Source organism: Doryrhamphus excisus, linkage group LG3 (assembly GCF_037039965.1).
Source record: "Doryrhamphus excisus strain RoL-2023G ecotype Guam linkage group LG3, RoL_Dexc_Guam_v1.1, whole genome shotgun sequence".
NCBI classification, from domain to species: domain Eukaryota; kingdom Metazoa; phylum Chordata; class Actinopteri; order Syngnathiformes; family Syngnathidae; genus Doryrhamphus; species Doryrhamphus excisus.
In genome coordinates, this window is record NC_136359.1 from 39,745 (window position 1) to 106,742 (window position 66,998).

Sequence of the window (66,998 nt, forward strand, 5' to 3'; positions counted from 1 at the left end):
CCCACAGCATGATGCTGCCACCACCATGCTTCACTGTAGGGATGGAGGCCACTGTGCTCATTGGGACCTTCAAAGCAGCAGAAATGTTTCTGTATCCTTCCCCAGATTTGTGCCTCAAGACAATCCTGTCTCGCAGGTCTACAGACAGTTCTTTTGACTTCATGCTTGGCGTTTGTGCTCTGACATGCACAGTCAACTGTGGGACCTTATATAGACAGTTATTATCTCAAGGATGATCAGTGGAAAAAAGATGCACCTGAGCTCAATTTTGAGCTTCATGGCAAAGGCTGTGAATACTTATGTAAATGTGATTTTTTTGTTTTCTATTTTTAATAAATTCAAAAAAGTAAAAAAAAAACTTTTTCACATTGTCATAATGGAGTATTTTGAGGTAAGAGATTAAATTAATACAATTGGGAATGAGGCTGTAACTTGACAAAATGTGGAAAAAGTGAAGCGCTGTGAATACTTTCCGGATGTACTGTATGTGCCCTGGGATTGGCTGGCCACCGGTCCAGGGTGTACCCCGCCTCTCGCCCCAAATCAGGCTCCAGCATACCCCCACCCTAGTGAGGATAAGAGACATAGAAAATGAATGAATAACTAAACCATGTTGGTGTCATTCAACAGCTGTACTGTAATCTTACCTTGTCTAAGCTGTTGGGACCAAATTCTTGAGCGTCAACATCCTTCAGCATTCTGTTAAATGGATGGAGAAATCATTTCAATTATGGCAACTACAAAATCTAAAATCATCACAATGGTTAGTAGTCCAAACGACAAAGCTGCTTGACAATATTTGTTGGGTTTTTTTTTTGTTTTTTTTTTTTTAAACAAAACACTCAAAATCAACTTAGTTCTTAACCCTAAGATGCATGAGTGACTGGACCCTACACTCTTCCATAAGAGTCCATATTTCTTGAAATGTATAAAAGCTAAGTTAAAAATTTGAATGGTATTATATTGAAAACATGTTTTTTTCGGAATAACTGGAATATGAAATGATAAAAAAAAAATTCATTATGAAGATATTTCAAGAAAACAACCTGACTGGGTCATTTTTGACCCACTTATGCATCTATGGGTTAATACACATTTTTCATCTGTGTCTTGAAACCTAACCTAAACAAAACTCTTTTTTCCTCACAACGGGATATCGTTGAGGAACTCCATTATCCAACTCTTTAAATCAATAAAACTTAAAAGGCTAAACTGCCATTTCCAGATTCAAATAACCATATACATATTGTAATGTTACCTTCTGTAGGGGTTGGCCACCTTGACCCCGGCGGCGGCCTCTCTGTGGCGCGTCCTTCACCCCAGGTCGTGTATGTGTATAGGTGAAATTAAAGTTCCAAAATTCACTTCCATGGAATACTTGTCACAAACAAAAACTCCCGCTCCCCGATGGTATCCACAAGACTCAGGTCGCTAGCATACTTCAACAAATGTTTGCGCTACACGCGGTTCCCATGGCTTAGAGGACACTGCTGCTGCCAAAATAATCACATAACATATATAAAAGGGACGAATCCTTACACATTTAATAAACATAAAAATCTCCTGTTCTGCAACCGAAAACAGCTCGCAGTTGATAGCGAGCTAGCTAGCTAGCTAGCTAGCTGGCTGGCTGGCAGGCTAAAGGTAAGCTAATGCTAACGTCGCGTATGTCACATTATGACACTGACGTAAACATTGAACAGGAACAGGAAAGGTGACAGAAAACAAGTCAGATAAGCATATGACCTACCCATATGGCTCCACATCGATGAATTTCCTTGTTAAACGACTGTCCACGTCGTCTTCCATTGTCTTCCCGTGAAAACATGGCGCCCTCGAACTTCGTCTTGGGAAGTCTGAGCTCAAACGACCCTCTGACGCATGCGCAGAATGGCATGGCACAAGGTGGCCATGTTCACTGTTAGTAGCTGCTGCAATCAATTACAGGTGTGACCGGTGGACCAGCCTCCTGCCATAGAAGGGAGTTCTGTAAAACAAAAAAAGGAGGGAAAGCGCAGTCAATATGCTTTCAAACTATATAGAATTCAGCCTGCTGTCTGCTTTAGTTTTTTGAATATGAGCCTCTGACGTTGAAGGCCGTGTGCTACTTAAGCTAGCTCAATGTATGCCGTTTAAAGGTCACTTAAAGCCATTTAACAATTATAATGTTTTAATAGCGTGTACAAAGAGTACAGAGAGTTTGCGTACTTACTACTCACACTTGTTCAATTTTCTTCAAAGTGCGTAAGAAGCAGGTTGCCCTCAGGCCGTCCCTCTTTTATTTGAAACCGCTCTATAGCGTGCCGGGCGGGGCTTCCGGCCGTCCGTGCTTCATCTGAATGTTGCGACCATCGTTTCCGGAAAGTGCGTCATGGCCCTTTAAGAAAAATGGCATTGTGGGAAGTCTGTGTGCTGTAGTTCTGCGTTTTTGGCACTAGGTGTCTCTGTTCTGCTTGTACACAGTGTGAACGCACTTAAGTGCAAGTATGCAAGTGTATGTTAAAAGTTGGCTTCTGCATGCATGTGCTTCTAGCATATAAGACCATTCACTCGGGAAAGAGACGCCCACAGGAGGACTGAGGCTTCCAAAAGAAGACTTTGACTTTGTACCGCCCATAAGCGAGATAGGTCAGAGTCATCCAAGCTCTCGCCCACCTGTTATTTTTGGAGAAAAGGTCTCTGATTTGCTGTGCTAACCCACTGTTCTTTTAAGGAGAAGGACCTTTGGTCAAGCAACTTTTTCCTACGGAGCGACAAATTCTTGGAACTCCGCACCAAGTGCCTGATCTACCCACTATTGCTTCATTTTCCAAGCATCTTCAACTTTGGAAAATCAAACCCGTTGCCACTGATTGTGATCATTTTTAACTTGTCCACTGCTGCTGATTTGTTGTGTGTTATTATCTATTGTATGTTATAATGTTGCATTTTTACATAGTTGGGTAGCCACAAATTATAACTGCTAATTCATTATTGTAGTATGTCATAAGTCTGTAATTCTGTCATCATTTATCTTTTATTCTTAGGCAGGAGAGCAACGTGCAATTCAACAAGCACTTTATATTTCTGTTCTATACACTCTAAAAAAAAATATAGTGGCTCAGCTTAATTCAATGAAGGTAACAATTTGCGTCAATCTTTTTAAGAAATTCCAACTAAAACCTTTCAGTAAATCCAACAAGTCTTTTAATGTTATTAACTAAGTTATTTAAGGACAACCGACATGATTTACTTCATCCTGCAAACAGTTAATTAAGGTGAACCAACTTCATTTTAATAAAATGGTTCAAGTTCAATTCAGGTGAACCAACTCAATTTTAATAAAATGGTTAAAGTTCAATGAAGTTGTCAATATAATTAATTTAAGCTATTCCAGCTCATTTGTTTTTCATTCCTCATCACAAATATTTCAAATTGTTTTCTCAATTGTTTTTTTTATCAATAACGTTAATTTTATGAACATAAATACAGTTCAGTCAGTTTAATGGTCAAACTTGTTTATTACATATAATCAGTGGTGGAAAGTAACGGAGTAAATTTACTTGAGTACAGATTTTAAGGATTTGTACTTTACTCGAGTAGAAAATTGATTTCATACTCTTACTCGAGTAACATTTTGACAGAGCTACTTTTACTTGTAGTGGAGTAAATTTGACAAGGAGGATTTGTACTCTTACTCAAGTACTGAAGTCGTGTACTCACTCCACCACTGCATATAATGGCCAACTTGTCCAACTGTTTACCATCAAATAAACATGGAGGAGCTCCAAATGAAGACATGAAATCAAATATTACATATTATACATATTTCTTCCTGAAGAATATTGAAACATATTTTACATAGCAGTCATACTTCTTCCAAAAAAGAACACAGAATATATCAAATGTGTACGTATGTATGTAGGTCTAAATATTGACAGCTAACAGCTCAAAAGTAAAAAAAAAAATGACAAACTAGTCTTCAAAATGATCCTTCAAAGAAATGACTTGTATTAAACTGCATTAAACATAACAGTGAAATTAGAATGCAGCCTAATTTTCAGTGCAGCAGTTTAGCTTTTAGAGACATTACCTTGGGACTTGCTCTCAGAGCATCCAGCTCAAGGAATATCTTTTGAAATACCTCAAAAGTGCTTTTCAGGTAACTCTTTTGGGTAACTCAGGTTGAGTGCATACATTAGTCCCATGAGCAAGGCACATGCTCTTGGGACAGTCAGGCCATCCAGGACTTCTGCTCCCTCAATCACCACTGTTGCGTTGGCTGGTTCAGATGCCCCTCTGCTCACAACAATCTTCATCACTTCATCACCATTCTGGCATAAGTAGATCAGAGTCAACATCAGTGTTTTTTGTCTTATGTAAAAACAAGAATAATGTACAGTGAATCTGCACTTGGGTTAACTTCAGGATTTAACGTGGGCTTTGGGGACGGCTGTTTAGTAGCAAAACAAACATTTTTAATGACATACTTTTGACAAACAAACGCTGCCCATAAAGTTCTGATAAAACGTAGAAAACTTTCACTTTTCACCAAACTTCCTGAATATATCACTGATGGTCCTGATTTTGGTTCCTATCATTCAGTTGCACCCAGTCATTCAGTCTGCCACCCCTAAATACTGCCCAGGTTAAATCCTTGAAGTTGAAGTGTTGGATTACTTAGCAGCTGTTCTTTAAAGAGATCCTCCTCCTGTTCTCTCAGGTACACGATTAGGCTACGGATTGCAGCTTCTCTCCTACTTTCTACCGACTGGTCCTGTAAATAAAATAATACAAGAAAATGAAACAATCTTTAAAAAGATGAATTTATGATTTATTGATTGAAATATTTATTTAACTAACCCATCAACACCTCCTAAAAATAAAGTGATTTTTCTTTCTATTTGAAATGAACCTTGTTACATTTATTTATACCTCTAGCAGCATGTTCTTTATGTGCTGAATCTCCTCCTCTTGAGGACACCAGTGCCATTATTTTTGGGGTATACTGGTCCAGTTTTGCCATGAATGTTCTCTCAAGGCAACCAGCGGTGATCCTTCTGAATTCTTCATTTATCTGTGTAAAATACAAATAAAAAGGTGCAATTTGTTCATGTAGTAAATTGACTGACATAGCACATACTGCAAACCATTTTATAAAACAAGATTAACCTGAGTTGCATCGAAAAGAGCCGGCCATCGGTCTCTTATGTCACAGATTTGTGGTGCTTGTGGTGCAACTTCCTGCCTGCGAATGGAGAAAGTCTTTGCCATTTTCTCACTGATGACCTGGCAGTTGTTCCTCTTCTTTACTTCATCAAGGAGCTCCAAAGTTCCTTCTGTTTCTCCTTGTGGGTGAGGAGGTAAATAGTTCACCTCTGCCTGCCCTTCTTGGCTTTTTTTTTGGATATTCTTTGCAGGGGCTTTCTCATGCTCTATGCTCGCTTCTTTCTGAGAGAGTTCACATCAAGCTCAGGGCATCCTAGCCCTCTCCATTTAGATCTATAGCTGGCCATTTTATGTTTTAGTCTTTGTTGCCATGCGTAGCATCCATTATATGACCCTGGTTCTTTAAGGCAAGGATGCTTCTGAATCAGTGCCTCAGCAACATGGTTAAACTGCGCACTAGTGGGGTAAGATGCTTTCAGCCAGCTTCTCAAGGATGTCTGGAGGCAAAGGATTGTGGCAAAGTTGAGCTGAATTCCATCCTTCTTGAAAACTTCATTTCCTGAGGCCAGCACAAGCTCTGTGTCGTAAGCAAAATTAGGTACAGGAAATGTAGTGGGCCAACACTGTGTACGGTGAGTAACCTGTTCAGGTGATGAAAGTGTGATCAGTGTGTCCTGCGATCCAGAGGAACAGCTGCTGCTAGCAGGATGGACAGAGGTCTCAGAATTAGGGAGCGAGGCTACTGATGCACTTTCAAAGGAACTGTCAGTACCCATCAGTAAAGGTCAGAGTAACTGTAGGAGGTTCAACAATGTGAACCACCTTAATGGTATCCTTGTCCTTGGTGTCACTTGTTGAGGTAAGAGAAAAATATTCCTCTCCAAAGTCAGCATCCTTATAATGCAAGGTAAAGTTCCCATCAAGCCCAAATTTCTCCCTCACAATAGACTCAAGTTCATCAGGGATTCCATCCGGTAAGTCCAGTTTGCCAATTTCACGGTCCTGAAGAATGATCCCAAGTTTGGCTTGAGGAGACATCAGGGTATCTATTAGAGAAAACATGACATCAGTTTGGGTTCTAGAATACATGCAGACACATCATATAATCATCATCATTCAGTATGGGAGAAGAATATGACCACTAAAAATGACTCTAGATAAATAAAAGCTTTGGACTTTGAATTTTCATCACATTTATCATATAGTAAACTAGTATGCTGACAAGTACTGGTTGATTCAGTCTCCAAGAAATTTGACATCACACATCCGTGACATTTCCTCATCATCAAACTTCACACCAAGTCTTAGATTTGTGTCCATAAGTATACTTCTACAAAAGCCAATGCAAAGAATCCTATATGCCTGCTTATACTATGATTAAATGTTGAAGACTTTTATTTCTGTGGCAAAGACAAGGATAGGAACAAAGCTTTGTTCACTTGAACATTTCCCCCTGAAGAATAATGTCATAAAAGTCAAACTACAAAGATCTTGTACCATCTTGTTGTCCATCTCGTGTCAGTATTATGGAGCTCATATTTACAACTACTACTAATCATAATTTCAGATCTCCATATTGGCATAGTCATCAAGAGCCTAACATCCTCTCCTCAGCGAGAATCAGTGTGGTCTGGGTTTAAAAGTCTTACCATGCTTCTGGCAAATTGACAAACTAATATTGTCTCATGTTTGATTATAGGTTGAACATTATCACACTTCATCACAAAAATATGATTGGAATACACACATTCAAGGAGTTGTATATTCTCACTACACCTGCAAGTGAAAATGATCATTTGTGCTCAAGTGTGGGGCAAGCACGTTCATTGAAAAAAAACAACAACTTTGTTTTTGTAATGAGACAGTAACCCCATATACAGAGAGAATGATGCCATTTTTGAGGTCTCTCCTATAAACTCAAACAAATGATGAGTTATACTGACCCCTTTGCAATCTATGGTACATTCATGTAGCACTTCTGGGTCACCATACGCTTCCCTGCAACACCGTATGCTGCCATGGGGAAGATGTCAAACAACTCACGAGGCTCAATGAGCTTGAAAACACTTGTTGTGTTTCTAAGATGCTCAATATACCATGAATTGAAACATTTGACAATGAAGCCAACCTTGCCATTTATGACAACAAGCTGCATCAATTCTACAAAATCTGGCAGACCACCTGTTGAACCATGTGCCAAGATCATGCCAGTGGAATAACTGGTGCCACTGTAGCACACTGTGTTTGCCATGTGGACAAATGATTCACCAGGGAATTTTCATTCCACTGCTTTCTTAATGTCTTCCCTCAGCACAGTCAAATCCACTGTTGACACTTTTGCTACTTGTAGAGACTGAACAATTTTACTGCCATGTAGATGGTATGCAATCATTAACTGATGCTTCACTGCAAGAGACAACAGAATGTTTCGGAAGCTATGCGTATGTCTGACCACACGCTTCAAAAAGCTGTGCTTAGCTTCAAAGCGCATAGTCCACAAAGTGAACCAAATGAACCAAGTGGACCAAAAGCTTTCATCTGGCTGGTGTGGGTAGTGTTCAAGAAAATGATGCTTTCCTGAGGGAAAACCTCCAGGAATCTGTGCCGATGCTCAGAAATCTTGCTTTCAAGGAAACAAACAGTGAGGTCTGTGTGAACAGGAGAAAGGACAAGTTCAACTATGTCCTTAAGGTTCAGAAGGATCAGCCATGCTGGTTCATTCTCAGGGATTCTTTCTCCAACTATCAGGGGAAGGAGGCGAAGCAAAGCCCAGTTTTCATGGGCATTTCCACCAACAGTTTTTCTTGCAGCAAAAGTCAGTGGAACTGGTTGCGGTGCATCCGTTCTATCTGTCCATCTGTATGGGAACTCTTTGATTCATTGATTTCATTCCTCGAGTGTGAAATATTTCTCTTTGATGAACACATTTAGGCATAGTGCTAACTCTAAAGGCACAACGCCTTCAAAGAGATCATGTAGCAAATCAGGTGGATAGCCAGATAAAACATTGAAATATTTGAGTTTGTCAGTCAGTGGGCACTGTCTCTTTACTCCATAACAATGAGAAGAATGCACTTGTATCTCTCTGTGCTGTCTGAACATGCAACCTGTGCTCTTGTGTTGTTCCTGTTTTAACTTCACTCACCTGGAATTGAGATCTTTCTCCAAGACAGAACCTGCAGGTGTGTGTACTTGTGAGACGTGAGAAGCTCTCCACAAACCCTCCAATAGAGTGGGCACCAAGGTTATCTGCAACGACACAATACACAGTACCTTTGACTCGTAGACCTATTGAAGGAATGTAAAGTCCTTCTTCTTCTAGGCTGGCAAGGAAGGTCCTTAAGCAGTGGTTCTAACACAGCACTATAGCCAAACTTTTGAACATCATCAGCCTTGCAGAGAATGGCAAGGTAGATTGATGTGAGCGAGGATCTGAGCAATGGTGGCACATTGGCTAAAACCCAATACACAGCAGTCATTTTGTGTTTTTTTCTTGATGTGCCAAGTGGATTACACACTTCAAAATCATCCACATACAGAATGAGAGAAATGGCTGGATTCTTTTCTCATAGCAATTTATTGTTTTTCAAATGTATGCCATCATGAAATGAATTGTAGTGAGTGTCAGAGCTGCTGTCTGCTTCAGAGCTATGTTTGAGCAAATCCTGGATCTCTTTTTTTCTTCAAAACCTCATGCAAGGACTTTCAAATTGGTACATGTTGGAAACTTTTCTTCTCCCTGAGAAGAACTGAGAAGACATGATTAGATATTCTGTAGGTTCCACCATGGAAAAATGCTCCCTTCTTTTGTAGGTGGAAAGGTGGAAAGAGGAGCAGTATGTCCTAGAGCTAATGTCATTGGCTTAGACTTGCACAGATAGGTCTGTCGCCATCTCTGAGATGATCACATCATCAACTTTTCATCAACAATTATGCCTCTTTAAGCATGACTGTAAAATATCTTTCAAAAGAGGACCTGAAGCTGATGAAGAAATAAAGTGCAGTTCTTCCACTAACTCATGAATACACCTTTGTGGTACATTGAATATGCTTTCCATTTTCAACAGCAGGTGGGCTACATTTTTTTCAATGAAGTTGCAGTGGCAGTTCTCTCATTTCTTCATCTTCAGGATCTTCACTCACTGTAACCTCCATATCCTCGTCAAAAGGATCATATCAAAAGGACCCCTGTATTTGAAAGATGAACATACAGTACCTCTGCAAGAGCTCAGGCTTGAAGTCATCCAGGGAATGAGGAGTGTGTTTCCGGCTCCTATGAGAGGCAAATGTTCCAGAAATGTTTGTTTTGAGAGCAAGAGCAATTTTCAAAAACACAAGACACTGTTTCCTGCTTTTTTAAATGACGGCCAATGTGTTCAAAGTATTCTCTTTCTGTGGAGATGGTGTTTAAAGAGCAACATGAACATTTCAAAGACAGAACTTCTCTGCGTGTCCCTGTCTCACGAGTTGAATGGCTTCTTGACAGATGGGTTCTCAAGCTGCCCCATGTTTTAAACGAGCAATAACGCTCCCAATAACGCTCCCAATGGAGGCAAGGGAGAAGTTCTCCACCATGGCCACCATGGTCTAAGCCTATAATGCTTTCAAAGATCACTTTTTCTTGACACAAGTTTACAGGTCCAATTCATTTTTAAAACTAAACAAAGCTCTATTTAAACGGCTTTGAATTTTTTCATGACATTTGGAATTGTTTAGTGATTCATAGCTTTAGTGCTTACAGCGTGTGCAGCATGACCTGGAAAAATATATTGCCTATGATGTGTTTCTAAATTGAAGATGGAAAAAGTGTGAAAAATGTGCTTGCAACCAACTGCACAAAAATGATCCTTTGTCTTGGGTTCTAAAGGATTTGAAATATGGTTGAACTGCTTCACAATATTTTGGACTTTTAAAGTGAGCTAAATGAGAAAAAAAAAACACTACACACCACTATACACACATTTTGTGTGTATACATTCATTCCTAACTTCAGAAAATGCCACCTGTCTCAATAGCAAAAGAGAAAAATAGCCAGGCCTACTGCAGCCTTACTAAAAGGAAACTTGTTCTATGGCGTATCTACAACTAATGTGGGTGCCTTAACCTCTCATAGACACACACCAACACGTCACTTAAAACAGAAACTACTAGCTGGCCAAACTTCATCAATGTAGTCCAAACTTGGAAAAAATGTGAACAAAACAATACACTCATTTCTCTTACCTTGATAAGAGTGATATACTAACTAACGTTTACCGCTAATTCAAATCGTTCGGCTGCCACAGACGTCTTTGTCTGACGATAAACGGTCGAGGGGCGGCGCTGGGCGAGAGAGCGCGGGCAAAAGGACATTTATGAACAGCTTCAGTTCTAAAGTTTTGTAACATGCAGTTATAGGCAGCTATGAAGCTACCATTTTACAAAATGGCTACATTAGCTTCATTTCAATGATGTCTGCGTTAACACGAATTAGTGCAACATTTGCTGATACAGTTAGTAGCCGTTATGAACAAAATAAAGCAAAAACAGTTACTTACCTCGTATTGCTCCATAGAAACTCTTGTTTTTTTCTTGGGATTTTGGGGATTTTCCAACAGGCATTAATAGCAGTCGCAGTCTGGCTCCTCTCTGTACGTGATTGCAGGATAAAACCAGAAGCAGGAGCAGGAGCAGAGCAGCTTCTGAAAGCTGTTGAACATTTGGCTCTAGCTGTGGGAATATGTCATTTCATCAAGTTTTAACAACCTTTTAAGTGAGAATGTGACCCTGTAGCTTACCTTCATCCAGAAAATTCGGAGAAACGTTTGGTCCTGACATCTCGGAGACATCGTACAATAGAACGTCTTCCCTGTTTTTTTCAAAATAAAAGCTCCCATTACTATGAACATGAAACATGAGCGGTGCTCTTGTTTTGAAACGGCATGTTTAATGTGGCCTTTGAATTACCCCTGGGGACAGATAAAGTTTTTGTATTTGAATTTGTTCAAAAGTTTGCTTCAAAATATACATACATATTTAAGTTAACATTTCTATTTTTCTATTTTCAGCTGGGCCAACTTCTTCAAATAAGTTAACAACTTGTTTTAATAAGTCAGTGACACAAGTTTATCGTTTTATGTTGAAAAAGCTCTTGATTTTAACTCAACTCAACTAACTAAGCCCATATTTTCAGCTGGACCAACTTCTTCAAATAAGTTACCAACTTGTTATAATAAGTCCATGTAACAACCTTATTCTTTTATGTTGAAAAAGCTCTTGATTTTAAGCTCAACTAACTAATCCCATGAATCATTTTTAGAGTCTAGTTCTCTCAGTATTATAAAATGACCATTGTTGGTATTTCATGATTGTAAAATGTTTGGAGAATTGTCAAATGAAAATAGCACTTTACAGCATCTAGTGTGCACTTGGGCAAGTTGCAATATAGTAATACGCATGAAACACATAACCTTGCATGTTTTATGAATAATGTGATTTATATGTTCAAAACCAAGCTGCCAATGGGAAGTGCAAATTAGCCATACGGCTATCATCTCCCATGTCCCATTTTTTCAAAAATCAATCAATCTACACATTTCTTACATATAGTACCTTTAAGACTGACAGCACTCAGTCTGTGACCATCGCTGTCTATGGTCCTGAAGTCTCAGACAGGTCACAGCCCAGAAGGTCCTACAATCAAACACATAGGATTTCTGAACATTTACACCTCTGATCACAACAGTCATAGTACATAGTACATAGTACATAGTACATAGTACGGCTGACTTGGGGGCGAGAGGCGGGGTACACCCTGGACCGGTGGCCAGTACACCACAACGGTAATGTATTACAGTAAGTATTACAATATCAAATTGCATTTTGTGAAAATGTAGCATATACGTATGAGAAATGCAAGAAAAGGTCAAGATGAATTAAATACAAGTACGGACTAGCTCAGAAGATCTATGCTCGGCTCTAGGGAGGTTGAGGTACAGTAATATCACACAAGACACAAAATGTACTTTTAAGTGGCTTGGTGCCTTATTATTTGCTTTAAGTGCAAACAGTGACAAATTATTGACAATATTTACAAACGGCAGTAAAATGGTATAGAGGTTTTGGGAATTCCTATAGCTGTTTGATGAAGTGCACTTCAGTCTTTCAATCTAGTTCATTTGTTTCTTACAAATAAAGAAATCACAATTCAACAGTGGTTCAGCACAGTCCAGGGTGTAAACGCCCTTCAAATCACACAAAGCACAAAATCACAGTATTCACAATAAAGGGTCAGTGGCCACAACAATGTGTGGAGCGAATGTCCATCTCATAGGAACCCAGAGTCCATGGTATATGTGGAAATTGTCCATGATCGCGCGCAACAGAGTTCATATGTGAACAGATAAAGTGACCAGTGCATAGGTGGGAGAGAACTGGCTGCCAACACCCCTACCAGACCGCAGGAGGATGTTGAAGTGGTTCGGTTCTCTTTGGGTCTAGCTCGCCTCGGGGTCCCCAACCAGGCACACCTGGCCTGTATATCACAGACAGGACCACTATCAGTAAATCAGTCATAATTATCATCAGCTAGCTCAGTGTACACAAATCAATGAATCAGTATGCAAAATCAGAATATAAAAATACATTTTCAATGATCAACCCCGGTTTAGCTTTAAAGAGGATTGTTTTAAAATGCAATTTAAGGTGCATAACATTCAGAATACACAGTAATCAAAAGCAGTGGCTCAATATTTAAACAGTTAATCAAGTTAAAAAGTTTGATTATCGTTTTGGGGGTTAGCATAACAATGAATCGCATTACAGCAGCGAAGTTGGTTGCCGATCGCATTGATATGCTAACGCTACATAAGCTAACCACACGCAACAATAGCATCCAGACTCACCGATTCCCTCGTAATTCAGTCCCCGCTAGAACCCAGATGTCTGCAGCGACGGCACGCGGCTTCTACAAGTTTTATAATGCACAAAGTTTTAGAGAACGATCAACAATATATATAAGTTGAAGTAGTTTGTTCGAGACTAACCGTGTTAGCAGCGTCCTGTAGCCTGTCTCCTCACCAGTGTGTGTGAGGGAGAGCGCACCGGTGTATTTGATTGCGGCCCTGGCGAACCTGATTGGCTGAGACGCAGCGCAAGCGGAAGAACGTTCCGTCTTCCGTCATGTGACTGGGTTGCATTCACGGACGTTATAAAAGACCGGGGAATATTTTTATATGATAGAAATATTCATAATCATCATTTGATTATAAAATATATTTTCATTATTTTCCAAGGATGCATAACTTCCATGTGGGTTACAAAAACAAACTAAATGATGCTGTAAATAGTACAGGCTATAGACATTAAGCAAAACATCACATTAAAACATAACCATCTCAAATGATCCTTACTAATAACAATTCATGATTGGCAATGTTTACAAACATTAGGCCTAGCGTGCTGGAGGCTCCTAGCGTACTGCATAAGAGAGAAAAATGCAACATGGACATGTTTGACAATCTAGCGGACTCAAAGGTAGCACCAAACCAGTGGTATTATATGAATCTTGAGATTTCAACCAATCCATTGACACCAAATACATCATGCTTGCTGACCGGGAAAGGAGTGAAAAGTTGTTGCAAAGTTGAACTGTTTTACCGCGACGTGACCATAGACTTTTATTTCAACTGTATGTGGTGCAGCTAATTGTTTTGGAGTATCATGCTGTATAAGAGGAAAAAAATACAAGAGTGACACTTTTGACAATATAGCGGACTGAGCTTTAAAACTACTGCCAAACCATCATATATCTTGAGATTTCAATGAATTCATCCATACAAAATACATCATGCTGACTTACCGGGAAATGAGTGAAGCTTTACGCAAACCCGGAAGACACCGGACTATTATTATTATTATTATTTACCCCCCCTCAAATCACTGACTAGTGAAACGAGAATGCCTAGTGGGAGAAGCAATACACGGGACAAAGATAAGGACACGGCAGCAGCTGACGACATGGAAGAGATTAAAAAAGCATTGAATTTTATGTCTGGTGAGCTTGCAAAGCTAACATCACAACAGGAACGACTAATTGGACTGGTGGAGGAAGTAAAAACCTTGAAGGCTATGCTAATGGAAAAAGACAGAAGGATTATTGTGCTGGAGCAGAGGGTGGACGAATTGGAACAATACACGAAAAGAGACAACTTGGTACTAACAGGTCTGGAAACGCGACACCGAACTTACGCACGAGCTACAGCTAACTTGGAGACAACAGAAGATGCACCACGGGAAGAACTACTGACACTGGAGCAACAAGTAGTGGGATTTCTGCACAGTAAGAACATAAGCATTCAAAGTGCTGATATATCTATCTGTCACGTATTACCCAGAAAGACAGAGAAGGAGAAACCGGCTATCATCATAAGATTTATCAGTAGAAAGCATAGGAATGAACTGTTAATGCAAGCAAAGAAACTTAAAGGTACAAATGTATACTTAAATGAGCACTTGACAAAGAAAAATGGGGACATTGCACGAGAGGCAAGGATACTAAGAAAACAAAAAAGCATTTTCGCAACATGGACCAGAAATGGCAACATATGGATAAGAGAACAAGAAGGGTCACAGCCGAGGATGATAAGAGACTTGAAAGACCTTGAACAACTTAGAAGAAGGAAATGAACAATTGTTGTTATAATTGATTGAAAGACAGGCTATGGACAATATGTTGTGGTGGGATATAGAAAATGGGCATATATTAGAACATGGATGCATATATAAATATAGATATTGATATTATGAGTGAAATATATGAGGTAAATGAGGGTATGAACAAAAGTGCATTTATCCCAAATTATAACTGTGTTTATATGATACACTATGATGCCAATAATGGAACTGAACAATGAATATAGACTTCCCTTCAGTGATTTAGACGATGATGGACTGATTGAGACTGTGGCAGACAGCGTGAGCAGTGAACATCATGATTTAGAACAGCTGAATTTGGAAACTTTTGCATACACTGAACACAAGATGTATGATATAGACAATAGTATTGATTCAGAAAATCATCATTATAACACAATTAACTGTAGCTGTGACTACTACACAGATGAGACATTTACAGAAAAAAAATTAATGGATGGAACCTTTTCAGTCATACACTTCAACAGCAGAAGTTTGAGTAGAAACTTCACCAAAATCAGGGACTATTTAAAACAAATTCCTACCTTTAACGTGATTGCAATATCAGAGACTTGGTTGGACAGTGAGAAAGAAGCTGATGTTAGTTTAGATGGGTATGAATTATTTACCACAAATCGGAGCAATAAGAAGGGAGGAGGAGTTGCCCTATTTGTGAGCAGTGATTTAAAGTATAAAAAAATTGAGCATATGTCAGTGCAAATAGAAAACATCATGGAATGTGTCACAATAGAAATAGATATGGGGAAAACCAGTAACATAATAATAAGTTGCATCTACAGAACACCAGGATCTTGTATAGATGTATTTAATGATAAACTTATTGAAATGTATCATAAGATGAATGATAGAAAAATGGTAATTGTCTGTGGTGACTTTAACATAGATCTATTAAACCCACATAAACACAATAAGACAAAAAGCTATATTGAATCACTGTACAGTGTAAATTTATTTCCTACCATATTAAAACCTAGTAGAATAACAACAGACACTGCAACACTAATAGATAATATATTTACCAATGCAATGGAGAAAAAAATAGTAAGTGGACTTCTTCTTAATGACATCAGTGACCATTTACCTGTATTCATAACAGTACAATGTTCATATGACACCCAAACACAGGCAAACTCTGATACCTACAACATAAGATATAGAACAACTGAATCCATAGAAGCACTTAAGAAGGACTTAAAAGAGCAAAGATGGACAGGTATTTACTCAAACAATGACCCTAATAAAGCATACGAAGAATTTCTGGCAACTTTTACCAAATTATATGATAAACATTGTCCCATTACAACAAAAAAGAAGAAAATACAATGTGAAAAGCCTTGGATGACAAGGGGTTTAGAAAATGCGTGTAAAAAGAAAAACCTACTTTACAAACAGTTTCTGCAGTCAAGAACAAAGGAAGCTGAGAATAAATATAAAAAATATAAAAATAAATTAATTAGCATATTGAGAACCAATAAGAAGGATTACTATCATAGACAATTAGAAGAGCACAAAAATGACACACAGAGTTTATGGAAAGTGCTTAATACTATTATTAAAAAAGGAGTTACTAAATTATATTATCCTAATTACTTTACTAAAGAGAATCAGCCACATATAACCAAAGCTAATGAAATTACAAATGGCTTTAACAACTATTTTGTGAATATGGGCCATGACTTGTCAAAAGAAATTGTACACCCAACAGCAACTCAAGATGTAGATGAGAATATTATTAAGGTAAATCCAAATACCATCTTCCTCAAGAAAATAACTGAAAGAGAACTTGTGGATGTGGTAAATACATGTAAAAACAAAAAATCAGTTGACTATACTGGCATTGATATGCAATTAGTAAAAGAAGTTGTAGATTGTATAGCTACACCTCTGACCCATATTTGCAACCAGTCATTTCAAACAGGCATATTTCCTAATCAAATGAAAATAGCAAAAGTCATTCCAATATATAAAACCGAAAATAAACATATATTCGCTAATTATAGACCCATCTCTATACTTCCACAATTCTCCAAAATTTTAGAGAAACTTTTTAACCATAGACTTGATCACTTTATAGAAACACAAAAAGTACTAACTGAACATCAATATGGGTTCAGATCAAAGCGATCTACGACATTAGCAGTCATGGAACTTACAGAAAAAATAGCGACAGCAATAGATAATAAGGAATATGCAATTGGTATTTTTATGGACTTACAAAAAGCATTCGATACTATTGACCACAACTTATTAATAAAGAAGCTGGAAAGATATGGGATCAGAGGTATAGCACTAAGGTGGTTACAAGATTATTTAAATAATAGACAACAATATGTGCAACTAAATGATAATAAATCTGATCTACTGAATGTGACATGCGGGGTACCACAAGGTTCTGTGCTGGGTCCTAAATTATTTATTATATATATGAATGACATCTGTAAAGTGTCTAAGCTGTTACATTTTGTTTTGTTTGCCGATGACACAAATGTATTATGTACTGGTGGGGATCTGGAACATCTCCTGGTTACAGTGCAGAGGGAGCTCGGAACCATAAAAAGATGGCTCGCCACAAATAAATTATCATTAAACCTACATAAAACCAAATATATTATATTTGGAAACTATAAAAAAATAAAACAAACACAAATTAAAATAGAGAATACGGAAATTGAACGCGTAAAGGAAAGCAAATTTTTAGGAATTATTGTAGATGACAAACTCAACTGGAAATCACATATAAATCATATAAAAAACAAAATATCAAAAGTAATCGCAATACTATATAAACTAAAGTATATCCTCAATAAACACTCTCTACAATTACTATATCGAACTTTTATAGAGCCATATATTGTCTATGGCATTGAAATCTGGGGACACACCTACAAAACCATTGCAAAACCAATTTACATGATGCAAAAGAGAATAATAAGGATAATCAATCAAGCTGCTTACCAAGCACCAACAAGTAAATTCTATTTACATTCACAAATTGTAAAATTTTATGACCTAGTTGATTTCAAAACTGCGCAAATGATGTTTAAGGTAAATAAAAACATGCTCCCAAATGTTGTCCAGGGGATGTTTCAGATTCGTACTAGTCAATATGACCTACGAGGAATGAGTGTGTATACAAAAGGGAAAGTACGAACAAATGTAAAGCAAAGATGTATGTCAATCAACGGAGTAGATATATGGAATAATTTAGATTTAAAGATGAAAACTTGTGATACGCTAAATAGATTTAAACAACTATTTATAAACAATCTTATGAGTAAATATGAAAGGGAATCATGAGTACCAGAAAGCAAATTGTAAACCGCATTGTATAGATTACATAACAGTTGCTGTGAGCCAAGTTGCAACAAATCCAGTTGTTATGTTTACATCATGGTAACATCATTTATAGGCAGACAACATGAGGGGGGGGTGATGTCGGGCATCTAGGTGAAGCTCTGGGAAGGGCGGGAGTGTGCTGTGGCCTCGTAAAGTGGACCCTGCCTTGTCTGGCCTCCCCTGGCTACTGGGGGTGTGAGTCTGGGTCTCAGGTGCTTCAGCAGCTGCTTGCTGCTCTCTGGCGGGGCTGGGGCCTCAATAGCCGCAGATGGCGCTGTGGGCGCCCGGGCTTGGTGGGTGCTTCTTATGGGAGCATTCCGTGTGGCCTCACAATAATGAGGTAAATGATGGTTGGACATCGGGTGTCACGTTGACCACATGTTGGTAACATGTCTGTGGCACGAGGAAGAGGTCTGTTGGATAACAGAACAAACAATCCATCCAAATGTAGGCCCGCCCAGGGATCACACATACTTGTGGGTTCAGCCAAAATGGCGTCTTATTGGAGGGCAGCGGGGTGTGCGGGGACTGCTGGGGTGCTGGGCACTCGGTGGGTGCACTCAGGGGCTAGGGGGGTCGGGGCCAGGTGGGTTGACTGGCGGGGTTGGTGGTGTGCTTCAGCAATGTTCTGGGGTTTTGCTGGGGTGTCCGATGTTCCCACTCTTCTTTTGTTGTTTTGTCATAAGTGTGGAATAAAAAAGCAAAAAAAAAAAAAAAAAAACTTATTGAATTGGTAACTGCTATGGCGTGGAGAAGGGGTAGGATTTAATAAGCTTTGCTTCTTCCTGCTCCTTTTCAGACATGTGTAGTAATGAGGTGTTGTGTGTATGCATGTATGTGTATGTGTATATATGTATATATGTATGTATGTAGATATTTGTGTATGTATATGTATGTATATATTTGTGTATGTATATATATATATATATATATATATAAATAGATATTGTAAGTGCATATGTGAGAAAGAATAATGTAACATAGTATTCATGTCTGAAATAAATTAAGAAGAAGAAGAAGAAGAAGGGCCAGCTTAAAGGGCCAGCCTTAAAGGGCCAGCTTAAAAGGCCAGCCTTAGAGGGCCAGCTTTACAGGGCCAGCTTAAAGGCCCAGCCTTAAAGGGCCAGCTTAAAGGGCCAGCCTTAAAGGGCCAGCCTTAAAGGGCCAGCCTTAAAGGGCCAGCTTAAAGGGCCAGCCTTAAAGGGCCAGCCTTAAAGGGCCAGCTTACAGGGCCAGCCTTAAAGGGCCAGCTTAAAGGGCCAGCCTTAGAGGGCCAGCCCTAAGGGGCCAGCCTTAAAGGGCCAGCCTTAAAGGGCCAGCCTTAAAGGGCCAGCCTTAGAGGGCCAGCTTAAAGGGCCAGCCTTAAAGGGCCAGCTTAAAAGGCCAGCCTTAGAGGGCCAGCTTTACAGGGCCAGCTTAAAGGGCCAGCCTTAAAGGGCCAGCTTAAAGGGCCAGCCTTAGAGGGCCAGCCTTAAAGGGCCAGCTTAAAGGGCCAGCCTTAAAGGGCCAGCTTAAAGGGCCAGCCTTAAAGGGCCAGCTTAAAGGGCCAGCCTTAGAGGGCCAGCCTTAAAGGGCCAGCTTAAAGGGCCAGCCTTAAAGGGCCAGCTTAAAGGGCCAGCCTTAAAGGGCCAGCTTAAAGGGCCAGCCTTAGATGGCCAGCCTTAAGGGGCCAGCTTAAAGGGCCAGCCTTAAAGGGCCAGCCTTAAAGGGCCAGCCTTAAAGGGCAAGCCTTAAAGGGCCAGCCTTAGAGGGCCAGCTTAAAGGGCCAGCCTTAGAGGGCCAGCTTAAAGGGCCAGCCTTAAGGGGCCAGCTTAAAGGGCCAGCCTTAGAGGGCCAGCTTAAAGGGCCAGCCTTAAGGGGCCAGCTTAAAGGGCCAGCCTTAAAGGGCCAGCCTTAAAAGGCCAGTCTTAAAGGGCCAGCCTTAGAGGGCCAGCTTAAAGGGCCAGCCTTAAAGGGCCAGCTTAAAGGGCCAGCCTTAAAGGGCCAGCTTAAAGGGCCAGCCTTAGATGGCCAGCCTTAAGGGGCCAGCTTAAAGTGCCAGCCTTAAAGGGCCAGCCTTAAAGGGCCAGCCTTAGAGGGCCAGCCTTAAAGGGCCAGCCTTAAAGGGCCAGCCTTAAAGGGCCAGCCTTAGGGGGCCAGCCTTAAAGGGCCAGCTTAAAGGGCCAGCCTTTGAGGTCCAGCCTTAGAGGCCCAGCCTTAAAGGGCCAGTTTAAAGGGCCAGACTTAGATGGCCAGCCTTAAAGGGCCAGCTTAAAGGGCCAGCCTTAAAGGGCCAGCCTTAAAGGGCAAGCCTTAAAGGGCCAGCCTTAGAGGGCCAGCTTAAAGGGCCAGCCTTAGAGGGCCAGCTTAAAGGGCCAGCCTTAAGGGGCCAGCTTAAAGGGCCAGCCTTAGAGGGCCAGCTTAAAGGGCCAGCCTTAAGGGGCCAGCTTAAAGGGCCAGCCTTAAAGGGCCAGCCTTAAAAGGCCAGTCTTAAAGGGCCAGCCTTAGAGGGCCAGCCTTAAAGGGCCAGCTTAAAGGGCCAGCCTTAAAGGGCCAGCTTAAAGGGCCAGCCTTAAAGGGCCAGCTTAAAGGGCCAGCCTTAGATGGCCAGCCTTAAGGGGCCAGCTTAAAGGGCCAGCCTTAAAGGGCCAGCCTTAAAGGGCCAGCCTTAGAGGGCCAGCCTTAAAGGGCCAGCCTTAAAGGGCCAGCCTTAAAGGGCCAGCCTTAGGGGGCCAGCCTTAAAGGGCCAGCTTAAAGGGCCAGCCTTTGAGGTCCAGCCTTAGAGGCCCAGCCTTAAAGGGCCAGTTTAAAGGGCCAGACTTAGATGGCCAGCCTTAAAGGGCCAGCTTAAAGGGACAGCCTTAAAGGGCAAGCCTTAAAGGGCCAGCCTTAAAGGGCCAGCCTTAGAGGGCCAGCTTAAAGGGCCAGCCTTAGAGGGCCAGCTTAAAGGGCCAGCCTTAAGGGGCCAGCTTAAAGGGCCAGCCTTAAAGGGCCAGTCTTAAAGGGCCAGCCTTAGAGGACCAGCCTTAAAGGGCCAGCTTAAAGGGCCAGCCTTAAAAGGCCAGCTTAAAGGGCCAGCCTTAAAGGGCCAGCTTAAAGGGCCAGCCTTAGATGGCCAGCCTTAAGGGGCCAGCTTAAAGGGCCAGCCTTAAAGGGCCAGCCTTAAAGGGCCAGCCTTAAAGGGCCAGCCTTAAAGGGCCAGCCTTAAAGGGCCAGCCTTAAAGGGCCAGCTTAAAGGGCCAGCCTTAAGGGGCCAGCTTAAAGGGCCAGCCTTAAAGGGCAAGCCTTAAAGGGCCAGCCTTAGAGGGCCAGCTTAAAGGGCCAGCCTTAGAGGGCCAGCTTAAAGGGCCAGCCTTAAGGGGCCAGCTTAAAGGGCCAGCCTTAAAGGGCCAGCTTTAAAGGGCCAGCTTAAAGGGCCAGCCTTAAAGGGCCAGCTTAAAGGGCCAGCCTTAAGGGGCCAGCTTAAAGGGCCAGCCTTAAAGGGCCAGCTTTAAAGGGCCAGCTTAAAGGGCCAGCCTTAAAGGGCCAGCTTAAAGGGCCAGCCTTAAGGGGCCAGCTTAAAGGGCCAGCCTTAGAGGGCCAGCTTAAAGGGCCAGCCTTAGAGGGCCTGCTTAAAGGGCCAGCCTTAAGGGGCCAGCTTAAAGGGCCAGCCTTAAAGGGCCAGCCTTAAAGGGCCAGCTTAAAGGGCCAGCCTTAAAGGGCCAGCTTAAAGGGCCAGCCTTAAAGGGCCAGCTTAAAGGGCCGGACTTAAAGGGCCAGCCTTAAAGGGCCAGCTTAAAGGGCCAGCCTTAAAGGGCCAGCTTAAAGGGCCAGCCTTAGAGGGCCAGCCTTAAGGGGCCAGCTTAAAGGGCCAGCCTTAAAGGGCCAGCCTTAGAGGGCCAGCTTAAAGGGCCAGCCTTAAAGGGCCAGCTTAAAGGGCCAGCCTTAGAGGGCCAGCTTTACAGGGCCAGCGTAAAGGGCCAGCTTAAAGGGCCAGCCTTAGAGGGCCAGCTTAAAGGGCCAGCCTTAAGGGGCCAGCTTAAAGGGCCAGCCTTAAAGGGCAAGCCTTAAAGGGCCAGCCTTAGAGGGCCAGCCTTAGAGGGCCAGCTTAAAGGGCCAGCCTTAGAGGGCCAGCTTAAAGGGCCAGCCTTAAGGGGCCAGCTTAAAGGGCCAGCCTCAAAGGGCCAGCCTTAAAGGGCCAGCTTAAAGGGCCAGCCTTAAAGGGCCAGCCTTAAAGGGCCAGCCTTAAAGGGCCAGCCTTAAAGGGCCAGCCTTAAAGGGCCAGCTTAAAGGGCCAGCCTTAAGGGGCCAGCTTAAAGGGCCAGCCTTAAAGGGCAAGCCTTAAAGGGCCAGCCTTAGAGGGCCAGCTTAAAGGGCCAGCCTTAGAGGGCCAGCTTAAAGGGCCAGCCTTAAAGGGCCAGCCTTAAAGGGCCAGCTTAAAGGGCCAGCCTTAAAGGGCCAGCCTTAGAGGGCCAGCTTAAAGGGCCAGCTTTAAAGGGCCAGCCTTAAAGGGCCAGCCTTAAAGGGCCAGCCTTAAAGGGCCAGCCTTAAAGGGCCAGCTTAAAGGGCCAGCCTTAAAGGGCCAGCTTAAAGGGCCAGCCTTAAAGGGCCAGCCTTAAAGGGCCAGTTTAAAGGGCCGGCCTTAAAGGGCCAGCCTTAAAGGGCCAGCTTAAAGGGCCAGCCTTAAAGGGCCAGCTGAAAGGGCCAGCCTTAGAGGGCCAGCCTTAAGGGGCCAGCTTAAAGGGCCAGCCTTAAAGGGCCAGCCTTAAAGGGCCAGCCTTAGAGGGCCAGCTTAAAGGGCCAGCCTTAAAGGGCCAGCTTAAAGGGCCAGCCTTAGAGGGCCAGCCTTAAGGGGCCAGCTTAAAGGGCCAGCCTTAAAGGGCCAGCCTTAAAGGGCCAGCCTTAAAGGGCCAGCCTTAGATGGCCAGCTTAAAGGGCCAGCTTAAAGGGCCAGCCTTAGAGGGCCAGCTTAAAGGGCCAGCCTTAAGGGGCCAGCTTAAAGGGCCAGCCTTAAAGGGCCAGTCTTAAAGGGCCAGCCTTAGAGGGCCAGCCTTAAAGGGCCAGCTTAAAGGGCCAGCCTTAAAGGGCCAGCTTAAAGGGCCAGCCTTAGATGGCCAGCCTTAAGGGGCCAGCTTAAAGGGCCAGCCTTAAAGGGCCAGCCTTAAAGGGCCAGCTTTAAAGGGCCAGCTTAAAGGGCCAGCCTTAAAGGGCCAGCCTAAAGGGCCAGCCTTAAAGGGCCAGCCTTAAAGGGCCAGCCTTAAAGGGCCAGCTTAAAGGGCCAGCCTTAAAGGGCCAGCCTTAAAGGGCCAGCTTACAGGGCCAGCCTTAAAGGGCCAGCTTAAAGGGCCAGCCTTAGAGGGCCAGCCCTAAGGGGCCAGCTTAAAGGGCCAGCCTTAAAGGGCCAGCCTTAAAGGGCCAGCCTTAGAGGGCCAGCTTAAAGGGCCAGCCTTAAAGGGCCAGCTTAAAAGGCCAGCCTTAGAGGGCCAGCTTTACAGGGCCAGCTTAAAGGGCCAGCCTTAAAGGGCCAGCTTAAAGGGCCAGCCTTAGAGGGCCAGCTTAAAGGGCCAGCCTTAAGGGGCCAGCTTAAAGGGCCAGCCTTAAAGGGCAAGCCTTAAAGGGCCAGCCTTAGAGGGCCTGCCTTAAAGGGCAAGCCTTAAAGGGCCAGCCTTAAAGGGCCAGCCTTAGAGGGCCAGCTTAAAGGGCCAGCCTTAGAGGGCCAGCTTAAAGGGGCCAGCCTTAGAGGGCCAGCTTAAAAGGCCAGCCTTAAGGGGCCAGCTTAAAGGGCCAGCCTTAAAGGGCCAGCCTTAAAAGGCCAGTCTTAAAGGGCCAGCCTTAGAGGGCCAGCCTTAAAGGGCCAGCTTAAAGGGCCAGCCTTAAAGGGCCAGCTTAAAGGGCCAGCCTTAAAGGGCCAGCTTGAAGGGCCAGCTTAAAGGGCCAGCCTTAAAGGGCCAGCTTAAAGGGCCAGCCTTAAAGGGCCAGCCTTAAAGGGCCAGCCTTAGAGGGCCAGCCTTAAAGGGCCAGCCTTAAAGGGCCAGCCTTAGAGGGCCAGCCTTAAAGGGCCAGCTTAAAGGGCCAGCCTTTGAGGTCCAGCCTTAGAGGCCCAGCCTTAAAGGGCCAGCTTAAAGGGCCAGCCTTAGAGGACCTGCTTAAAGGGCCAGCCTTAAGGGGCCAGCTTAAAGGGCCAGCCTTAAAGGGCCAGCCTTAAAGGGCCAGCTTAAAGGGCCAGCCTTAAAGGGCCAGCTTAAAGGGCCAGCCTTAAAGGGCCAGCCTTAAAGGGCCAGCTTAAATGGCTAGCCTTAAAGGGCCAGCTTAAAGGGCCAGCCTTAAAGGGCAAGCCTTAAAGGGCCAGCCTTAAAGGGCCAGCCTTAGAGGGCCAGCTTAAAGGGCCAGCCTTAGAGGGCCAGCTTAAAGGGCCAGCCTTAAGGGGCCAGCTTAAAGGGCCAGCCTTAAAGGGCCAGCCTTAAAAGGCCAGTCTTAAAGGGCCAGCCTTAGAGGGCCAGCCTTAAAGGGCCAGCTTAAAGGGCCAGCCTTAAAGGGCCAGCTTAAAGGGCCAGCCTTAAAGGGCCAGCTTAAAGGGCCAGCCTTAGATGGCCAGCCTTAAGGGGCCAGCTTAAAGGGCCAGCCTTAAAGGGCCAGCCTTAAAGGGCCAGCCTTAGAGGGCCAGCCTTAAAGGGCCAGCCTTAAAGGGCCAGCCTTAAAGGGCCAGCCTTAGGGGGCCAGCCTTAAAGGGCCAGCTTAAAGGGCCAGCCTTTGAGGTCCAGCCTTAGAGGCCCAGCCTTAAAGGGCCAGTTTAAAGGGCCAGACTTAGATGGCCAGCCTTAAAGGGCCAGCTTAAAGGGCCAGCCTTAAAGGGCAAGCCTTAAAGGGCCAGCCTTAAAGGGCCAGCCTTAGAGGGCCAGCTTAAAGGGCCAGCCTTAGAGGGCCAGCTTAAAGGGCCAGCCTTAAGGGGCCAGCTTAAAGGGCCAGCCTTAAAGGGCCAGCCTTAAAGGGCCAGTCTTAAAGGGCCAGCCTTAGAGGGCCAGCCTTAAAGGGCCATCTTAAAGGGCCAGCCTTAAAGGGCCAGCTTAAAGGGCCAGCCTTAAGGGGCCAGCTTAAAGGGCCAGCCTTAGAGGGCCAGCTTAAAGGGCCAGCCTTAGAGGGCCTGCTTAAAGGGCCAGCCTTAAGGGGCCAGCTTAAAGGGCCAGCCTTAAAGGGCCAGCCTTAAAGGGCCAGCCTTAAAGGGCCAGCTTAAAGGGCCAGCCTTAAAGGGCCAGCTTAAAGGGCCAGCCTTAAAGGGCCAGCCTTAAAGGGCCAGCTTAAATGGCCAGCCTTAAAGGGCCAGCTTAAAGGGCCAGCCTTAAAGGGCAAGCCTTAAAGGGCCAGCCTTAAAGGGCCAGCCTTAGAGGGCCAGCTTAAAGGGCCAGCCTTAGAGGGCCAGCTTAAAGGGCCAGCCTTAAGGGGCCAGCTTAAAGGGCCAGCCTTAAAGGGCCAGCCTTAAAAGGCCAGTCTTAAAGGGCCAGCCTTAGAGGGCCAGCCTTAAAGGGCCAGCTTAAAGGGCCAGCCTTAAAGGGCCAGCTTAAAGGGCCAGCCTTAAAGGGCCAGCTTAAAGGGCCAGCCTTAGATGGCCAGCCTTAAGGGGCCAGCTTAAAGGGCCAGCCTTAAAGGGCCAGCCTTAAAGGGCCAGCCTTAGAGGGCCAGCCTTAAAGGGCCAGCCTTAAAGGGCCAGCCTTAAAGGGCCAGCCTTAGGGGGCCAGCCTTAAAGGGCCAGCTTAAAGGGCCAGCCTTTGAGGTCCAGCCTTAGAGGCCCAGCCTTAAAGGGCCAGTTTAAAGGGCCAGACTTAGATGGCCAGCCTTAAAGGGCCAGCTTAAAGGGCCAGCCTTAAAGGGCAAGCCTTAAAGGGCCAGCCTTAAAGGGCCAGCCTTAGAGGGCCAGCTTAAAGGGCCAGCCTTAGAGGGCCAGCTTAAAGGGCCAGCCTTAAGGGGCCAGCTTAAAGGGCCAGCCTTAAAGGGCCAGCCTTAAAGGGCCAGTCTTAAAGGGCCAGCCTTAGAGGGCCAGCTTAAAGGGCCAGCCTTAGAGGGCCAGCTTAAAGGGCCAGCCTTAAGGGGCCAGCTTAAAGGGCCAGCCTTAAAGGGCCAGCCTTAAAGGGCCAGTCTTAAAGGGCCAGCCTTAGAGGGCCAGCCTTAAAGGGCCATCTTAAAGGGCCAGCCTTAAAGGGCCAGCTTAAAGGGCCAGCCTTAAGGGGCCAGCTTAAAGGGCCAGCCTTAGAGGGCCAGCTTAAAGGGCCAGCCTTAGAGGGCCTGCTTAATGCGCCAGCCTTAAGGGGCCAGCTTAAAGGGCCAGCCTTAAAGGGCCAGCCTTAAAGGGCCAGCCTTAAAGGGCCAGCTTAAAGGGCCAGCCTTAAAGGGCCAGCTTAAAGGGCCAGCCTTAAAGGGCCAGCCTTAAAGGGCCAGCTTAAATGGCCAGCCTTAAAGGGCCAGCTTAAAGGGCCAGCCTTAAAGGGCAAGCCTTAAAGGGCCAGCCTTAAAGGGCCAGCCTTAGAGGGCCAGCTTAAAGGGCCAGCCTTAGAGGGCCAGCTTAAAGGGCCAGCCTTAAGGGGCCAGCTTAAAGGGCCAGCCTTAAAGGGCCAGCCTTAAAAGGCCAGTCTTAAAGGGCCAGCCTTAGAGGGCCAGCCTTAAAGGGCCAGCTTAAAGGGCCAGCCTTAAAGGGCCAGCTTAAAGGGCCAGCCTTAAAGGGCCAGCTTAAAGGGCCAGCCTTAGATGGCCAGCCTTAAGGGGCCAGCTTAAAGGGCCAGCCTTAAAGGGCCAGCCTTAAAGGGCCAGCCTTAGAGGGCCAGCCTTAAAGGGCTAGCCTTAAAGGGCCAGCCTTAAAGGGCCAGCCTTAGGGGGGCAGCCTTAAAGGGCCAGCTTAAAGGGCCAGCCTTTGAGGTCCAGCCTTAGAGGCCCAGCCTTAAAGGGCCAGTTTAAAGGGCCAGACTTAGATGGCCAGCCTTAAAGGGCCAGCTTAAAGGGCCAGCCTTAAAGGGCAAGCCTTAAAGGGCCAGCCTTAAAGGGCCAGCCTTAGAGGGCCAGCTTAAAGGGCCAGCCTTAGAGGGCCAGCTTAAAGGGCCAGCCTTAAGGGGCCAGCTTAAAGGGCCAGCCTTAAAGGGCCAGCCTTAAAGGGCCAGTCTTAAAGGGCCAGCCTTAGAGGACCAGCCTTAAAGGGCCAGCTTAAAGGGCCAGCCTTAAAAGGCCAGCTTAAAGGGCCAGCCTTAAAGGGCCAGCTTAAAGGGCCAGCCTTAGATGGCCAGCCTTAAGGGGCCAGCTTAAAGGGCCAGCCTTAAAGGGCCAGCCTTAAAGGGCCAGCCTTAAAGGGCCAGCCTTAAAGGGCCAGCCTTAAAGGGCCAGCCTTAAAGGGCCAGCTTAAAGGGCCAGCCTTAAGGGGCCAGCTTAAAGGGCCAGCCTTAAAGGGCAAGCCTTAAAGGGCCAGCCTTAGAGGGCCAGCTTAAAGGGCCAGCCTTAGAGGGCCAGCTTAAAGGGCCAGCCTTAAGGGGCCAGCTTAAAGGGCCAGCCTTAAAGGGCCAGCTTTAAAGGGCCAGCTTAAAGGGCCAGCCTTAAAGGGCCAGCTTAAAGGGCCAGCCTTAAGGGGCCAGCTTAAAGGGCCAGCCTTAGAGGGCCAGCTTAAAAGGCCAGCCTTAGAGGGCCTGCTTAAAGGGCCAGCCTTAAGGGGCCAGCTTAAAGGGCCAGCCTTAAAGGGCCAGCCTTAAAGGGCCAGCCTTAAAGGGCCAGCTTAAAGGGCCAGCCTTAAAGGGCCAGCTTAAAGGGCCAGCCTTAAAGGGCCAGCTTAAAGGGCCGGCCTTAAAGGGCCAGCCTTAAAGGGCCAGCTTAAAGGGCCAGCCTTAAAGGGCCAGCTTAAAGGGCCAGCCTTAGAGGGCCAGCCTTAAGGGGCCAGCTTAAAGGGCCAGCCTTAAAGGGCCAGCCTTAGAGGGCCAGCTTAAAGGGCCAGCCTTAAAGGGCCAGCTTAAAGGGCCAGCCTTAGAGGGCCAGCTTTACAGGGCCAGCGTAAAGGGCCAGCTTAAAGGGCCAGCCTTAGAGGGCCAGCTTAAAGGGCCAGCCTTAAGGGGCCAGCTTAAAGGGCCAGCCTTAAAGGGCAAGCCTTAAAGGGCCAGCCTTAGAGGGCCAGCCTTAGAGGGCCAGCTTAAAGGGCCAGCCTTAGAGGGCCAGCTTAAAGGGCCAGCCTTAAGGGGCCAGCTTAAAGGGCCAGCCTCAAAGGGCCAGCCTTAAAGGGCCAGCTTAAAGGGCCAGCCTTAAAGGGCCAGCCTTAAAGGGCCAGCCTTAAAGGGCCAGCTTAAAGGGCCAGCCTTAAGGGGCCAGCTTAAAGGGCCAGCCTTAAAGGGCAAGCCTTAAAGGGACAGCCTTAGAGGGCCAGCTTAAAGGGCCAGCCTTAGAGGGCCAGCTTAAAGGGCCAGCCTTAAAGGGCCAGCTTAAAGGGCCAGCCTTAAAGGGCCAGCCTTAAAGGGCCAGCCTTAAAGGGCCAGCCTTAAAGGGCCAGCTTAAAGGGCCAGCCTTAAAGGGCCAGCCTTAGAGGGCCAGCTTAAAGGGCCAGCTTTAAAGGGCCAGCCTTAAAGGGCCAGCCTTAAAGGGCCAGCCTTAAAGGGCCAGCTTAAAGGGCCAGCCTTAAAGGGCCAGCTTAAAGGGCCAGCCTTAAAGGGCCAGCCTTAAAGGGCCAGTTTAAAGGGCCGGCCTTAAAGGGCCAGCCTTAAAGGGCCAGCCTTAAAGGGCCAGCTTAAAGGGCCAGCCTTAAAGGGCCAGCCTTAAAGGGCCAGTTTAAAGGGCCGGCCTTAAAGGGCCAGCCTTAAAGGGCCAGCTTAAAGGGCCAGCCTTAAAGGGCCAGCTTAAAGGGCCAGCCTTAGAGGGCCAGCCTTAAGGGGCCAGCTTAAAGGGCCAGCCTTAAAGGGCCAGCCTTAAAGGGCCAGCCTTAGAGGGCCAGCTTAAAGGGCCAGCCTTAAAGGGCCAGCTTAAAGGGCCAGCCTTAGAGGGCCAGCCTTAAGGGGCCAGCTTAAAGGGCCAGCCTTAAAGGGCCAGCCTTAAAGGGCCAGCCTTAAAGGGCCAGCCTTAGAGGGCCAGCTTTACAGGGCCAGCGTAAAGGGCCAGCTTAAAGGGCCAGCCTTAGAGGGCCAGCTTAAAGGGCCAGCCTTAAGGGGCCAGCTTAAAGGGCCAGCCTTAAAGGGCAAGCCTTAAAGGGCCAGCCTTAGAGGGCCAGCCTTAGAGGGCCAGCTTAAAGGGCCAGCCTTAGAGGGCCAGCTTAAAGGGCCAGCCTTAAGGGGCCAGCTTAAAGGGCCAGCCTCAAAGGGCCAGCCTTAAAGGGCCAGCTTAAAGGGCCAGCCTTAAAGGGCCAGCCTTAAAGGGCCAGCCTTAAAGGGCCAGCCTTAAAGGGCCAGCCTTAAAGGGCCAGCTTAAAGGGCCAGCCTTAAGGGGCCAGCTTAAAGGGCCAGCCTTAAAGGGCAAGCCTTAAAGGGACAGCCTTAGAGGGCCAGCTTAAAGGGCCAGCCTTAGAGGGCCAGCTTAAAGGGCCAGCCTTAAAGGGCCAGCTTAAAGGGCCAGCCTTAAAGGGCCAGCCTTAAAGGGCCAGCCTTAAAGGGCCAGCCTTAAAGGGCCAGCTTAAAGGGCCAGCCTTAAAGGGCCAGCCTTAGAGGGCCAGCTTAAAGGGCCAGCTTTAAAGGGCCAGCCTTAAAGGGCCAGCCTTAAAGGGCCAGCCTTAAAGGGCCAGCTTAAAGGGCCAGCCTTAAAGGGCCAGCTTAAAGGGCCAGCCTTAAAGGGCCAGCCTTAAAGGGCCAGTTTAAAGGGCCGGCCTTAAAGGGCCAGCCTTAAAGGGCCAGCCTTAAAGGGCCAGCTTAAAGGGCCAGCCTTAAAGGGCCAGCCTTAAAGGGCCAGTTTAAAGGGCCGGCCTTAAAGGGCCAGCTTAAAGGGCCAGCCTTAAAGGGCCAGCTTAAAGGGCCAGCCTTAGAGGGCCAGCCTTAAGGGGCCAGCTTAAAGGGCCAGCCTTAAAGGGCCAGCCTTAAAGGGCCAGCCTTAGAGGGCCAGCTTAAAGGGCCAGCCTTAAAGGGCCAGCTTAAAGGGCCAGCCTTAGAGGGCCAGCCTTAAGGGGCCAGCTTAAAGGGCCAGCCTTAAAGGGCCAGCCTTAAAGGGCCAGCCTTAAAGGGCCAGCCTTAGATGGCCAGCTTAAAGGGCCAGCCTTAGAGGGCCAGCTTAAAGGGCCAGCCTTAGAGGGCCAGCTTAAAGGGCCAGCCTTAAGGGGCCAGCTTAAAGGGCCAGCCTTAAAGGGCCAGTCTTAAAGGGCCAGCCTTAGAGGGCCAGCCTTAAAGGGCCAGCTTAAAGGGCCAGCCTTAAAGGGCCAGCTTAAAGGGCCAGCCTTAGATGGCCAGCCTTAAGGGGCCAGCTTAAAGGGCCAGCCTTAAAGGGCCAGCCTTAAAGGGCCAGCTTTAAAGGGCCAGCTTAAAGGGCCAGCCTTAAAGGGCCAGCCTAAAGGGCCAGCCTTAAAGGGCCAGCCTTAAAGGGCCAGCCTTAAAGGGCCAGCTTAAAGGGCCAGCCTTAAAGGGCCAGCCTTAAAGGGCCAGCTTACAGGGCCAGCCTTAAAGGGCCAGCTTAAAGGGCCAGCCTTAGAGGGCCAGCCCTAAGGGGCCAGCTTAAAGGGCCAGCCTTAAAGGGCCAGCCTTAAAGGGCCAGCCTTAGAGGGCCAGCTTAAAGGGCCAGCCTTAAAGGGCCAGCTTAAAAGGCCAGCCTTAGAGGGCCAGCTTTACAGGGCCAGCTTAAAGGGCCAGCCTTAAAGGGCCAGCTTAAAGGGCCAGCCTTAGAGGGCCAGCTTAAAGGGCCAGCCTTAAGGGGCCAGCATAAAGGGCCAGCCTTAAAGGGCAAGCCTTAAAGGGCCAGCCTTAGAGGGCCTGCCTTAAAGGGCAAGCCTTAAAGGGCCAGCCTTAAAGGGCCAGCCTTAGAGGGCCAGCTTAAAGGGCCAGCCTTAGAGGGCCAGCTTAAAGGGCCAGCCTTAAGGGGCCAGCTTAAAGGGCCAGCCTTAAAGGGCCAGCCTTAAAAGGCCAGTCTTAAAGGGCCAGCCTTAGAGGGCCAGCCTTAAAGGGCCAGCTTAAAGGGCCAGCCTTAAAGGGCCAGCTTAAAGGGCCAGCCTTAAAGGGCCAGCTTAAAGGGCCAGCCTTAAAGGGCCAGCCTTAAAGGGCCAGCTTACAGGGCCAGCCTTAAAGGGCCAGCTTAAAGGGCCAGCCTTAGAGTGCCAGCCCTAAGGGGCTAGCTTAAAGGGCCAGCCTTAAAGGGCCAGCCTTAAAGGGCCAGCGTTAGAGGGCCAGCTTAAAGGGCCAGCCTTAAAGGGCCAGCTTAAAAGGCCAGCCTTAGAGGGCCAGCTTTACAGGGCCAGCTTAAAGGGCCAGCCTTAAAGGGCCAGCTTAAAGGGCCAGCCTTAGAGGGCCAGCTTAAAGGGCCAGCCTTAAGGGGCCAGCTTAAAGGGCCAGCCTTAAAGGGCAAGCCTTAAAGGGCCAGCCTTAGAGGGCCTGCCTTAAAGGGCAAGCCTTAAAGGGCCAGCCTTAAAGGGCCAGCCTTAGAGGGCCAGCTTAAAGGGCCAGCCTTAGAGGGCCAGCTTAAAGGGCCAGCCTTAAGGGGCCAGCTTAAAGGGCCAGCCTTAAAGGGCCAGCCTTAAAAGGCCAGTCTTAAAGGGCCAGCCTTAGAGGGCCAGCCTTAAAGGGCCAGCTTAAAGGGCCAGCCTTAAAGGGCCAGCTTAAAGGGCCAGCCTTAAAGGGCCAGCTTAAAGGGCCAGCCTTAAAGGGCCAGCTTAAAGGGCCAGCCTTAGAGGGCCAGCCTTAAGGGGCCAGCTTAAAGGGCCAGCCTTAAAGGGCCAGCCTTAAAGGGCCAGCCTTAGATGGCCAGCTTAAAGGGCCAGCCTTAGAGGGCCAGCTTAAAGGGCCAGCCTTAGAGGGCCAGCTTAAAGGGCCAGCCTTAAGGTGCCAGCTTAAAGGGCCAGCCTTAAAGGGCCAGCCTTAAAGGGCCAGTCTTAAAGGGCCAGCCTTAGAGGGCCAGCCTTAAAGGGCCAGCTTAAAGGGCCAGCTTAAAGGGCCAGCCTTAAAGGGCCAGCTTAAAGGGCCAGCCTTAGATGGCCAGCCTTAAGGGGCCAGCTTAAAGGGCCAGCCTTAAAGGGCCAGCCTTAAAGGGCCAGCTTTAAAGGGCCAGCTTAAAGGGCCAGCCTTAAAGGGCCAGCTTAAAGGGCCAGCCTTAAAGGGCCAGCCTTAAAGGGCCAGCCTTAAAGGGCCAGCTTAAAGGGCCAGCCTTAAAGGGCCAGCCTTAAAGGGCCAGCTTACAGGGCCAGCCTTAAAGGGCCAGCTTAAAGGGCCAGCCTTAGAGGGCCAGCCCTAAGGGGCCAGCTTAAAGGGCCAGCCTTAAAGGGCCAGCCTTAAAGGGCCAGCTTAAAGGGCCAGCCTTAAAGGGCAAGCCTTAAAGGGCCAGCCTTAGAGGGCCTGCCTTAAAGGGCAAGCCTTAAAGGGCCAGCCTTAATGGGCCAGCCTTAGAGGGCCAGCTTAAAGGGCCAGCCTTAGAGGGCCAGCTTAAAGGGCCAGCCTTAAGGGGCCAGCTTAAAGGGCCAGCCTTAAAGGGCCAGCCTTAAAAGGCCAGTCTTAAAGGGCCAGCCTTAGAGGGCCAGCCTTAAAGGGCCAGCTTAAAGGGCCAGCCTTAAAGGGCCAGCTTAAAGGGCCAGCCTTAAAGGGCCAGCCTTAAAAGGCCAGCCTTAAAGGGCCAGCTTAAAGGGCCAGCCTTAAAGGGCCAGCCTTAAAGGGCCAGCTTACAGGGCCAGCCTTAAAGGGCCAGCTTAAAGGGCCAGCCTTAGAGGGCCAGCCCTAAGGGGCTAGCTTAAAGGGCCAGCCTTAAAGGGCCAGCCTTAAAGGGCCAGCGTTAGAGGGCCAGCTTAAAGGGCCAGCCTTAAAGGGCCAGCTTAAAAGGCCAGCCTTAGAGGGCCAGCTTTACAGGGCCAGCTTAAAGGGCCAGCCTTAAAGGGCCAGCTTAAAGGGCCAGCCTTAGAGGGCCAGCTTAAAGGGCCAGCCTTAAGGGGCCAGCTTAAAGGGCCAGCCTTAAAGGGCAAGCCTTAAAGGGCCAGCCTTAGAGGGCCTGCCTTAAAGGGCAAGCCTTAAAGGGCCAGCCTTAAAGGGCCAGCCTTAGAGGGCCAGCTTAAAGGGCCAGCCTTAGAGGGCCAGCTTAAAGGGCCAGCCTTAAGGGGCCAGCTTAAAGGGCCAGCCTTAAAGGGCCAGCCTTAAAAGGCCAGTCTTAAAGGGCCAGCCTTAGAGGGCCAGCCTTAAAGGGCCAGCTTAAAGGGCCAGCCTTAAAGGGCCAGCTTAAAGGGCCAGCCTTAAAGGGCCAGCTTAAAGGGCCAGCCTTAAAGGGCCAGCTTAAAGGGCCAGCCTTAGAGGGCCAGCCTTAAGGGGCCAGCTTAAAGGGCCAGCCTTAAAGGGCCAGCCTTAAAGGGCCAGCCTTAGATGGCCAGCTTAAAGGGCCAGCCTTAGAGGGCCAGCTTAAAGGGCCAGCCTTAGAGGGCCAGCTTAAAGGGCCAGCCTTAAGGTGCCAGCTTAAAGGGCCAGCCTTAAAGGGCCAGCCTTAAAGGGCCAGTCTTAAAGGGCCAGCCTTAGAGGGCCAGCCTTAAAGGGCCAGCTTAAAGGGCCAGCTTAAAGGGCCAGCCTTAAAGGGCCAGCTTAAAGGGCCAGCCTTAGATGGCCAGCCTTAAGGGGCCAGCTTAAAGGGCCAGCCTTAAAGGGCCAGCCTTAAAGGGCCAGCTTTAAAGGGCCAGCTTAAAGGGCCAGCCTTAAAGGGCCAGCTTAAAGGGCCAGCCTTAAAGGGCCAGCCTTAAAGGGCCAGCCTTAAAGGGCCAGCTTAAAGGGCCAGCCTTAAAGGGCCAGCCTTAAAGGGCCAGCTTACAGGGCCAGCCTTAAAGGGCCAGCTTAAAGGGCCAGCCTTAGAGGGCCAGCCCTAAGGGGCCAGCTTAAAGGGCCAGCCTTAAAGGGCCAGCCTTAAAGGGCCAGCCTTAGAGGGCCAGCTTAAAGGGCCAGCCTTAAAGGGCCAGCTTAAAAGGCCAGCCTTAGAGGGCCAGCTTTACAGGGCCAGCTTAAAGGGCCAGCCTTAAAGGGCCAGCTTAAAGGGCCAGCCTTAGAGGGCCAGCTTAAAGGGCCAGCCTTAAGGGGCCAGCTTAAAGGGCCAGCCTTAAAGGGCAAGCCTTAAAGGGCCAGCCTTAGAGGGCCTGCCTTAAAGGGCAAGCCTTAAAGGGCCAGCCTTAATGGGCCAGCCTTAGAGGGCCAGCTTAAAGGGCCAGCCTTAGAGGGCCAGCTTAAAGGGCCAGCCTTAAGGGGCCAGCTTAAAGGGCCAGCCTTAAAGGGCCAGCCTTAAAAGGCCAGTCTTAAAGGGCCAGCCTTAGAGGGCCAGCCTTAAAGGGCCAGCTTAAAGGGCCAGCCTTAAAGGGCCAGCTTAAAGGGCCAGCCTTAAAGGGCCATCTTAAAGGGCCAGCCTTAGATGGCCAGCCTTAAGTGGCCAGCTTAAAGGGCCAGCCTTAAAGGGCCAGCCTTAAAGGGCCAGCCTTAGAGGGCCAGCCTTAAAGGGCCAGCCTTAAAGGGCCAGCCTTAGAGGGCCAGCCTTAAAGGGCCAGCTTAAAGGGCCAGCCTTTGAGGTCCAGCCTTAGAGGCCCAGCCTTAAAGGGCCAGCTTAAAGGGCCAGCCTTAGAGGACCAGCTTAAAGGGCCAGCCTTAAGGGGCCAGCTTAAAGGGCCAGCCTTAAAGGGCCAGCCTTAAAGGGCCAGCCTTAGAGGGCCAGCTTAAAGGGCCAGCCTTAAAGGGCCAGCTTAAAGGGCCAGCCTTAAGGGGCCAGCTTAAAGGGCCAGCCTTAAAGGGCAAGCCTTAAAGGGCCAGCCTTAGAGGGCCAGCTTAAAGGGCCAGCCTTAGACGGCCTGCTTAAAGGGCCAGCCTTAAGGGGCCAGCCTTAAAGGGCCAGCCTTAAAGGGCCAGCCTTAAAGGGCCAGCTTAAAGGGCCAGCCTTAAAGGGCCAGCTTAAAGGGCCAGCCTTAAAGGGCCAGCTTAAAGGGCCGGCCTTAAAGGGCCAGCCTTAAAGGGCCAGCTTAAAGGGCCAGCCTTAAAGGGCCAGCCTTAAAGGGCCAGCTTAAAGGGCCAGCCTTAAGGGGCCAGCTTAAAGGGCCAGCCTTAAAGGGCAAGCCTTAAAGGGCCAGCCTTAGAGGGCCAGCTTAAAGGGCCAGCCTTAGAGGGCCTGCTTAAAGGGCCAGCCTTAAGGGGCCAGCCTTAAAGGGCCAGCCTTAAAGGGCCAGCCTTAAAGGGCCAGCTTAAAGGGCCAGCCTTAAAGGGCCAGCTTAAAGGGCCAGCCTTAAAGGGCCAGCTTAAAGGGCCGGCCTTAAAGGGCCAGCCTTAAAGGGCCAGCTTAAAGGGCCAGCCTTAAAGGGCCAGCTTAAAGGGCCAGCCTTAGAGGGCCAGCCTTAAGGGGCCAGCTTAAAGGGCCAGCCTTAGAGGGCCAGCTTAAAGGGCCAGCCTTAAAGGGCCAGCTTAAAGGGCCAGCCTTAGAGGGCCAGCTTTACAGGGCCAGCTTAAAGGGCCAGCCTTAAAGGGCCAGCTTAAAGGGCCAGCCTTAGAGGGCCAGCTTAAAGGGCCAGCCTTAAGGGGCCAGCTTAAAGGGCCAGCCTTAAAGGGCAAGCCTTAAACGGCCAGCCTTAGAGGGCCAGCCTTAGAGGGCCAGCTTAAAGGGCCAGCCTTAGAGGGCCAGCTTAAAGGGCCAGCCTTAAGGGGCCAGCTTAAAGGGCCAGCCTCAAAGGGCCAGCCTTAAAGGGCCAGCCTTAAAGGGCCAGCTTAAAGGGCCAGCCTTAAAGGGCCAGCTTAAAGGGCCAGCCTTAAAGGGCCAGCCTTAAAGGGCCAGCTTAAAGGGCCAGCCTTAAAGGGCCAGCTTAAAGGGCCAGCCTTAAAGGGCAAGCCTTAAAGGGCCAGCCTTAAAGGGCCAGCCTTAGAAGGCCAGCTTAAAGGGCCAGCCTTAGAGGGCCAGCTTAAAGGGCCAGCCTTAAGGGGCCAGCTTAAAGGGCCAGCCCCAAAGGGCCAGCCTTAAAGGGCCAGCCTTAAAGGGCAAGCCTTAAAGGGCCAGCCTTAGAGGGCCAGCTTAAAGGGCCAGCCTTAGAGGGCCAGCTTAAAGGGCCAGCCTTAAGGGGCCAGCTTAAAGGGCCAGCCTTAAAGGGCCAGCCTTAAAGGGCCAGCCTTAAAGGGCCAGCTTAAAGGGCCAGCCTTAAAGGGCCAGCCTTAAAGGGCCAGCCTTAGAGGGCCAGCTTAAAGGGCCAGCCTTAAAGGGCCAGCTTAAAAGGCCAGCCTTAGAGGGCCAGCTTTACAGGGCCAGCTTAAAGGGCCAGCCTTAAAGGGCCAGCTTAAAGGGCCAGCCTTAGAGGGCCAGCCTTAAGGGGCCAGCTTAAAGGGCCAGCCTTAAAGGGCAAGCCTTAAAGGGCCAGCCTTAGAGGGCCTGCCTTAAAGGGCAAGCCTTAAAGGGCCAGCCTTAAAGGGCCAGCCTTAGAGGGCCAGCTTAAAGGGCCAGCCTTAGAGGGCCAGCTTAAAGGGCCAGCCTTAAGGGGCCAGCTTAAAGGGCCAGCCTTAGAGGGCCAGCTTAAAGGGCCAGCCTTAAGGGGCCAGCTTAAAGGGCCAGCCTTAAAGGGCCAGCCTTAAAAGGCCAGTCTTAAAGGGCCAGCCTTAGAGGGCAAGCCTTAAAGGGCCAGCTTAAAGGGCCAGCCTTAAAGGGCCAGCTTAAAGGGCCAGCCTTAAAGGGCCAGCTTAAAGGGCCAGCCTTAAAGGGCCAGCTTAAAGGGCCAGCCTTAGAGGGCCAGCCTTAAGGGGCCAGCTTAAAGGGCCAGCCTTAAAGGGCCAGCCTTAAAGGGCCAGCCTTAAAGGGCCAGCCTTAAAGGGCCAGCCTTAGATGGCCAGCATAAAGGGCCAGCCTTAGAGGGCCAGCTTAAAGGGCCAGCCTTAGAGGGCCAGCTTAAAGGGCCAGCCTTAAGGGGCCAGCTTAAAGGGCCAGCCTTAAAGGGCCAGCCTTAAAGGGCCAGTCTTAAAGGGCCAGCCTTAGAGGGCCAGCCTTAAAGGGCCAGCTTAAAGGGCCAGCTTAAAGGGCCAGTCTTAAAGGGCCAGCTTAAAGGGCCAGCTTAAAGGGCCAGCTTAAAGGGCCAGTCTTAAAGGGCCAGCTTAAAGGGCCAGCCTTAGATGGCCAGCCTTAAGGGGCCAGCTTAAAGGGCCAGCCTTAAAGGGCCAGCTTTAAAGGGCCAGCTTAAAGGGCCAGCCTTAAAGGGCCAGCTTAAAGGGCCAGCCTTAAAGGGCCAGCCTTAAAGGGCCAGCCTTAAAGGGCCAGCTTAAAGGGCCAGCCTTAAAGGGCCAGCCTTAAAGGGCCAGCTTACAGGGCCAGCCTTAAAGGGCCAGCTTAAAGGGCCAGCCTTAGAGGGCCAGCCCTAAGGGGCCAGCTTAAAGGGCCAGCCTTAAAGGGCCAGCCTTAAAGGGCCAGCCTTAGAGGGCCAGCTTAAAGGGCCAGCCTTAAAGGGCCAGCTTAAAAGGCCAGCCTTAGAGGGCCAGCTTTACAGGGCCAGCTTAAAGGGCCAGCCTTAAAGGGCCAGCTTAAAGGGCCAGCCTTAGAGGGCCAGCTTAAAGGGCCAGCCTTAAGGGGCCAGCTTAAAGGGCCAGCCTTAAAGGGCAAGCCTTAAAGGGCCAGCCTTAGAGGGCCTGCCTTAAAGGGCAAGCCTTAAAGGGCCAGCCTTAAAGGGCCAGCCTTAGAGGGCCAGCTTAAAGGGCCAGCCTTAGAGGGCCAGCTTAAAGGGCCAGCCTTAAGGGGCCAGCTTAAAGGGCCAGCCTTAAAGGGCCAGCCTTAAAAGGCCAGTCTTAAAGGGCCAGCCTTAGAGGGCCAGCCTTAAAGGGCCAGCTTAAAGGGCCAGCCTTAAAGGGCCAGCTTAAAGGGCCAGCCTTAAAGGGCCAGCTTAAAGGGCCAGCCTTAGATGGCCAGCCTTAAGGGGCCAGCTTAAAGGGCCAGCCTTAAAGGGCCAGCCTTAAAGGGCCAGCCTTAGAGGGCCAGCCTTAAAGGGCCAACCTTAAAGGGCCAGCCTTAGAGGGCCAGCCTTAAAGGGCCAGCTTAAAGGGCCAGCCTTTGAGGTCCAGCCTTAGAGGCCCAGCCTTAAAGGGCCAGCTTAATGGGCCAGCCTTAGAGGACCAGCTTAAAGGGCCAGCCTTAAGGGGCCAGCTTAAAGGGCCAGCCTTAAAGGGCCAGCCTTAAAGGGCCAGTCTTAAAGGGCCAGCCTTAGAGGACCAGCCTTAAAGGGCCAGCTTAAAGGGCCAGCCTTAAAGGGAAAGCTTAAAGGGCCAGCCTTAAAGGGCCAGCTTAAAGGGCCAGCCTTAGATGGCCAGCCTTAAGGGGCCAGCTTAAAGGGCCAGCCTTAAAGGGCCAGCCTTAAAGGGCCAGCTTAAAGGGCCAGCCTTAAGTGGCCAGCTTAGAGGGCCAGCCTTAAAGGGCCAGCCTTAAAGGGCAAGCCTTAAAGGGCCAGCCTTAGAGGGCCAGCTTAAAGGGCCAGCCTTAGAGGGCCAGCTTAAAGGGCCAGCCTTAAGGGGCCAGCTTAAAGGGCCAGCCTTAAAGGGCCAGCCTTAAAGGGCCAGCTTTAAAGGGCCAGCTTAAAGGGCCAGCCTTAAAGGGCCAGCCTTAAAGGGCCAGCTTAAAGGGCCAGCCTTAAGGGGCCAGCTTAAAGGGCCAGCCTTAAAGGGCAAGCCTTAAAGGGCCAGCCTTAGAGGGCCAGCTTAAAGGGCCAGCCTTAGAGGGCCTGCTTAAAGGGCCAGCCTTAAGGGGCCAGCCTTAAAGGGCCAGCCTTAAAGGGCCAGCCTTAAAGGGCCAGCTTAAAGGGCCAGCCTTAAAGGGCCAGCTTAAAGGGCCAGCCTTATAGGGCCAGCTTAAAGGGCCGGCCTTAAAGGGCCAGCCTTAAAGGGCCAGCTTAAAGGGCCAGCCTTAAAGGGCCAGCTTAAAGGGCCAGCCTTAGAGGGCCAGCCTTAAGGGGCCAGCTTAAAGGGCCAGCCTTAAAGGGCCAGCCTTAGAGGGCCAGCTTAAAGGGCCAGCCTTAAAGGGCCAGCTTAAAGGGCCAGCCTTAGAGGGCCAGCTTTACAGGGCCAGCTTAAAGGGCCAGCCTTAAAGGGCCAGCTTAAAGGGCCAGCCTTAGAGGGCCAGCTTAAAGGGCCAGCCTTAAGGGGCCAGCTTAAAGCGCCAGCCTTAAAGGGCAAGCCTTAAAGGGCCAGCCTTAGAGGGCCAGCCTTAGAGGGCCAGTTTAAAGGGCCAGCCTTAGAGGGCCAGCTTAAAGGGCCAGCCTTAAGGGGCCAGCTGAAAGGGCCAGCCTCAAAGGGCCAGCCTTAAAGGGCCAGCCTTAAAGGGCCAGCTTAAAGGGCCAGCCTTAAAGGGCCAGCTTAAAGGGCCAGCCTTAAAGGGCCAGCCTTAAAGGGCCAGCTTAAAGGGCCAGCCTTAAAGGGCCAGCTTAAAGGGCCAGCCTTAAAGGGCAAGCCTTAAAGGGCCAGCCTTAAAGGGCCAGCCTTAGAGGGCCAGCTTAAAGGGCCAGCCTTAGAGGGCCAGCTTAAAGGGCCAGCCTTAAGGGGCCAGCTTAAAGGGCCAGCCTTAAAGGGCCAGTCTTAAAGGGCCAGCCTTAGAGGGCCAGCCTTAAAGGGCCAGCTTAAAGGGCCAGCCTTAAAGGGCCAGCTTAAAGGGCCAGCCTTAAAGGGCCAGCTTAAAGGGCCAGCTTAAAGGGCCAGCTTTATATGGCCAGCCTTAAGGGGCCAGCTTAAAGGGCAAGCCTTAAAGGGCCAGCCTTAAAGGGCCAGCCTTAAAGGGCCAGCCTTAAAGGGCCAGCCTTAAACGGCCAGCTTAAAGGGCCAGCCTTAAGGGGCCAGCTTAAAGGGCCAGCCTTAAAGGGCAAGCCTTAAAGGGCCAGCCTTAGAGGGCCAGCTTAAAGGGCCAGCCTTAGAGGGCCAGCTTAAAGGGCCAGCCTTAAGGGGCCAGCTTAAAGGGCCAGCCTTAAAGGGCCAGCCTTAAAGGGCCAGCCTTAAAGGGCCAGCTTAAAGGGCCAGCCTTAAAGGGCCAGCCTTAAAGGGCCAGCTTAAAGGGCCAGCCTTAAAGGGCCAGCCTTAGAGGGCCAGCTTAAAGGGCCAGCTTTAAAGGGCCAGCCTTAAAGGGCCAGCCTTAAAGGGCCAGCCTTAAAGGGCCAGGTTAAAGGGCCAGCCTTAAAGGGCCAGCTTAAAGGGCCAGCCTTAAAGGGCCAGTTTAAAGGGCCGGCCTTAAAGGGCCAGCCTTAAAGGGCCAGCTTAAAGGGCCAGCCTTAAAGGGCCAGCTTAAAGGGCCAGCCTTAGAGGGCCAGCCTTAAGGGGCCAGCTTAAAGGGCCAGCCTTAAAGGGCCAGCCGTAAAGGGCAAGCCTTAAAGGGCCAGCCTTAGAGGGCCAGCTTAAAGGGCCAGCCTTAGAGGGCCTGCTTAAAGGGCCAGCCTTAAGGGGCCAGCCTTAAAGGGCCAGCCTTAAAGGGCCAGCCTTAAAGGGCCAGCTTAAAGGGCCAGCCTTAAAGGGCCAGCTTAAAGGGCCAGCCTTATAGGGCCAGCTTAAAGGGCCGGCCTTAAAGGGCCAGCCTTAAAGGGCCAGCTTAAAGGGCCAGCCTTAAAGGGCCAGCTTAAAGGGCCAGCCTTAGAGGGCCAGCCTTAAGGGGCCAGCTTAAAGGGCCAGCCTTAAAGGGCCAGCCTTAGAGGGCCAGCTTAAAGGGCCAGCCTTAAAGGGCCAGCTTAAAGGGCCAGCCTTAGAGGGCCAGCTTTACAGGGCCAGCTTAAAGGGCCAGCCTTAAAGGGCCAGCTTAAAGGGCCAGCCTTAGAGGGCCAGCTTAAAGGGCCAGCCTTAAGGGGCCAGCTTAAAGCGCCAGCCTTAAAGGGCAAGCCTTAAAGGGCCAGCCTTAGAGGGCCAGCCTTAGAGGGCCAGTTTAAAGGGCCAGCCTTAGAGGGCCAGCTTAAAGGGCCAGCCTTAAGGGGCCAGCTGAAAGGGCCAGCCTCAAAGGGCCAGCCTTAAAGGGCCAGCCTTAAAGGGCCAGCTTAAAGGGCCAGCCTTAAAGGGCCAGCTTAAAGGGCCAGCCTTAAAGGGCCAGCCTTAAAGGGCCAGCTTAAAGGGCCAGCCTTAAAGGGCCAGCTTAAAGGGCCAGCCTTAAAGGGCAAGCCTTAAAGGGCCAGCCTTAAAGGGCCAGCCTTAGAGGGCCAGCTTAAAGGGCCAGCCTTAGAGGGCCAGCTTAAAGGGCCAGCCTTAAGGGGCCAGCTTAAAGGGCCAGCCTTAAAGGGCCAGCCTTAAAGGGCCAGTCTTAAAGGGCCAGCCTTAGAGGGCCAGCCTTAAAGGGCCAGCTTAAAGGGCCAGCCTTAATGGGCCAGCTTAAAGGGCCAGCCTTAAAGGGCCAGCTTAAAGGGCCAGCTTAAAGGGCCAGCTTTATATGGCCAGCCTTAAGGGGCCAGCTTAAAGGGCAAGCCTTAAAGGGCCAGCCTTAAAGGGCCAGCCTTAAAGGGCCAGCCTTAAAGGGCCAGCCTTAAACGGCCAGCTTAAAGGGCCAGCCTTAAGGGGCCAGCTTAAAGGGCCAGCCTTAAAGGGCAAGCCTTAAAGGGCCAGCCTTAGAGGGCCAGCTTAAAGGGCCAGCCTTAGAGGGCCAGCTTAAAGGGCCAGCCTTAAGGGGCCAGCTTAAAGGACCAGCCTTAAAGGGCCAGCCTTAAAGGGCCAGCCTTAAAGGGCCAGCTTAAAGGGCCAGCCTTAAAGGGCCAGCCTTAAAGGGCCAGCTTAAAGGGCCAGCCTTAAAGGGCCAGCCTTAGAGGGCCAGCTTAAAGGGCCAGCTTTAAAGGGCCAGCCTTAAAGGGCCAGCCTTAAAGGGCCAGCCTTAAAGGGCCAGGTTAAAGGGCCAGCCTTAAAGGGCCAGCTTAAAGGGCCAGCCTTAAAGGGCCAGCCTTAAAGGGCCAGTTTAAAGGGCCGGCCTTAAAGGGCCAGCCTTAAAGGGCCAGCTTAAAGGGCCAGCCTTAAAGGGCCAGCTTAAAGGGCCAGCCTTAGAGGGCCAGCCTTAAGGGGCCAGCTTAAAGGGCCAGCCTTAAAGGGCCAGCCGTAAAGGGCCAGCCTTAGAGGGCCAGCTTAAAGGGCCAGCCTTAAAGGGCCAGCTTAAAGGGCCAGCCTTAGAGGGCCAGCCTTAAGGGGCCAGCTTAAAGGGCCAGCCTTAAAGGGCCAGCCTTAAAGGGCCAGCCTTAAAGGGCCAGCCTTAGATGGCCAGCTTAAAGGGCCAGCCTTAGAGGGCCAGCTTAAAGGGCCAGCCTTAGAGGGCCAGCTTAAAGGGCCAGCCTTAGAGGGCCAGCTTAAAGGGCCAGCCTTAAAGGGCCAGCTTAAAGGGCCAGCCTTAGAGGGCCAGCTTTACAGGGCCAGCTTAAAGGGCCAGCCTTAAAGGGCCAGCTTAAAGGGCCAGCCTTAGAGGGCCAGCTTAAAGGGCCAGCCTTAAGGGGCCAGCTTAAAGCGCCAGCCTTAAAGGGCAAGCCTTAAAGGGCCAGCCTTAGAGGGCCAGCCTTAGAGGGCCAGTTTAAAGGGCCAGCCTTAGAGGGCCAGCTTAAAGGGCCAGCCTTAAGGGGCCAGCTGAAAGGGCCAGCCTCAAAGGGCCAGCCTTAAAGGGCCAGCCTTAAAGGGCCAGCTTAAAGGGCCAGCCTTAAAGGGCCAGCTTAAAGGGCCAGCCTTAGAGGGCCAGCCTTAAAGGGCCAGCTTAAAGGGCCAGCCTTAAAGGGCCAGCTTAAAGGGCCAGCCTTAGATGGCCAGCCTTAAGGGGCCAGCTTAAAGGGCCAGCCTTAAAGGGCCAGCCTTAAAGGGCCAGCTTTAAAGGGCCAGCTTAAAGAGCCAGCCTTAAAGGGCCAGCTTAAAGGGCCAGCCTTAAAGGGCCAGCCTTAGAGGGCCAGCCTTAGAGGGCCAGCCCTAAGGGGCCAGCTTAAAGGGCCAGCCTTAAAGGGCCAGCCTTAAAGGGCCAGCCTTAAAGGGCCAGCCTTAGAGGGCCAGCTTAAAGGGCCAGCCTTAAAGGGCCAGCTTAAAAGGCCAGCCTTAGAGGGCCAGCTTAAAGGGCCAGCCTTAAAGGGCCAGCTTAAAGGGCCAGCCTTAGAGGGCCAGCTTAAAGGGCCAGCCTTAAGGGGCCAGCTTAAAGGGCCAGCCTTAAAGGGCAAGCCTTAAAGGGCCAGCCTTAGAGGGCCTGCCTTAAAGGGCCAGCCTTAAAGGGCCAGCCTTAAAGGGCCAGCCTTAAAGGGCCAGCCTTAGAGGGCCAGCCTTAAAGGGCCAGCTTAAAGGGCCAGCCTTTGAGGTCCAGCCTTAGAGGACCAGCTTAAAGGGCCAGCCTTAAGGGGCCAGCTTAAAGAGCCAGCCTTAAAGGGCCAGCCTTACAGGGCCAGCCTTAAAGGGCCAGCTTAAAGGGCCAGCCTTAAAGGGCCAGCTTAAAGGGCCAGCCTTAAAGGGCCAGCCTTAAAGGGCCAGCTTAAATGGCCAGCCTTAAAGGGCCAGCTTAAAGGGCCAGCCTTAAAGGGCAAGCCTTAAAGGGCCAGCCTTAAAGGGCCAGCCTTAGAGGGCCAGCTTAAAGGGCCAGCCTTAGAGGGCCAGCTTAAAGGGCCAGCCTTAAGGGGCCAGCTTAAAGGGCCAGCCTTAAAGGGCCAGCCTTAAAAGGCCAGTCTTAAAGGGCCAGCCTTAGAGGGCCAGCCTTAAAGGGCCAGCTTAAAGGGCCAGCCTTAAAGGGCCAGCTTAAAGGGCCAGCCTTAAAGGGCCAGCTTAAAGGGCCAGCCTTAGATGGCCAGCCTTAAGGGGCCAGCTTAAAGGGCCAGCCTTAAAGGGCCAGCCTTAAAGGGCCAGCCTTAGAGGGCCAGCCTTAAAGGGCCAGCCTTAAAGGGCCAGCCTTAAAGGGCCAGCCTTAGGGGGCCAGCCTTAAGGGGCCAGCTTAAAGAGCCAGCCTTAAAGGGCAAGCCTTAAAGGGCCAGCCTTAGAGGGCCAGCTTAAAGGGCCAGCCTTAGAGGGCCAGCTTAAAGGGCCATCCTTAAGGGGCCAGCTTAAAGGGCCAGCCTTAAAGGGCCAGCCTTAAAGGGCCAGCTTTAAAGGGCCAGCTTAAAGGGCCAGCCTTAAAGGGCCAGCCTTAAAGGGCCAGCTTAAAGGGCCAGCCTTAAGGGGCCAGCTTAAAGGGCCAGCCTTAAAGGGCCAGCCTTAGAGGGCCAGCTTAAAGGGCCAGCCTTAGAGGGCCAGCTTAAAGGGCCAGCCTTAAGGGGCCAGCTTAAAGGGCCAGCCTTAAAGGGCCAGCCTTAAAAGGCTAGTCTTAAAGGGCCAGCCTTAGAGGGCCAGCCTTAAAGGGCCAGCTTAAAGGGCCAGCCTTAAAGGGCCAGCTTAAAGGGCCAGCCTTAAAGGGCCAGCTTAAAGGGCCAGCCTTAGATGGCCAGCCTTAAGGGGCCAGCCTTAAAGGGCCAGCCTTAAAGGGCCAGCCTTAAAGGGCCAGCCTTAGAGGGCCAGCCTTAAAGGGCCAGCCTTAAAGGGCCAGCCTTAAAGGGCCAGCCTTAGGGGGCCAGCCTTAAGGGGCCAGCTTAAAGGGCCAGCCTTAAAGGGCAAGCCTTAAAGGGCCAGCCTTAGAGGGCCAGCTTAAAGGGCCAGCCTTAAGGGGCCAGCTTAAAGGGCCAGCCTTAAAGGGCCAGCCTTAAAAGGCCAGTCTTAAAGGGCCAGCCTTAGAGGGCCAGCCTTAAAGGGCCAGCTTAAAGGGCCAGCCTTAAAGGGCCAGCTTAAAGGGCCAGCCTTAAAGGGCCATCTTAAAGGGCCAGCCTTAGATGGCCAGCCTTAAGTGGCCAGCTTAAAGGGCCAGCCTTAAAGGGCCAGCCTTAAAGGGCCAGCCTTAGAGGGCCAGCCTTAAAGGGCCAGCCTTAAAGGGCCAGCCTTAGAGGGCCAGCCTTAAAGGGCCAGCTTAAAGGGCCAGCCTTTGAGGTCCAGCCTTAGAGGCCCAGCCTTAAAGGGCCAGCTTAAAGGGCCAGCCTTAGAGGACCAGCTTAAAGGGCCAGCCTTAAGGGGCCAGCTTAAAGGGCCAGCCTTAAAGGGCCAGCCTTAAAGGGCCAGCCTTAGAGGGCCAGCTTAAAGGGCCAGCCTTAAAGGGCCAGCTTAAAGGGCCAGCCTTAAGGGGCCAGCTTAAAGGGCCAGCCTTAAAGGGCAAGCCTTAAAGGGCCAGCCTTAGAGGGCCAGCTTAAAGGGCCAGCCTTAGAGGGCCTGCTTAAAGGGCCAGCCTTAAGGGGCCAGCCTTAAAGGGCCAGCCTTAAAGGGCCAGTCTTAAAGGGCCAGCTTAAAGGGCCAGCCTTAAAGGGCCAGCTTAAAGGGCCAGCCTTAAAGGGCCAGCTTAAAGGGCCGGCCTTAAAGGGCCAGCCTTAAAGGGCCAGCTTAAAGGGCCAGCCTTAAAGGGCCAGCCTTAAAGGGCCAGCTTAAAGGGCCAGCCTTAAGGGGCCAGCTTAAAGGGCCAGCCTTAAAGGGCAAGCCTTAAAGGGCCAGCCTTAGAGGGCCAGCTTAAAGGGCCAGCCTTAGAGGGCCTGCTTAAAGGGCCAGCCTTAAGGGGCCAGCCTTAAAGGGCCAGCCTTAAAGGGCCAGCCTTAAAGGGCCAGCTTAAAGGGCCAGCCTTAAAGGGCCAGCTTAAAGGGCCAGCCTTAAAGGGCCAGCTTAAAGGGCCGGCCTTAAAGGGCCAGCCTTAAAGGGCCAGCTTAAAGGGCCAGGCTTAAAGGGCCAGCTTAAAGGGCCAGCCTTAGAGGGCCAGCCTTAAGGGGCCAGCTTAAAGGGCCAGCCTTAAAGGGCCAGCCTTAGAGGGCCAGCTTAAAGGGCCAGCCTTAAAGGGCCAGCTTAAAGGGCCAGCCTTAGAGGGCCAGCTTTACAGGGCCAGCTTAAAGGGCCAGCCTTAAAGGGCCAGCTTAAAGGGCCAGCCTTAGAGGGCCAGCTTAAAGGGCCAGCCTTAAGGGGCCAGCTTAAAGGGCCAGCCTTAAAGGGCAAGCCTTAAACGGCCAGCCTTAGAGGGCCAGCCTTAGAGGGCCAGCTTAAAGGGCCAGCCTTAGAGGGCCAGCTTAAAGGGCCAGCCTTAAGGGGCCAGCTTAAAGGGCCAGCCTCAAAGGGCCAGCCTTAAAGGGCCAGCCTTAAAGGGCCAGCTTAAAGGGCCAGCCTTAAAGGGCCAGCTTAAAGGGCCAGCCTTAAAGGGCCAGCCTTAAAGGGCCAGCTTAAAGGGCCAGCCTTAAAGGGCCAGCTTAAAGGGCCAGCCTTAAAGGGCAAGCCTTAAAGGGCCAGCCTTAAAGGGCCAGCCTTAGAAGGCCAGCTTAAAGGGCCAGCCTTAGAGGGCCAGCTTAAAGGGCCAGCCTTAAGGGGCCAGCTTAAAGGGCCAGCCCCAAAGGGCCAGCCTTAAAGGGCCAGCTTAAAGGGCCAGCCTTAAAGGGCCAGCTTAAAGGGCCAGCCTTAAGGGGCCAGCTTAAAGGGCCAGCCTTAAAGGGCAAGCCTTAAAGGGCCAGCCTTAGAGGGCCAGCTTAAAGGGCCAGCCTTAGAGGGCCAGCTTAAAGGGCCAGCCTTAAGGGGCCAGCTTAAAGGGCCAGCCTTAAAGGGCCAGCCTTAAAGGGCCAGCCTTAAAGGGCCAGCTTAAAGGGCCAGCCTTAAAGGGCCAGCCTTAAAGGGCCAGCCTTAGAGGGCCAGCTTAAAGGGCCAGCCTTAAAGGGCCAGCTTAAAAGGCCAGCCTTAGAGGGCCAGCTTTACAGGGCCAGCTTAAAGGGCCAGCCTTAAAGGGCCAGCTTAAAGGGCCAGCCTTAGAGGGCCAGCCTTAAGGGGCCAGCTTAAAGGGCCAGCCTTAAAGGGCAAGCCTTAAAGGGCCAGCCTTAGAGGGCCTGCCTTAAAGGGCAAGCCTTAAAGGGCCAGCCTTAAAGGGCCAGCCTTAGAGGGCCAGCTTAAAGGGCCAGCCTTAGAGGGCCAGCTTAAAGGGCCAGCCTTAAGGGGCCAGCTTAAAGGGCCAGCCTTAGAGGGCCAGCTTAAAGGGCCAGCCTTAAGGGGCCAGCTTAAAGGGCCAGCCTTAAAGGGCCAGCCTTAAAAGGCCAGTCTTAAAGGGCCAGCCTTAGAGGGCAAGCCTTAAAGGGCCAGCTTAAAGGGCCAGCCTTAAAGGGCCAGCTTAAAGGGCCAGCCTTAAAGGGCCAGCTTAAAGGGCCAGCCTTAAAGGGCCAGCTTAAAGGGCCAGCCTTAGAGGGCCAGCCTTAAGGGGCCAGCTTAAAGGGCCAGCCTTAAAGGGCCAGCCTTAAAGGGCCAGCCTTAAAGGGCCAGCCTTAAAGGGCCAGCCTTAGATGGCCAGCTTAAAGGGCCAGCCTTAGAGGGCCAGCTTAAAGGGCCAGCCTTAGAGGGCCAGCTTAAAGGGCCAGCCTTAAGGGGCCAGCTTAAAGGGCCAGCCTTAAAGGGCCAGCCTTAAAGGGCCAGCCTTAAAGGGCCAGTCTTAAAGGGCCAGCCTTAGAGGGCCAGCCTTAAAGGGCCAGCTTAAAGGGCCAGCTTAAAGGGCCAGTCTTAAAGGGCCAGCTTAAAGGGCCAGCCTTAGATGGCCAGCCTTAAGGGGCCAGCTTAAAGGGCCAGCCTTAAAGGGCCAGCCTTAAAGGGCCAGCTTTAAAGGGCCAGCTTAAAGGGCCAGCCTTAAAGGGCCAGCTTAAAGGGCCAGCCTTAAAGGGCCAGCCTTAAAGGGCCAGCCTTAAAGGGCCAGCTTAAAGGGCCAGCCTTAAAGGGCCAGCCTTAAAGGGCCAGCTTACAGGGCCAGCCTTAAAGGGCCAGCTTAAAGGGCCAGCCTTAGAGGGCCAGCCCTAAGGGGCCAGCTTAAAGGGCCAGCCTTAAAGGGCCAGCCTTAAAGGGCCAGCCTTAGAGGGCCAGCTTAAAGGGCCAGCCTTAAAGGGCCAGCTTAAAAGGCCAGCCTTAGAGGGCCAGCTTTACAGGGCCAGCTTAAAGGGCCAGCCTTAAAGGGCCAGCTTAAAGGGCCAGCCTTAGAGGGCCAGCTTAAAGGGCCAGCCTTAAGGGGCCAGCTTAAAGGGCCAGCCTTAAAGGGCAAGCCTTAAAGGGCCAGCCTTAGAGGGCCTGCCTTAAAGGGCAAGCTTTAAAGGGCCAGCCTTAAAGGGCCAGCCTTAGAGGGCCAGCTTAAAGGGCCAGCCTTAGAGGGCCAGCTTAAAGGGCCAGCCTTAAGGGGCCAGCTTAAAGGGCCAGCCTTAAAGGGCCAGCCTTAAAAGGCCAGTCTTAAAGGGCCAGCCTTAGAGGGCCAGCCTTAAAGGGCCAGCTTAAAGGGCCAGCCTTAAAGGGCCAGCTTAAAGGGCCAGCCTTAAAGGGCCAGCTTAAAGGGCCAGCCTTAGATGGCCAGCCTTAAGGGGCCAGCTTAAAGGGCCAGCCTTAAAGGGCCAGCCTTAAAGGGCCAGCCTTAGAGGGCCAGCCTTAAAGGGCCAACCTTAAAGGGCCAGCCTTAGAGGGCCAGCCTTAAAGGGCCAGCTTAAAGGGCCAGCCTTTGAGGTCCAGCCTTAGAGGCCCAGCCTTAAAGGGCCAGCTTAAAGGGCCAGCCTTAGAGGACCAGCTTAAAGGGCCAGCCTTAAGGGGCCAGCTTAAAGGGCCAGCCTTAAAGGGCCAGCCTTAAAGGGCCAGTCTTAAAGGGCCAGCCTTAGAGGACCAGCCTTAAAGGGCCAGCTTAAAGGGCCAGCCTTAAAGGGAAAGCTTAAAGGGCCAGCCTTAAAGGGCCAGCTTAAAGGGCCAGCCTTAGATGGCCAGCCTTAAGGGGCCAGCTTAAAGGGCCAGCCTTAAAGGGCCAGCCTTAAAGGGCCAGCTTAAAGGGCCAGCCTTAAGTGGCCAGCTTAGAGGGCCAGCCTTAAAGGGCCAGCCTTAAAGGGCAAGCCTTAAAGGGCCAGCCTTAGAGGGCCAGCTTAAAGGGCCAGCCTTAGAGGGCCAGCTTAAAGGGCCAGCCTTAAGGGGCCAGCTTAAAGGGCCAGCCTTAAAGGGCCAGCCTTAAAGGGCCAGCTTTAAAGGGCCAGCTTAAAGGGCCAGCCTTAAAGGGCCAGCCTTAAGGGGCCAGCTTAAAGGGCCAGCCTTAAAGGGCAAGCCTTAAAGGGCCAGCCTTAGAGGGCCAGCTTAAAGGGCCAGCCTTAGAGGGCCAGCTTAAAGGGCCAGCCTTAAGGGGCCAGCTTAAAGGGCCAGCCTTAAAGGGCCAGCCTTAAAGGGCCAGCCTTAAAGGGCCAGCTTAAAGGGCCAGCCTTAAAGGGCCAGCCTTAAAGGGCCAGCCTTAGAGGGCCAGCTTAAAGGGCCAGCCTTAAAGGGCCAGCTTAAAAGGCCAGCCTTAGAGGGCCAGCTTTACAGGGCCAGCTTAAAGGGCCAGCCTTAAAGGGCCAGCTTAAAGGGCCAGCCTTAGAGGGCCAGCCTTAAGGGGCCAGCTTAAAGGGCCAGCCTTAAAGGGCAAGCCTTAAAGGGCCAGCCTTAGAGGGCCTGCCTTAAAGGGCAAGCCTTAAAGGGCCAGCCTTAAAGGGCCAGCCTTAGAGGGCCAGCTTAAAGGGCCAGCCTTAGAGGGCCAGCTTAAAGGGCCAGCCTTAAGGGGCCAGCTTAAAGGGCCAGCCTTAGAGGGCCAGCTTAAAGGGCCAGCCTTAAGGGGCCAGCTTAAAGGGCCAGCCTTAAAGGGCCAGCCTTAAAAGGCCAGTCTTAAAGGGCCAGCCTTAGAGGGCAAGCCTTAAAGGGCCAGCTTAAAGGGCCAGCCTTAAAGGGCCAGCTTAAAGGGCCAGCCTTAAAGGGCCAGCTTAAAGGGCCAGCCTTAGAGGGCCAGCCTTAAGGGGCCAGCTTAAAGGGCCAGCCTTAAAGGGCCAGCCTTAAAGGGCCAGCCTTAAAGGGCCAGCCTTAAAGGGCCAGCCTTAGATGGCCAGCTTAAAGGGCCAGCCTTAGAGGGCCAGCTTAAAGGGCCAGCCTTAGAGGGCCAGCTTAAAGGGCCAGCCTTAAGGGGCCAGCTTAAAGGGCCAGCCTTAAAGGGCCAGCCTTAAAGGGCCAGTCTTAAAGGGCCAGCCTTAGAGGGCCAGCCTTAAAGGGCCAGCTTAAAGGGCCAGCTTAAAGGGCCAGTCTTAAAGGGCCAGCTTAAAGGGCCAGCCTTAGATGGCCAGCCTTAAGGGGCCAGCTTAAAGGGCCAGCCTTAAAGGGCCAGCCTTAAAGGGCCAGCTTTAAAGGGCCAGCTTAAAGGGCCAGCCTTAAAGGGCCAGCTTAAAGGGCCAGCCTTAAAGGGCCAGCCTTAAAGGGCCAGCCTTAAAGGGCCAGCTTAAAGGGCCAGCCTTAAAGGGCCAGCCTTAAAGGGCCAGCTTACAGGGCCAGCCTTAAAGGGCCAGCTTAAAGGGCCAGCCTTAGAGGGCCAGCCCTAAGGGGCCAGCTTAAAGGGCCAGCCTTAAAGGGCCAGCCTTAAAGGGCCAGCCTTAGAGGGCCAGCTTAAAGGGCCAGCCTTAAAGGGCCAGCTTAAAAGGCCAGCCTTAGAGGGCCAGCTTTACAGGGCCAGCTTAAAGGGCCAGCCTTAAAGGGCCAGCTTAAAGGGCCAGCCTTAGAGGGCCAGCTTAAAGGGCCAGCCTTAAGGGGCCAGCTTAAAGGGCCAGCCTTAAAGGGCAAGCCTTAAAGGGCCAGCCTTAGAGGGCCTGCCTTAAAGGGCAAGCCTTAAAGGGCCAGCCTTAAAGGGCCAGCCTTAGAGGGCCAGCTTAAAGGGCCAGCCTTAGAGGGCCAGCTTAAAGGGCCAGCCTTAAGGGGCCAGCTTAAAGGGCCAGCCTTAAAGGGCCAGCCTTAAAAGGCCAGTCTTAAAGGGCCAGCCTTAGAGGGCCAGCCTTAAAGGGCCAGCTTAAAGGGCCAGCCTTAAAGGGCCAGCTTAAAGGGCCAGCCTTAAAGGGCCAGCTTAAAGGGCCAGCCTTAGATGGCCAGCCTTAAGGGGCCAGCTTAAAGGGCCAGCCTTAAAGGGCCAGCCTTAAAGGGCCAGCCTTAGAGGGCCAGCCTTAAAGGGCCAACCTTAAAGGGCCAGCCTTAGAGGGCCAGCCTTAAAGGGCCAGCTTAAAGGGCCAGCCTTTGAGGTCCAGCCTTAGAGGCCCAGCCTTAAAGGGCCAGCTTTAAGGGCCAGCCTTAGAGGACCAGCTTAAAGGGCCAGCCTTAAGGGGCCAGCTTAAAGGGCCAGCCTTAAAGGGGCAGCCTTAAAGGGCCAGTCTTAAAGGGCCAGCCTTAGAGGACCAGCCTTAAAGGGCCAGCTTAAAGGGCCAGCCTTAAAGGGAAAGCTTAAAGGGCCAGCCTTAAAGGGCCAGCTTAAAGGGCCAGCCTTAGATGGCCAGCCTTAAGGGGCCAGCTTAAAGGGCCAGCCTTAAAGGGCCAGCCTTAAAGGGCCAGCTTAAAGGGCCAGCCTTAAGTGGCCAGCTTAGAGGGCCAGCCTTAAAGGGCCAGCCTTAAAGGGCAAGCCTTAAAGGGCCAGCCTTAGAGGGCCAGCTTAAAGGGCCAGCCTTAGAGGGCCAGCTTAAAGGGCCAGCCTTAAGGGGCCAGCTTAAAGGGCCAGCCTTAAAGGGCCAGCCTTAAAGGGCCAGCTTTAAAGGGCCAGCTTAAAGGGCCAGCCTTAAAGGGCCAGCCTTAAAGGGCCAGCTTAAAGGGCCAGCCTTAAGGGGCCAGCTTAAAGGGCCAGCCTTAAAGGGCAAGCCTTAAAGGGCCAGCCTTAGAGGGCCAGCTTAAAGGGCCAGCCTTAGAGGGCCTGCTTAAAGGGCCAGCCTTAAGAGGCCAGCCTTAAAGGGCCAGCCTTAAAGGGCCAGCCTTAAAGGGCCAGCTTAAAGGGCCAGCCTTAAAGGGCCAGCTTAAAGGGCCAGCCTTATAGGGCCAGCTTAAAGGGCCGGCCTTAAAGGGCCAGCCTTAAAGGGCCAGCTTAAAGGGCCAGCCTTAAAGGGCCAGCTTAAAGGGCCAGCCTTAGAGGGCCAGCCTTAAGGGGCCAGCTTAAAGGGCCAGCCTTAAAGGGCCAGCCTTAGAGGGCCAGCTTAAAGGGCCAGCCTTAAAGGGCCAGCTTAAAGGGCCAGCCTTAGAGGGCCAGCTTTACAGGGCCAGCTTAAAGGGCCAGCCTTAAAGGGCCAGCTTAAAGGGCCAGCCTTAGAGGGCCAGCTTAAAGGGCCAGCCTTAAGGGGCCAGCTTAAAGCGCCAGCCTTAAAGGGCAAGCCTTAAAGGGCCAGCCTTAGAGGGCCAGCCTTAGAGGGCCAGTTTAAAGGGCCAGCCTTAGAGGGCCAGCTTAAAGGGCCAGCCTTAAGGGGCCAGCTGAAAGGGCCAGCCTCAAAGGGCCAGCCTTAAAGGGCCAGCCTTAAAGGGCCAGCTTAAAGGGCCAGCCTTAAAGGGCCAGCTTAAAGGGCCAGCCTTAAAGGGCCAGCCTTAAAGGGCCAGCTTAAAGGGCCAGCCTTAAAGGGCAAGCCTTAAAGGGCCAGCCTTAAAGGGCCAGCCTTAGAGGGCCAGCTTAAAGGGCCAGCCTTAGAGGGCCAGCTTAAAGGGCCAGCCTTAAGGGGCCAGCTTAAAGGGCCAGCCTTAAAGGGCCAGCCTTAAAGGGCCAGTCTTAAAGGGCCAGCCTTAGAGGGCCAGCCTTAAAGGGCCAGCTTAAAGGGCCAGCCTTAAAGGGCCAGCTTAAAGGGCCAGCCTTAAAGGGCCAGCTTAAAGGGCCAGCTTAAAGGGCCAGCTTTATATGGCCAGCCTTAAGGGGCCAGCTTAAAGGGCCAGCCTTAAAGGGCCAGCCTTAAAGGGCCAGCCTTAAAGGGCCAGCCTTAAACGGCCAGCTTAAAGGGCCAGCCTTAAGGGGCCAGCTTAAAGGGCCAGCCTTAAAGGGCAAGCCTTAAAGGGCCAGCCTTAGAGGGCCAGCTTAAAGGGCCAGCCTTAGAGGGCCAGCTTAAAGGGCCAGCCTTAAGGGGCCAGCTTAAAGGGCCAGCCTTAAAGGGCCAGCCTTAAAGGGCCAGCCTTAAAGGGCCAGCTTAAAGGGCCAGCCTTAAAGGGCCAGCCTTAAAGGGCCAGCTTAAAGGGCCAGCCTTAAAGGGCCAGCCTTAGAGGGCCAGCTTAAAGGGCCAGCTTTAAAGGGCCAGCCTTAAAGGGCCAGCCTTAAAGGGCCAGCCTTAAAGGGCCAGGTTAAAGGGCCAGCCTTAAAGGGCCAGCTTAAAGGGCCAGCCTTAAAGGGCCAGCCTTAAAGGGCCAGTTTAAAGGGCCGGCCTTAAAGGGCCAGCCTTAAAGGGCCAGCTTAAAGGGCCAGCCTTAAAGGGCCAGCTTAAAGGGCCAGCCTTAGAGGGCCAGCCTTAAGGGGCCAGCTTAAAGGGCCAGCCTTAAAGGGCCAGCCTTAAAGGGCCAGCCTTAGAGGGCCAGCTTAAAGGGCCAGCCTTAAAGGGCCAGCTTAAAGGTCCAGCCTTAGAGGGCCAGCCTTAAGGGGCCAGCTTAAAGGGCCAGCCTTAAAGGGCCAGCCTTAAAGGGCCAGCCTTAAAGGGCCAGCCTTAGATGGCCAGCTTAAAGGGCCAGCCTTAGAGGGCCAGCTTAAAGGGCCAGCCTTAGAGGGCCAGCTTAAAGGGCCAGCCTTAAGGGGCCAGCTTAAAGGGCCAGCCTTAAAGGGCCAGCCTTAAAGGGCCAGTCTTAAAGGGCCAGCCTTAGAGGGCCAGCCTTAAAGGGCCAGCTTAAAGGGCCAGCCTTAAAGGGCCAGCTTAAAGGGCCAGCCTTAGATGGCCAGCCTTAAGGGGCCAGCTTAAAGGGCCAGCCTTAAAGGGCCAGCCTTAAAGGGCAAGCTTTAAAGGGCCAGCTTAAAGGGCCAGCCTTAAAGGGCCAGCTTAAAGGGCCAGCCTTAAAGGGCCAGCTTAAAGGGCCAGCCTTAGAGGGCCAGCCCTAAGGGGCCAGCTTAAAGGGCCAGCCTTAAAGGGCCAGCCTTAAAGGGCCAGCCTTAAAGGGCCAGCCTTAGAGGGCCAGCTTAAAGGGCCAGCCTTAAAGGGCCAGCTTAAAAGGCCAGCCTTAGAGGGCCAGCTTAAAGGGCCAGCCTTAAAGGGCCAGCTTAAAGGGCCAGCCTTAGAGGGCCAGCTTAAAGGGCCAGCCTTAAGGGGCCAGCTTAAAGGGCCAGCCTTAAAGGGCAAGCCTTAAAGGGCCAGCCTTAGAGGGCCTGCCTTAAAGGGCCAGCCTTAAAGGGCCAGCTTAAAGGGCCAGCCTTAAAGGGCCAGCTTAAAGGGCCAGCCTTAGATGGCCAGCCTTAAGGGGCCAGCTTAAAGGGCCAGCCTTAAAGGGCCAGCCTTAAAGGGCCAGCCTTAGAGGGCCAGCCTTAAAGGGCCAGCCTTAAAGGGCCAGCCTTAAAGGGCCAGCCTTAGAGGGCCAGCCTTAAAGGGCCAGCTTAAAGGGCCAGCCTTTGAGGTCCAGCCTTAGAGGACCAGCTTAAAGGGCCAGCCTTAAGGGGCCAGCTTAAAGAGGCAGCCTTAAAGGGCCAGCCTTAAAGGGCCAGCCTTAAAGGGCCAGCTTAAAGGGCCAGCCTTAAAGGGCCAGCTTAAAGGGCCAGCCTTAAAGGGCCAGCCTTAAAGGGCCAGCTTAAATGGCCAGCCTTAAAGGGCCAGCTTAAAGGGCCAGCCTTAAAGGGCAAGCCTTAAAGGGCCAGCCTTAAAGGGCCAGCCTTAGAGGGCCAGCTTAAAGGGCCAGCCTTAGAGGGCCAGCTTAAAGGGCCAGCCTTAAGGGGCCAGCTTAAAGGGCCAGCCTTAAAGGGCCAGCCTTAAAAGGCCAGTCTTAAAGGGCCAGCCTTAGAGGGCCAGCCTTAAAGGGCCAGCTTAAAGGGCCAGCCTTAAAGGGCCAGCTTAAAGGGCCAGCCTTAAAGGGCCAGCTTAAAGGGCCAGCCTTAGATGGCCAGCCTTAAGGGGCCAGCTTAAAGGGCCAGCCTTAAAGGGCCAGCCTTAAAGGGCCAGCCTTAGAGGGCCAGCCTTAAAGGGCCAGCCTTAAAGGGCCAGCCTTAAAGGGCCAGCCTTAGGGGGCCAGCCTTAAGGGGCCAGCTTAAAGAGCCAGCCTTAAAGGGCAAGCCTTAAAGGGCCAGCCTTAGAGGGCCAGCTTAAAGGGCCAGCCTTAGAGGGCCAGCTTAAAGGGCCATCCTTAAGGGGCCAGCTTAAAGGGCCAGCCTTAAAGGGCCAGCCTTAAAGGGCCAGCTTTAAAGGGCCAGCTTAAAGGGCCAGCCTTAAAGGGCCAGCCTTAAAGGGCCAGCTTAAAGGGCCAGCCTTAAGGGGCCAGCTTAAAGGGCCAGCCTTAAAGGGCCAGCCTTAGAGGGCCAGCTTAAAGGGCCAGCCTTAGAGGGCCAGCTTAAAGGGCCAGCCTTAAGGGGCCAGCTTAAAGGGCCAGCCTTAAAGGGCCAGCCTTAAAAGGCCAGTCTTAAAGGGCCAGCCTTAGAGGGCCAGCCTTAAAGGGCCAGCTTAAAGGGCCAGCCTTAAAGGGCCAGCTTAAAGGGCCAGCCTTAAAGGGCCAGCTTAAAGGGCCAGCCTTAGATGGCCAGCCTTAAGGGGCCAGCCTTAAAGGGCCAGCCTTAAAGGGCCAGCCTTAAAGGGCCAGCCTTAGAGGGCCAGCCTTAAAGGGCCAGCCTTAAAGGGCCAGCCTTAAAGGGCCAGCCTTAGGGGGCCAGCCTTAAGGGGCCAGCTTAAAGGGCCAGCCTTAAAGGGCAAGCCTTAAAGGGCCAGCCTTAGAGGGCCAGCTTAAAGGGCCAGCCTTAGAGGGCCAGCTTAAAGGGCCAGCCTTAAAGGGCCAGCCTTAAAGGGCCAGCTTTAAAGGGCCAGCTTAAAGGGCCAGCCTTAAAGGGCCAGCCTTAAAGGGCCAGCTTAAAGGGCCAGCCTTAAGGGGCCAGCTTAAAGGGCCAGCCTTAAAGGGCAAGCCTTAAAGGGCCAGCCTTAGAGGGCCAGCTTAAAGGGCCAGCCTTAGAGGGCCTGCTTAAAGGGCCAGCCTTAAGGGGCCAGCTTAAAGGGCCAGCCTTAAAGGGCCAGCCTTAAAGGGCCAGCTTAAAGGGCCAGCCTTAGATGGCCAGCCTTAAAGGGCCAGCTTAAAGGGCCAGCCTTAAAGGGCCAGCTTAAAGGGCCAGCCTTAAAGGGCAAGCCTTAAAGGGCCAGCCTTAAAGGGCCAGCCTTAGAGGGCCAGCTTAAAGGGCCAGCCTTAGAGGGCCAGCTTAAAGGGCCAGCCTTAAGGGGCCAGCTTAAAGGGCCAGCCTTAAAGGGCAAGCCTTAAAGGGCCAGCCTTAAAGGGCCAGCCTTAGAGGGCCAGCTTAAAGGGCCAGCCTTAGAGGGCCAGCTTAAAGGGCCAGCCTTAAGGGGCCAGCTTAAAAGGCCAGCCTTAAAGGGCCAGCCTTAAAAGGCCAGTCTTAAAGGGCCAGCCTTAAAGGGCCAGCTTAAAGGGCCAGCCTTAAAGGGCCAGCCTTAGAGGGCCAGCTTAAAGGGCCAGCTTTAAAGGGCCAGCCTTAAAGGGCCAGCCTTAAAGGGCCAGCCTTAAAGGGCCAGGTTAAAGGGCCAGCCTTAAAGGGCCAGCTTAAAGGGCCAGCCTTAAAGGGCCAGCCTTAAAGGGCCAGTTTAAAGGGCCGGCCTTAAAGGGCCAGCCTTAAAGGGCCAGCTTAAAGGGCCAGCCTTAAAGGGCCAGCTTAAAGGGCCAGCCTTAGAGGGCCAGCCTTAAGGGGCCAGCTTAAAGGGCCAGCCTTAAAGGGCCAGCCTTAAAGGGCCAGCCTTAGAGGGCCAGCTTAAAGGGCCAGCCTTAAAGGGCCAGCTTAAAGGTCCAGCCTTAGAGGGCCAGCCTTAAGGGGCCAGCTTAAAGGGCCAGCCTTAAAGGGCCAGCCTTAAAGGGCCAGCCTTAAAGGGCCAGCCTTAGATGGCCAGCTTAAAGGGCCAGCCTTAGAGGGCCAGCTTAAAGGGCCAGCCTTAGAGGGCCAGCTTAAAGGGCCAGCCTTAAGGGGCCAGCTTAAAGGGCCAGCCTTAAAGGGCCAGCCTTAAAGGGCCAGTCTTAAAGGGCCAGCCTTAGAGGGCCAGCCTTAAAGGGCCAGCTTAAAGGGCCAGCCTTAAAGGGCCAGCTTAAAGGGCCAGCCTTAGATGGCCAGCCTTAAGGGGCCAGCTTAAAGGGCCAGCCTTAAAGGGCCAGCCTTAAAGGGCAAGCTTTAAAGGGCCAGCTTAAAGGGCCAGCCTTAAAGGGCCAGCTTAAAGGGCCAGCCTTAAAGGGCCAGCTTAAAGGGCCAGCCTTAGAGGGCCAGCCCTAAGGGGCCAGCTTAAAGGGCCAGCCTTAAAGGGCCAGCCTTAAAGGGCCAGCCTTAAAGGGCCAGCCTTAGAGGGCCAGCTTAAAGGGCCAGCCTTAAAGGGCCAGCTTAAAAGGCCAGCCTTAGAGGGCCAGCTTAAAGGGCCAGCCTTAAAGGGCCAGCTTAAAGGGCCAGCCTTAGAGGGCCAGCTTAAAGGGCCAGCCTTAAGGGGCCAGCTTAAAGGGCCAGCCTTAAAGGGCAAGCCTTAAAGGGCCAGCCTTAGAGGGCCTGCCTTAAAGGGCCAGCCTTAAAGGGCCAGCTTAAAGGGCCAGCCTTAAAGGGCCAGCTTAAAGGGCCAGCCTTAGATGGCCAGCCTTAAGGGGCCAGCTTAAAGGGCCAGCCTTAAAGGGCCAGCCTTAAAGGGCCAGCCTTAGAGGGCCAGCCTTAAAGGGCCAGCCTTAAAGGGCCAGCCTTAAAGGGCCAGCCTTAGAGGGCCAGCCTTAAAGGGCCAGCTTAAAGGGCCAGCCTTTGAGGTCCAGCCTTAGAGGACCAGCTTAAAGGGCCAGCCTTAAGGGGCCAGCTTAAAGAGCCAGCCTTAAAGGGCCAGCCTTAAAGGGCCAGCCTTAAAGGGCCAGCTTAAAGGGCCAGCCTTAAAGGGCCAGCTTAAAGGGCCAGCCTTAAAGGGCCAGCCTTAAAGGGCCAGCTTAAATGGCCAGCCTTAAAGGGCCAGCTTAAAGGGCCAGCCTTAAAGGGCAAGCCTTAAAGGGCCAGCCTTAAAGGGCCAGCCTTAGAGGGCCAGCTTAAAGGGCCAGCCTTAGAGGGCCAGCTTAAAGGGCCAGCCTTAAGGGGCCAGCTTAAAGGGCCAGCCTTAAAGGGCCAGCCTTAAAAGGCCAGTCTTAAAGGGCCAGCCTTAGAGGGCCAGCCTTAAAGGGCCAGCTTAAAGGGCCAGCCTTAAAGGGCCAGCTTAAAGGGCCAGCCTTAAAGGGCCAGCTTAAAGGGCCAGCCTTAGATGGCCAGCCTTAAGGGGCCAGCTTAAAGGGCCAGCCTTAAAGGGCCAGCCTTAAAGGGCCAGCCTTAGAGGGCCAGCCTTAAAGGGCCAGCCTTAAAGGGCCAGCCTTAAAGGGCCAGCCTTAGGGGGCCAGCCTTAAGGGGCCAGCTTAAAGAGCCAGCCTTAAAGGGCAAGCCTTAAAGGGCCAGCCTTAGAGGGCCAGCTTAAAGGGCCAGCCTTAGAGGGCCAGCTTAAAGGGCCATCCTTAAGGGGCCAGCTTAAAGGGCCAGCCTTAAAGGGCCAGCCTTAAAGGGCCAGCTTTAAAGGGCCAGCTTAAAGGGCCAGCCTTAAAGGGCCAGCCTTAAAGGGCCAGCTTAAAGGGCCAGCCTTAAGGGGCCAGCTTAAAGGGCCAGCCTTAAAGGGCCAGCCTTAGAGGGCCAGCTTAAAGGGCCAGCCTTAGAGGGCCAGCTTAAAGGGCCAGCCTTAAGGGGCCAGCTTAAAGGGCCAGCCTTAAAGGGCCAGCCTTAAAAGGCCAGTCTTAAAGGGCCAGCCTTAGAGGGCCAGCCTTAAAGGGCCAGCTTAAAGGGCCAGCCTTAAAGGGCCAGCTTAAAGGGCCAGCCTTAAAGGGCCAGCTTAAAGGGCCAGCCTTAGATGGCCAGCCTTAAGGGGCCAGCCTTAAAGGGCCAGCCTTAAAGGGCCAGCCTTAAAGGGCCAGCCTTAGAGGGCCAGCCTTAAAGGGCCAGCCTTAAAGGGCCAGCCTTAAAGGGCCAGCCTTAGGGGGCCAGCCTTAAGGGGCCAGCTTAAAGGGCCAGCCTTAAAGGGCAAGCCTTAAAGGGCCAGCCTTAGAGGGCCAGCTTAAAGGGCCAGCCTTAGAGGGCCAGCTTAAAGGGCCAGCCTTAAAGGGCCAGCCTTAAAGGGCCAGCTTTAAAGGGCCAGCTTAAAGGGCCAGCCTTAAAGGGCCAGCCTTAAAGGGCCAGCTTAAAGGGCCAGCCTTAAGGGGCCAGCTTAAAGGGCCAGCCTTAAAGGGCAAGCCTTAAAGGGCCAGCCTTAGAGGGCCAGCTTAAAGGGCCAGCCTTAGAGGGCCTGCTTAAAGGGCCAGCCTTAAGGGGCCAGCTTAAAGGGCCAGCCTTAAAGGGCCAGCCTTAAAGGGCCAGCTTAAAGGGCCAGCCTTAGATGGCCAGCCTTAAAGGTCCAGCTTAAAGGGCCAGCCTTAAAGGGCCAGCTTAAAGGGCCAGCCTTAAAGGGCAAGCCTTAAAGGGCCAGCCTTAAAGGGCCAGCCTTAGAGGGCCAGCTTAAAGGGCCAGCCTTAGAGGGCCAGCTTAAAGGGCCAGCCTTAAGGGGCCAGCTTAAAGGGCCAGCCTTAAAGGGCAAGCCTTAAAGGGCCAGCCTTAAAGGGCCAGCCTTAGAGGGCCAGCTTAAAGGGCCAGCCTTAGAGGGCCAGCTTAAAGGGCCAGCCTTAAGGGGCCAGCTTAAAAGGCCAGCCTTAAAGGGCCAGCCTTAAAAGGCCAGTCTTAAAGGGCCAGCCTTAAAGGGCCAGCTTAAAGGGCCAGCCTTAAAGGGCCAGCTTAAAGGGCCAGCCTTAAAGGGCCAGCTTAAAGGGCCAGCCTTAGATGGCCAGCCTTAAGGGGCCAGCTTAAAGGGCCAGAATTAAAGGGCCAGCCTTAAAGGGCCAGCCTTAGAGGGCCAGCCTTAAAGGGCCAGCCTTAAAGGGCCAGCCTTAAAGGGCCAGCCTTAGGGGGCCAGCCTTAAGGGGCCAGCTTAAAGGGCCAGCCTTAAAGGGCAAGCCTTAAAGGGCCAGCCTTAGAGGGCCAGCTTAAAGGGCCAGCCTTAGAGGGCCAGCTTAAAGGGCCAGCCTTAAGGGGCCAGCTTAAAGGGCCAGCCTTAAAGGGCCAGCCTTAAAGGGCCAGCTTTAAAGGGCCAGCTTAAAGGGCCAGCCTTAAAGGGCCAGCCTTAAAGGGCCAGCTTAAAGGGCCAGCCTTAAGGGGCCAGCTTAAAGGGCCAGCCTTAAAGGGCAAGCCTTAAAGGGCCAGCCTTAAAGGGCCAGCCTTAAAGGGCCAGCCTTAGAGGGCCAGCCTTAAAGGGCCAGCCTTAAAGGGCCAGCCTTAAAGGGCCAGCCTTAGGGGGCCAGCTTTAAAGGGCCAGCTTAAAGGGCCAGCCTTAAAGGGCCAGCCTTAAAGGGCCAGCTTAAAGGGCCAGCCTTAAGGGGCCAGCTTAAAGGGCCAGCCTTAAAGGGCAAGCCTTAAAGGGCCAGCCTTAGAGGGCCAGCTTAAAGGGCCAGCCTTAGAGGGCCTGCTTAAAGGGCCAGCCTTAAGGGGCCAGCTTAAAGGGCCAGCCTTAAAGGGCCAGCCTTAAAGGGCCAGCCTTAGAGGGCCAGCCTTAAAGGGCCAGCTTAAAGGGCCAGCCTTAAAGGGCCAGCTTAAAGGGCCAGCCTTAAAGGGCCAGCTTAAAGGGCCAGCCTTAGATGGCCAGCCTTAAGGGGCCAGCTTAAAGGGCCAGCCTTAAAGGGCCAGCCTTAAAGGGCCAGCCTTAGAGGGCCAGCCTTAAAGGGCCAGCCTTAAAGGGCCAGCCTTAAAGGGCCAGCCTTAGAGGGCCAGCCTTAAAGGGCCAGCTTAAAGGGCCAGCCTTTGAGGTCCAGCCTTAGAGGCCCAGCCTTAAAGGGCCAGCTTAAAGGGCCAGCCTTAGAGGACCAGCTTAAAGGGCCAGCCTTAAGGGGCCAGCTTAAAGAGCCAGCCTTAAAGGGCCAGCCTTAAAGGGCCAGCCTTAAAGGGCCAGCTTAAAGGGCCAGCCTTAAAGGGCCAGCTTAAAGGGCCAGCCTTAAAGGGCCAGCCTTAAAGGGCCAGCTTAAATGGCCAGCCTTAAAGGGCCAGCTTAAAGGGCCAGCCTTAAAGGGCAAGCCTTAAAGAGCCAGCCTTAAAGGGCCAGCCTTAGAGGGCCAGCTTAAAGGGCCAGCCTTAGAGGGCCAGCTTAAAGGGCCAGCCTTAAGGGGCCAGCTTAAAGGGCCAGCCTTAAAGGGCCAGCCTTAAAAGGCCAGTCTTAAAGGGCCAGCCTTAGAGGGCCAGCCTTAAAGGGCCAGGTTAAAGGGCCAGCCTTAAAGGGCCAGCTTAAAGGGCCAGCCTTAAAGGGCCAGCTTAAAGGGCCAGCCTTAGATGGCCAACCTTAAGGGGCCAGCTTAAAGGGCCAGCCTTAAAGGGCCAGCCTTAAAGGGCCAGCCTTAGAGGGCCAGCCTTAAAGGGCCAGCCTTAAAGGGCCAGCCTTAAAGGGCCAGCCTTAGGGGGCCAGCCTTAAGGGGCCAGCTTAAAGGGCCAGCCTTAAAGGGCAAGCCTTAAAGGGCCAGCCTTAGAGGGCCAGCTTAAAGGCCAGCCTTAGAGGGCCAGCTTAAAGGGCCAGCCTTAAGGGGCCAGCTTAAAGGGCCAGCCTTAAAGGGCCAGCCTTAAAGGGCCAGCTTTAAAGGGCCAGCTTAAAGGGCCAGCCTTAAAGGGCCAGCCTTAAAGGGCCAGCTTAAAGGGCCAGCCTTAAGGGGCCAGCTTAAATGGCCAGCCTTAAAGGGCAAGCCTTAAAGGGCCAGCCTTAGAGGGCCAGCTTAAAGGGCCAGCCTTAGAGGGCCTGCTTAAAGGGCCAGCCTTAAGGGGCCAGCTTAAAGGGCCAGCCTTAAAGGGCCAGCCATAAAGGGCCAGCCTTAAAGGGCCAGCTTAAAGGGCCAGCCTTAAATGGCCAGCCTTAAAGGGCCAGCTTAAAGGGCCAGCCTTAAAGGGCCAGCTTAAAGGGCCAGCCTTAAAGGGCAAGCCTTAAAGGGCCAGCCTTAAAGGGCCAGCCTTAGAGGGCCAGCTTAAAGGGCCAGCCTTAGAGGGCCAGCTTAAAGGGCCAGCCTTAAGGGGCCAGCTTAAAGGGCCAGCCTTAAAGGGCAAGCCTTAAAGGGCCACCCTTAAAGGGCCAGCCTTAGAGGGCCAGCTTAAAGGGCCAGCCTTAAAGGGCCAGCTTAAAGGGCCAGCCTTAGATGGCCAGCCTTAAGGGGCCAGCTTAAAGGGCCAGCCTTAAAGGGCCAGCCTTAAAGGGCCAGCCTTAGAGGGCCAGCCTTAAAGGGCCAGCCTTAAAGGGCCAGCCTTAAAGGGCCAGCCTTAGGGGGCCAGCCTTAAGGGGCCAGCTTAAAGGGCCAGCCTTAAAGGGCAAGCCTTAAAGGGCCAGCCTTAGAGGGCCAGCTTAAAGGCCAGCCTTAGAGGGCCAGCTTAAAGGGCCAGCCTTAAGGGGCCAGCTTAAAGGGCCAGCCTTAAAGGGCCAGCCTTAAAGGGCCAGCTTTAAAGGGCCAGCTTAAAGGGCCAGCCTTAAAGGGCCAGCCTTAAAGGGCCAGCTTAAAGGGCCAGCCTTAAGGGGCCAGCTTAAAGGGCCAGCCTTAAAGGGCAAGCCTTAAAGGGCCAGCCTTAGAGGGCCAGCTTAAAGGGCCAGCCTTAGAGGGCCTGCTTAAAGGGCCAGCCTTAAGGGGCCAGCTTAAAGGGCCAGCCTTAAAGGGCCAGCCATAAAGGGCCAGCCTTAAAGGGCCAGCTTAAAGGGCCAGCCTTAGATGGCCAGCCTTAAAGGGCCAGCTTAAAGGGCCAGCCTTAAAGGGCCAGCTTAAAGGGCCAGCCTTAAAGGGCAAGCCTTAAAGGGCCAGCCTTAAAGGGCCAGCCTTAGAGGGCCAGCTTAAAGGGCCAGCCTTAGAGGGCCAGCTTAAAGGGCCAGCCTTAAGGGGCCAGCTTAAAGGGCCAGCCTTAAAGGGCAAGCCTTAAAGGGCCAGCCTTAAAGGGCCAGCCTTAGAGGGCCAGCTTAAAGGGCCAGCCTTAGAGGGCCAGCTTAAAGGGCCAGCCTTAAGGGGCCAGCTTAAAGGGCCAGCCTTAAAGGGCCAGCCTTAAAAGGCCAGTCTTAAAGGGCCAGCCTTAGAGGGCCAGCCTTAAAGGGCCAGCTTAAAGGGCCAGCCTTAAAGGGCCAGCTTAAAGGGCCAGCCTTAAAGGGCCAGCTTAAAGGGCCAGCCTTAGATGGCCAGTCTTAAGGGGCCAGCTTAAAGGGCCAGCCTTAAAGGGCCAGCCTTAAAGGGCCAGCCTTAGAGGGCCAGCCTTAAAGGGCCAGCCTTAAAGGGCCAGCCTTAAAGGGCCAGCCTTAGGGGGCCAGCCTTAAGGGGCAAGCCTTAAAGGGCCAGCCTTAGAGGGCCAGCTTAAAGGGCCAGCCTTAGAGGGCCAGCTAAAAAGGGCCAGCCTTAAGGGGCCAGCTTAAAGGGCCAGCCTTAAAGGGCCAGCCTTAAAGGGCCAGCTTTAAAGGGCCAGCTTAAAGGGCCAACCTTAAAGGGCCAGCCTTAAAGGGCCAGCCTTAAAGGGCCAGTCTTAAAGGGCCAGCCTTAGAGGGCCAGCCTTAAATCGCAAGCTTAAAGGGCCAGCCTTAAAGGGCCAGCTTAAAGGGCCAGCCTTAAAGGGCCAGCTTAAAGGGCCAGCTTAAAGGGCCAGCTTTAGATGTCCAGCCTTAAGGGGCCAGCTTAAAGGGCCAGCCTTAAAGGGCCAGCCTTAAAGGGCCAGCCTTAGAGGGCCAGCTTAAAGGGCCAGCCTTAGAGGGCCAGCTTAAAGGGCCAGCCTTAAGGGGCCAGCTTAAAGGGCCAGCCTTAAAGGGCCAGCCTTAAAGGGCCAGCCTTAAAGGGCCAGTTTAAAGGGCCAGCCTTAAAGGGCCAGCCTTAAAGGGCCAGCTTAAAGGGCCAGCCTTAAAGGGCCAGCCTTAGAGGGCCAGCTTAAAGGGCCAGCTTTAAAGGGCCAGCCTTAAAGGGCCAGCCTTAAAGGGCCAGCCTTAAAGGGCCAGCTTAAAGGGCCAGCCTTAAAGGGCCAGCCTTAAAGGGCCAGCTTAAAGGGCCAGCCTTAAAGGGCCAGCCTTAGAGGGCCAGCTTAAAGGGCCAGCTTTAAAGGGCCAGCCTTAAAGGGCCAGCCTTAAAGGGCCAGCCTTAGAGGGCCAGCTTAAAGGGCCAGCCTTAAAGGGCCAGCTTAAAAGGCCAGCCTTAGAGGGCCAGCTTAAAGGGCCAGTCTTAAACGGCCAGCTTAAAGGGCCAGCCTTAAGGGGCCAGCTTAAAGGGCCAGCCTTAAAGGGCAAGCCTTAAAGGGCCAGCCTTAGAGGGCCAGCTTAAAGGGCCAGCCTTAGAGGGCCAGCTTAAAGGGCCAGCCTTAAGGGGCCAGCTTAAAGGGCCAGCCTTAAAGGGCCAGCCTTAAAGGGCCAGCTTAAAGGGCCAGCCTTAAAGGGCCAGCCTTAAAGGGCCAGCTTAAAGGGCCAGCCTTAAAGGGCCAGCCTTAGAGGGCCAGCTTAAAGGGCCAGCTTTAAAGGGCCAGCCTTAAAGGGCCAGCCTTAAAGGGCCAGCCTTAAAGGGCCAGGTTAAAGGGCCAGCCTTAAAGGGCCAGCTTAAAGGGCCAGCCTTAAAGGGCCAGCCTTAAAGGGCCAGTTTAAAGGGCCGGCCTTAAAGGGCCAGCCTTAAAGGGCCAGCTTAAAGGGCCAGCCTTAAAGGGCCAGCTTAAAGGGTCAGCCTTAGAGGGCCAGCCTTAAGGGGCCAGCTTAAAGGGCCAGCCTTAAAGGGCCAGCCTTAGAGGGCCAGCTTAAAGGGCCAGCCTTAAAGGGCCAGCTTAAAGGGCCAGCCTTAGAGGGCCAGCCTTAAGGGGCCAGCTTAAAGGGCCAGCCTTAAAGGGCCAGCCTTAGAGGGCCAGCTTAAAGGGCCAGCCTTAAAGGGCCAGCTTAAAGGGCCAGCCTTAGATGGCCAGCCTTAAGGGGCCAGCTTAAAGGGCCAGCCTTAAAGGGCCAGCCTTAAAGGGCCAGCTTTAAAGGGCCAGCTTAAAGGGCCAGCCTTAAAGGGCCAGCTTAAAGGGCCAGCCTTAAAGGGCCAGCTTAAAGGGCCAGCCTTAGAGGGCCAGCCCTAAGGGGCCAGCTTAAAGGGCCAGCCTTAAAGGGCCAGCCTTAAAGGGCCAGCCTTAAAGGGCCAGCCTTAGAGGGCCAGCTTAAAGGGCCAGCCTTAAAGGGCCAGCTTAAAAGGCCAGCCTTAGAGGGCCAGCTTAAAGGGCCAGCCTTAAAGGGCCAGCTTAAAGGGCCAGCCTTAGAGGGCCAGCTTAAAGGGCCAGCCTTAAGGGGCCAGCTTAAAGGGCCAGCCTTAAAGGGCAAGCCTTAAAGGGCCAGCCTTAGAGGGCCTGCCTTAAAGGGCAAGCCTTAAAGGGCCAGCCTTAAAAGGCCAGCCTTAAAGGGCCAGCCTTAGAGGGCCAGCCTTAAAGGGCCAGCTTAAAGGGCCAGCCTTAAAGGGCCAGCTTAAAGGGCCAGCTTAAAGGGCCAGCCTTAGATGGCCAGCCTTAAGGGGCCAGCTTAAAGGGCCAGCCTTAAAGGGCCAGCCTTAAAGGGCCAGCCTTAGAGGGCCAGCCTTAAAGGGCCAGCCTTAAAGGGCCAGCCTTAGAGGGCCAGCCTTAAAGGGCCAGCCTTAAAGGGCCAGCCTTAAAGGGCCAGCTTAAAGGGCCAGCCTTAAGGGGCCAGCTTAAAGGGCCAGCCTTAAAGGGCCAGCCTTAAAGGGCCAGCCTTAGAGGGCCAGCTTAAAGGGCCAGCCTTAAAGGGCCAGCTTAAAAGGCCAGCCTTAAAGGGCCAGCCTTAAAGGGCCAGCCTTAGAGGGCCAGCTTAAAGGGCCAGCCTTAAAGGGCCAGCTTAAAAGGCCAGCCTTAGAGGGCCAGCTTAAAGGGCCAGCCTTAAAGGGCCAGCTTAAAGGGCCAGCCTTAGAGGGCCAGCTTAAAGGGCCAGCCTTAAGGGGCCAGCTTAAAGGGCCAGCCTTAAAGGGCAAGCCTTAAAGGGCCAGCCTTAGAGGGCCTGCCTTAAAGGGCAAGCCTTAAAGGGCCAGCCTTAAAAGGCCAGCCTTAAAGGGCCAGCCTTAGAGGGCCAGCCTTAAAGGGCCAGCTTAAAGGGCCAGCCTTAGATGGCCAGCCTTAAGGGGCCAGCTTAAAGGGCCAGCCTTAAAGGGCCAGCCTTAAAGGGCCAGCCTTAGAGGGCCAGCCTTAAAGGGCCAACCTTAAAGGGCCAGCCTTAGAGGGCCAGCCTTAAAGGGCCAGCTTAAAGGGCCAGCCTTTGAGGTCCAGCCTTAGAGGCCCAGCCTTAAAGGGCCAGCTTAAAGGGCCAGCCTTAGAGGACCAGCTTAAAGGGCCAGCCTTAAGGGGCCAGCTTAAAGGGCCAGCCTTAAAGGGCCAGCCTTAAAGGGCCAGTCTTAAAGGGCCAGCCTTAGAGGACCAGCCTTAAAGGGCCAGCTTAAAGGGCCAGCCTTAAAGGGAAAGCTTAAAGGGCCAGCCTTAAAGGGCCAGCTTAAAGGGCCAGCCTTAGATGGCCAGCCTTAAGGGGCCAGCTTAAAGGGCCAGCCTTAAAGGGCCAGCCTTAAAGGGCCAGCTTAAAGGGCCAGCCTTAAGTGGCCAGCTTAGAGGGCCAGCCTTAAAGGGCCAGCCTTAAAGGGCAAGCCTTAAAGGGCCAGCCTTAGAGGGCCAGCTTAAAGGGCCAGCCTTAGAGGGCCAGCTTAAAGGGCCAGCCTTAAAGGGCCAGCCTTAGAGGGCCAGCTTAAAGGGCCAGCCTTAGAGGGCCAGCTTAAAGGGCCAGCCTTAAGGGGCCAGCTTAAAAGGCCAGCCTTAAAGGG